The 72089-nt window shown below is 36.3% G+C and overlaps 1 protein-coding gene across 1 annotated transcript; it reads right to left on the bottom strand.

Moving 5' to 3' along the window:
• Window positions 1-42928: 42928 nt before the first annotated feature.
• Window positions 42929-47119, bottom strand: LOC149224506 (uncharacterized). The gene is made up of 2 exons (XM_089388198.1): window positions 46481-47119; window positions 42929-46099 (listed from the first exon to the last, which is right to left on the bottom strand). Exons 1-2 carry the CDS (start codon window positions 47117-47119, stop codon window positions 42929-42931), a joined length of 3810 nt encoding a protein of 1269 aa, XP_089244324.1.
• Window positions 47120-72089: the final 24970 nt, after the last annotated feature.

Genomic DNA, 72089 nt, shown 5'->3' with positions numbered 1-72089 from the left:
TTTTTCAATAAATTGAGAGCCTTGTCATGGGAGTTGCCATCAAGTACAAAATCTGTAACATATAGCCATACCAGAGAACATAATGCCAACACTTTGAAATGTGGTCGAAAAATGAAATGATCAAATGGAAAATATGAATGCACCATCAGATTTGTGGTATCGAATAGGGTAAAATTGAGTGTCAAATTTTTGAATTCTGAGAAAATGAAAATTTGTGGCTTAAGGAATCTTTTAGATTCCACTTAGATTCCTTAAAGATTTCCTCCTCCTGGTCATCTGAAGATACGCTGCTTAGATCAGGAAACTGACTGTGCCATCAGGTTTGTGTCGCTGAGAGGTGTAAGATCGACATAAAATTTGTCCAATTTGGACACTGCAAAAATTTCACCCTCCTAAGAATTTTGCCCAATAATGGTTCTTCTTGCCTCTTCTCTGGCCTCATTGTTCCACTTGCAAATAAATTAATTAAAATTTTATGTCTCAATTTTTGTGTGCACTCTTGGCTCCTCCATCCCTTGTTCTCCCCCGTGCAAATGCAATGAAGGGTTTATATATAAATCGACGGCCAATTTTTCCAAGAGAAAGGTTGTTGGGTGGTCGGTGTAAATCTCCACTTGGGCACATGAGACCCGGGATCGAATCCCACCCAATAATCTGGCGCACATGTATTTTTAACAACAATCATATATTGGAATGATGTTACACATGCGCGAAACCATATTATATTTATGGTGCATTTTGTTGGAGGTGGGGTCGTATTAATGGGCTGGTTGATTGTTTTAAATAACACAGAGTTTGGTGTACGCACCATATGGGGCCACCCAGTGGGGGCCTGCCCATGTGGGCTAGGCAGGTTTGATCCCCGCCGACCTCACATTAATGTTATATGCATTGGTGTGGTGGTTTTGGGGGTGTGGGACGGGTCCTCCGGAGGTGGCCGGCCCACCCCATAGTTAATGTTTTAATGTGTTACATGGTGCAGTTGGCTGAGGGAGGGTTCGGCGAGCTAATGGCCGTCGTCCCAAATTAACATTGATTTATGTGGTTGGATGGGGAGGACGGTGAGGGTCATGGCCCGTCGGCCATATTTAAATATAAATTTTGTTATATAGTTTGGGGGTGGTAGGGGTGGTGGCACACCACCTCATTTATATATCTATCTATCTATCTATATATATATATATATATATATATATATATATATATAGATATATATCTATATATATATATATATAGATATATATATATATATATATATATATATATATATATATATATATATATATATATAGATATATATATATATATATATACACACACACACACACACACATATATATATATATAAAACATATTTTTCAAAATTTTCTAATATAAGGAATATTAGACAAATTAACTATCCAACAAATTCGCCCGCTTTTGAGAGTTAGGTTTCATGCCCCGGGGTTGGTCAAATTTTAGGACACTTAAACCTGGCCCACAGTCTAACTTTGATCAAAACTTTGACTGGCTCGTTCTCCCCCATACAAGCTTGGATCTACAAACCATTCACACTGTTACGATCAGGACAACAAGTTCTATGCTCTGGCTCTAGTTCGAAAGAATTCTGATCACTTTTATTTTTGAGCTTCCATAAGCCCTCTTTGTCCTGTGTGTGTCCCTAGAGCCACCTGGATCAAACATGGTCTCTTTTTTCAAGTCTCACTCTTTCCATGTCTAGGGCCGGATCACTAGCCCATCTATTTGGAGATTGATTTGCAGATGGCCCCAAGAAATAGCCCCTTCTAGTTTGAGTCCTTCTAGATGGAAAGGCCATAATTCTTGGCAAAATGGAATCACGGTGGAAAGAAATCAGAGTCAGGGATAGGAAATTAACGGAAACATTCCATCTCAAATTAAAGGAACTAAAAAGGAAAATCAAGGAGTGGAATCACAAGGACTTTGGAAATATCCATCAGGAGAAAGCAAGGTTGGAAAATAACATGTGAGAAATACAAAAGCGGATGATTTAGGAAGGACACTTGGAGGACTTGGAAACCTAGGAGGGGGTGGTTCTAAAAGACCTTGAGAAACGAAGAAAATAGGAGGAAATACTTTAGATGGAAAAATCCAGGGTCCAATGGCTTAAAGAGGGGGAGTGCAACACAAAATTCTTCCATAGAACCATGATAAAATGCAGACAATTTAATCAAATATTTTCTCTCATTTTATCTGATGGAAGGCGACTTGTACACCACAAGTAGATAAGAAATTAGATGATTGGGTAGTTACAACAATTGTTCACAGAGCCCGATGTAGATAGAAGGGATGCCATTGATCGCATCAAGCAGTGTATCTTGAATCAAATCTCGGAGGATCAGAATGAGGTCCTCATGCCTCATGTGCAGAAGTGGAGGAAGTTGTTTTAGCTTTCCCATTGAACAAATCTCTGAGTCTAGATGGGTTCACCTCTGAGTTATTCAAAGTAGGATGACACTTTATCAGTTCAGAAATTCATGAGCTTCTAGAAGAGTCGTGCCACTCTCAGAAGCTCTGGTCAGGACTTAATGTAACATTTCTCATGATGATCCCAAAGAAATGTGCATCCTTTGACCTAAGAATATTCCATCCCATTTCCCTGTGTAACATATAAAATTATCTCACTATCCTGGTTCGATGATTGAATCCCCCCTTGAACGCTATCAGAGGGCCCGAGTAGTCAAGTTTTGTGGGAGGCCATCAGGTAATGGATGGTATCCTCATTGTGCACGAAGTAGTTCACTCGTTATCCACTTTAAAATACCTAGGTATGTTGATTAAATTAGATCTTTCAAAATCTTATGACCGTATGAAGTGGAACTATCTTTATGACCGTATGAAGTGGAACTATCTTTTAATAGTCCCAGAAGCATTCGAGTTTTGATCCTCGTGGATAAGATGGATTAAATCTATGATTGAAACCCCTTTCTACTCCATTCTTGTAAACGGGGTCCCCTTACACCTTCAGGCGATTTAGGGTTCCGAGGCATGAGGATCCTATATTCCCCTTCCTTTTCATCATTGTTGGAGAAGGATTGAGTAGGTTTAAAAAAGTGTTGGTGGAGAACATTTCCCTTCACGGGCTAAAACTAGTCTCGGAAGAACCTATCATCACTCAGCATCAATTCATAGATGACAACATGTTGATCAAAAATCCCACCCTTAGAGAATCAAGAGAATTCAGATCCATCATGGAGGACTTTCAACAAGCATCTAAAACATTCATTAATGGTGACAAATATGATATGTTCTTTTTCAATACTCACCGTCGAGTCCAGAGCCATTTGGATTGAACTCCTGGCTTCAAAATTATATCTCTTCCAAGAACATATCTTGGTGTCCCTTTTGTGTCTAATTCCTTAAAAGTATCGCACTAAAAGGATCTGCTAAGTCCTATCGACCAAAAACTCTCTAGCTGGACCATTCTAGTTTTAAACTCTCTAGGATGATTAATCAACCTGAAAGTTGTATTGTAGGCCATCCTAATTTACCGGCTCTTGGCCCTTTTGGCCCCCCATAACATATACAAAGATCTCATGGTGAAATGATGTAGCTTCGTATGGTCAAGTTCATAGATAGTTTGAAAATGGGCCTTGGTTGCATGGGACAAATTATGTAAACCAAAGGTCTACAATGGCCTTGGTTTGAAAGACCCAAAAATTTTGTCTCAAACCCTCAGTGCTAATGTCTGGTGGCGATGGTTGCAAGGTGGGTAGGATATTTGAAAGGAGGCACGGTCATATAAATATGGTTCGGATGTTTGGCAGGAGCCCCTAGAAGCCCATAATAACTTGCTGAGTGGATCCTCAATTTGGAATAGGGAAAAGACAATCGAATGCTAATTAAAGACCATGGCTTCTGGAAGATAAGAAATGGCACCAGAGCTAGATTTTGGGAGGATGCCTGGACGTAGGTCCCCAGAATCAGTTTAGAGGACAACCTATGAGAAATTCAAGCCTTCACCATCCATTTGGGTGCGGTAAAGGTTAGATATTTTTGGTACGACTCCACTAAATCGTCGAAGTGCAGAGTATGGAATCCTCCAGATCTTTGGCTAGTTCAGGACCTGTATCTGGATTGGGAAGTCCTCACCCTGATCCTATGGTAGGATCACATAATGAACAATGGTGAACTAGAAGAATGTCAATGGGGGTACCTCCAAAGAGGTATGTTCTCTCCTAAAGAAGCCTATTCAATTATTTCCTCTTCTTACAAGGCACTTGACTTATTATGGAAAAGAATATGGTGCTCAAAGTTGTTGCCCAAGATTTCTTTATCTCTTTGGCTTATCTAGCATGGTAAACTCCTCACATGGGATAAAATCAAGAAAAAATGCTTCTGTGGCCCCTCTTGTTGCCCCTTATTCACTAGGGAGGAGGAATCAACCGATCACTTATTGAACTTTTGTTCTAAATTGCGGGAAATTTGGGACTGACATGCTACATTATTCAGAGTAAGTGATCAATCAGATAATAATTTAAAGGAATATTTAGAGCAGTGGCGATGGACAATCTTCTGGAGCCCCATTTTCAATAGAGCATGGTGTATATCACAAGGATTTATTCTTTGGAACATTTGGAAAGAAAGGGATAGAGAAGTATTTCATTCAGAGAACATCCACACTAACAAGGTCTAAAAAACAATGATGAGTAATATTGAAGAAACTATTTTAATCTCTCGTTGGTCGGATGAAGATTGGAATGAATCATATAGGGAATGGGAAATATTAATCATGCTTGACCTTAATCCGACCCTCTGCACCCCTGGGCCCACAAGCCCAAGTGCTCTTAAATCTCTCTCCCCAAATGTTTTCAGTAGCCTGCCATGGGGATTCTTGAAACTGAACTTTGATGGACCCTCCAAGCGCAACCGAGACTAGCTCGCCTAGGGGGAATACTTAGGAATGAGAAAGGTAAAGCTGTGAAAATTTATCCAGTCTCATGCGACATCACCACCAATAACATGTCAGAGCTTTTGGCATTGGAAAAAGGACTACAAGTTGCAGTGGATCTGGGGGTGACTAAGCTGCATGTTACGAGGGAATCTCAAATAGTGATCGCCATGCTACATAAATTGATAAATGGGTTTCCGATAAAGAAATTGATTAAGAGTTAGAGGTTGGAACTCATCCATGAACATATTCTCTTGAGGATCGCTTCTTTTGAATATGTAATGACAGAGCACGTTGAATGAGAGGGAAATAATGTAGCACACAAGCTTGCTAATTAGGGTTGTGATCATTAGGACTAGGAACTCATCAGGGACTGGCTCCCGCCCATGTAGGATACATCCATGGAAGACATGTGTAGGATTGTGGCCTCAGAGGAGGCCTCCCTCATGGGTGTGAGGAACAGAGAGGAGGATGTTCCCGAGGGAATGTGTGGTTGCCTATGGTAAGCACATGGCTACATGATGGAGGGTTGGGCTCATGACCTTCCCATATTACCTTGAGTACGAGAGACAGTAAATACAAACATGGGAAACCTCAAGTCACAATGGGTCTTATGGAGGATGGGGATCACATTAACATTATATAGGGTGACATGTGTGTTCGATGGTCATTCTGCAATGGAGAGAGGTTTAAAGCCTATGTGTGGAATGTTGAGAGAAGAGGAGGGTGTTGCAGAGGTGTTCCAGACTCGCCAAAGGGTTAGCATTTGCCGTTGAGGGTTCCACCCCTACTCATGGGTGTGGGTAGCTATCAATTTTCAAATTGGGTTGGGCAAGATTAATTTTACAAGGAACATAGTGTATGTACATTTGATGGGGGTGGTTTTCTATGGCTTTTGGTTTGTTTGGTGCGGGTTCAATCCGAGATGGTTGCGAATTTGGCTTTGGTGGAGTAGGATTATTGAAATGTGTCTCCCAAGCTATTTCATAGGGTCCTGTGTTGCGGGGTGGTGCTATTGGCGATCCTGTCATGGGTTTTGGTTTGCTGGAACTATTAGGGGTTGCTTCAGGGGGGTGTATGTTTCTCGTTTGAGGTTGGAAATAGTTTTTTAAGCTATGGGTGCCTAACACCGGAGGCAGAGGAGATTCAGCTGGAGCTGATGGTCTTGACCCCGGTATGGATTTTCTGGGAGCTATTGGAAGGGTGGTATTCATCTCGTTTAGGTGGTGTTGGGGTTTCAAGCACGCAACTAGTTCCTTTCTTAGTGTGGTCCTTAGCCCAAGTATCTCATAATTTGGGCAGGAAAAGCATGGCTAAGTCTTAGCCTTAGCTCAAGGTAGTGTCTCACAGTGGTGGAGGGAGTCCAGAAGGTTTAAGTGCAGAGTGTTCGAGTTGCGCAACTTCAGGAGACAGAGGTGGTGATTGATCGGGGCATTCTAGACATGTGGGGTTAGCAGCTTGAGGTGGTAGATGTGGGGACGCATCTCGGAGTTGGGGCCGCCTTGCTGTGCCTGTTTTGCATTGGGGGAGTTCGTCTCATCATGGTGGTTCTGGGCATCCTGTGCCGGTGCGTCAGGGTGGTCGCGGGAAGTGACAAAGCTACTACATGGAGCGCTACCAAGATGTGGTTCAGTAAATTCTGGATCGTTTCGAGAATTTAGTGTGGCTTCGATAGGAGGAGGATGCCAAATTGATAAAAAAATATGAACAAAATGCATTATTTCTAATGTCATACAGGGGAGTGTGTTGTGGTGGTGTGGCACAACTAGAATTTGTTATTAGAGAAGGTTGAGAAACTGGAGGCTTGGATGGCCCATTTCGAGGAGCATGTCTAATGTTCCTTTCCTCCTCCACCACCTCCTGGTACAACTATGGACAACCCATCCTCCATCACCTCTAATGACTAGCATGGATACAAGTGTTTTATATTATCTGTCTCTTTACTCATGCCTATGGCCTTTGGAGTTGTGGACTGTGTCTCTCTTTGTTTTTTTGTTTCATTGTCATATGCTTTCGACGGTAGTCAACAAACCTCGTCGAGGTGAGACTACTTGCATTTTTCCTTTGATGTATTTCATTTCAAAACTATGAATAAAAATTTGGCTTACAAAAAATATAAAATATATAGATTATATTATAAATTGAAATTATCTATATATATATAAACTCAATTTTATTGTAATGAATCAAGCCAAGGGATTAATATCATGAAACTAAGGGATTAGTATTAGAAACCTAAATGATTATTAATATAAGAACCCCAAGTGATTAATAAAACCAATGGATTATTATAATCACAAACCCAAAGGGTCATTAATATTATAAACCCGATAGATTAATAAACCCAAGGGATTAATGTTAGAAACCCAATATATTAATAAACCCAAGGGATTATTAATATTATAAACCTAAGTGATCAACACACCCAAGAGATTAATATTATAAACCTAAGATATTAACCTAGGGGATTAATAAACCTAGGGGAGTGCAAACCCAATGGATTAATGTTAAACAATAGAATTAATATTATAAACCCTAGCATTAATATTAAAACCTAGGAATATAAACCCCAAGTTTAATATGATAAACCGAAGGGATTATAAAACTAAGGGATTAATATGAATCCCTCAGATTAATATTATAAACTCTAAAAATAATATATCAAATGAATGGTTAATTTTAGAAACCCCAAAGTATTACCATACATATTAGGAAATAATATCATAAACACAAGGGATCAATAAACCCAATGGATTAAAATTATAAACACAAGGGATTAGTATTATAAACCCAAGGATAAACCGAAGGGATTACCATTATAAACCTAAGAGATTATTGTAAACCCTTGGGATTACCATTATAAACCTAAGGGATTTATAAACGCGAGGGATTATAATTATTAAAAACCCAATAGATTAATAATATTATAAGCCAAAGGGATTAATATTTAAAACCCAAGGGATTAATCTAATAAACCCATGAGATTAATATTAAATAGAGATTAATAAACCCAAGGATTAATAACATTATAAACCTTAGGATTAATATTAAACATCCCTAAGTTAATGATATAAACCAAAGGAATATAAACCTAAGAGATTAATATCAAACCTTCGGAATAATGTTATAAACGTTAAGATTAATACATCAAATCTAAGATTAATATTAGAAAGAGTAAGATTATAAACCCGAATATATCATTATACATATTATGGATTAATATTATAAATCTAAAATATTAGTAAATGCAAGAGATTATTGATATTATAAACCCAAGGGATTAACAATCCCAAGGGATTAATATTATAAACCTCAGAGATAATAAACCCAAGTGAATTATATTAAACCCTATGATTTATATTATAAACACAAGGGATTATAAACTGAAGGATTAATATTTAAACCAAAGGGATTAAAAAACATAGGATTAATATTAGAAACCCTATGATTACAAAACTTCATATCATAAACCCTAAGCTCAATATTATAAACCATAATAAACCATAAACCCCAATCTCAGTGGATTATTAATATTATAAACCCAAGATATTAATCAATATAAGGGATTAATGTTACCCGGATGCGGGTGTTAATAAATGTTATTTATGAGGGGCCGCACAAAGCAGGCAGCTGGCCCTGCACTTGGCTGGCGGACGACCCCCATAGCATGCACCTCTGGCTGGTGGACAATTTCAAAGGCACGCGCATTTAATCATCTACAAAACGGTATGTTGGTCGCACAATTCGGCATTTATGAGCGCCTGGTTCAAGAGATCTTGCGTAAGGTTTTATGTATGGATCCATATCTGATTCACACCATTGTCACTGGTTTGTTCTACCTCCGCTCGGGGTTCTTCCCACACCCTTGCCTGGCTCAACTTGTTTGGAAGCTCACCTGGTTAACTGGTGTTGTTGGGCTCCTCTGCGCTCAGATTCTCTCCCGTCAGCTCCGCCTTCTTCCCTTTCTTAGTTGCTCTGTCATTCAGAGAATGCCTCACCGTCGAGGAGTCCCGTGTGGAGGAAGTAACACTGGGAACAGAGGAAGAACCTCTCGGCCTGCTCTGTAGAATGTCATACCCATTGCGTCGGCCTCCCATTCCTCACCACCCTTGGGTCAAGCTAGGCCTCTTCCGCACAATTCCTTTCAGACTACCAGGTTCACCTTCCACAGTATGCTCAACAGGCCCGTGTTGTCTGCCAGCATCATAGTCATTCTTACCGAGGAAGAGAGTAATCCTACCAGCTCGGCTCACACTACCTCCTCTCAATCTCAGGAAGATAGTGTCCTTCAGGGGGAAATGGCTAGGGTGCTGTCTAACGCTGACAATATGCAGGATGACACCCCTGTTTCTGAAGCGCCTCTACATCCGGCCGACTCAACACAGAACGAGATTCTTGCCTGTGGACCGACTCATCATGCAGACAACATTCTCAACCTGGTAACTACTCCTGAAGGTGGCATTGAAGGAATTGATGACAATGGCTTCGTCACCTGGGTCGCTTCGTCCAGCCAGGTGGATAAGGACATGCCCAACTCTCCGCAGCATGCACACTAAGGCTGGTTCTTCACCGACGGGTGGCACTCTTGCCTTTGCTCTGTGTAGTTTTTGCTATGTGTCTTCGTTTCTAGGTCTCTGGTCCTGTGTCTGGTTTATGTTCCTATTTAAGCTCGTGGCGCTAGCCAACCTGCTCTCTGTTTGCAGTTACAACTATGGGATTGATGGGTACTATTTGGTCATTTTTGTTCATGGCGGGCATGATAGCAAGCGTCTTAGTAAAACCTCTGAAGGTATTAGCTATGTCATGTTAGAATCAGAATAGAAATATTTCAGTGGGTCATGGTCTAACACAAAATCTTTTGAAGTCTGTAATCTGAAAACGGCAGAAAGCATGAAATGTATGTCTCTGAATCTCTGGCTGAGGGCTGGCATCTGCCCCCTCTAAGGTCTCGACCTCTATGTACATAATTTTCTCCTTTTAATAGAATTAGTATTTACACAGAAAAAAGAAAAAAAAAATATAAGGGATTAATGTTATAAACCCAATGTATTAATAAATGAAAGGGGTTATTAATATTATAAACACACGATATTAATATTATAAACTCATGGGATTAATATTAAAAGCCCAAGGGATTAATAAATCAAAGGGATTAATATTAGAACTTAGGAATATAAACCCTAAGATTAATATTATAAACCCAAAGTATTATAAACCAAAGGGATTAATATTAAACCTTAGGATTAATATTATAATCCCAAGGGATTATAAACACTAAGATTAATATTAGACATTAGGATTAATATTATAAACCCTGAGATTAATATATTCAACCGAAGATTAATATTATAAATCCAAGGATTAATAAATGCAACAACTTATTGATATTATGAATCCAAGAGATTAGTAAACCTAAGGGAATACTAATGTTATAAACTCAAGGGATTAATAAACCTAAGGTAATAATATTATAAACCCAAATGAATAATAGTAAAACCTAAGATTTATATTATAAACCCAAGGGATTATAAACCCTATGATTAATATTATAAACCCAAGGGATTATAAACCCTAAGATTAATATAGTAAACCTTAAACCCCAAACCCAATATTGTAAACCAAAATATTATACTCTAATTTATTCAATGTCACAATGTGACATTGAATAAATTGCAATGTAATATATCATTATGACAATGATTAGAATGATAATGCTTATCACACTATGACACTGGAAAGTTTAAAAAACTACCATTTCAAACCTTACACTAAACACAATATTATAAACCCAATATTTATCCCTAATATTATAAACCCTATATTAAACACAATAGTATAAATCATAATTATAAACTCAACATTATAAACCCTTATATTATAAAACCTAATGTTAAACCCCAATTTTGTATTGTCGCATTGTGACATTGAATAAATTGCAATGTAATGTAACATCATGATAAAGCCTTGATACTAAATGCGATATTCTAAACCCAATATTTATTACTAATATTATAAACCCTATATTAACCACAATAGTATAAACCCCAATTATAAACCCTTATATTATAAAACTTAATATTAAACCCCAATTTTGTATTATCACATTGCAACATTGAATATATTGCAAAGTAATGTAACATCATGACAATCATTATCAAATTGATTGCCGCATTGAGACAATGTTTTTCATAATGTGACATTTGATACATTTTTGTACCATTTCAACATTACAATATTAAACCCTAATAATAAATTCAATATTATAAACCCAATGGATTAATATTATAATCCAAAGGATTATAAATCATATGATTAATACTAGGCCTTAGGAATAATATTATAAACCATAAGATTAATATATTCAACCTAAGATTAATATTACAAATCCAAGGGATTATTAAATGCATCAACTTATTGATATTATGAATCTAACACATTAATAAACCTAAGACAATAACAATGTTTTTCCACTGGAGAAAATCGTAATTTTCATTAAAAGAAGAAAATTACATATTGTATATGCATGCCGCATATGCTTTACTGTTCATTGTGTGATCACCACGCAGAGTGATTGCTTGAAACATGTCAAAAAATACTAATTTATCATCATTTACAGTTCTGTGTTTATATCAGTGACTAGACCACGCAGGGTCTGTGAAAACATCCAGAGAAATGAAACTGCTGTATATACATATGACAAAAGATCAAAAATTGCCTCAATTAAGGATCCCCGGGACCTTGGTCCCGTTGGTCTCGATGGTCTATGTAAGGCCTGTGGTAGTATCTGTGCTCCTCCGAACCCTGTTGTTCCGTTATTATCCATTCACCTCTGGGTAGTAGCGCTGCCTCCTTGGATAGTTGGTCAGCGCTTTGATTGTGTTCCCTGTAAATGTGAATGCAAGAGACATGGTTAAATTCAGTCCATAAATTTTGTGCTTCATATAATATATTGCTGAGAGTGTGAATGTGGCAAATAGAATCATGATTGATCCAATTTACGATAGTCAAAGAATCCCCAAATATATTCAGGTGTGTGCACTGTTTTTGTAGGGTGAATTGCATTAAGTTTCTCAGAGCCATTAGTTCAGCAAGATTATTTGAGCCCACACCGAGCCCCATTTTGACCATGTATCTGTGGTGTTCGTTGATATGAAGCACAAAACCCCCCCCACATCCTGTTTGATTTGCTGCGCCATCAAAGAAGGCCCATGCTACTGTTTTATCTATAATGGGCGGGGGTAGTATGGATCTGATCTTGGGTGGAGGCGGCTCTGGGAGTTCTTGGTATGCAGATATAATAAGAGCTTCTGTGCGTGGCCAGATTATAGATTTCTCTTCAAATATATACTGGTTCCGAGCCAGCCAGATGTACCAAGCGACCACAAGGGGGAGGTTAAGGATCTTTGAGCCCGGGAATCTATTGCTCCAATCTTCCCATGCATTTGTCATATCATTCCCCCGCCATGCATCGACGATGCCCAGAGCTGTAGTGATGTTTTGCCATACAGCACGGGTGGTAGCGCAGTGTAAGAAGAGGTGCACCGTTGACTCAGAGTCTGCTTTACACAAGGAGCATCAGGAGGGTCCGAAGATTGCTCTGCACATGAGGTACTCGCCCGTGCGTACTATATCCTATAAAATGCACCAGAAGAATAGCCTGGAGCGGGGAGTAGCCTTCATCTTCCATAAACTACTCCACCATTTCTGAGTTATGTCTGGTTTATTGGGAGAGATGAGGGTGGTGTATCCATGTTTTGGAGCATGTATACCATTCTCAGCGCTACACCATATTAACTCGTCCGGCCCTTACTTAATACGAATGTGTGCTTCTTTTAAGGCCTGTGTATATTCTCCCCACTCCTGATGCCATTGAGGTGGAAGGTCTAATTGCTGCGCGGTCTTCCATTCCTGAGAGAATATATCAGTGCGCAGGTGATCTGCAATATGGGCGAAGTGCCGAATATTTTGATCATGAAGGTGACTGATAAGATCCCTGCTGAGAGTGTGCCTACCCCCACTACCTATCCACGCGTCAAGTCCAACCCTACCCAGCTCTCCATCATTTATACGCCAGACCAGGTTGTCCCGGATGAGGGGTAGAGAATGTGTGAGGGCCTTCCAGATCGATGAGCACCCCCGCGAATGCCATGATGGCAGTCTGATCCAGTCCAACAATTGCATGGGCCATATGTATTTGTGGTATGCAACTTGTGCCCATAGGTTTTGATTAGTCAATAGGGACCAGCCCATCTTTGCAGAGAGTGCTTGTGCGAAATTTGGTAGGTCCTTTAGTCCCCATCCTCCCCATTTTTTTGGAAGGGAGATCTTCTTCCAGCTAATCCATGCAAATAATCTTTTGTCCTGAATTCCATTCCATAGATAGCGATTGCAAAGTTGTTTTAATCTTCCCAGAATGTTCCTCGGGATCCATGCAAGCGCCATCCAGAATACCGGGGTAGCCTCTAATACAGATTTGATAAGAATCAGTCTGCCAGCCCTTGATAAGAATCTGTAGCTCCAAACCACGAGTCTCTTTTCCAATTTTGTAACCAACCAGACCCAATCAGCAATTCTTTGGCAGGTTGGATTTAATTTGAATCTCAGGTACTTTAGACCACTGTCCAAAGGGAGGAGACCGTAGGGGAATACCTGCCGAGCACATTGAGATTCCTGTACTGATGTGCGGGAGCAAGTGATAGTAGATTTGGCCTGGTTGGGGAGCATACCCATAGCAGATGAGAAGAGACAAAGTATTCTTGAAAATGATATTGAATCTCTGATGCTACCATTGAGCAGGATGAGGACATCATCCACAAATAGTAGATGGGTGAAATAGCAAATCTCTGATATGCGAAGACTAGTAATATCCCCAGACCTCTTTGCATCGTCTATAAGGCGACTCAGACCTTCCATTACCAATAAGAAGAGCAGAGGGGATAGAGGGCACCCCTGCCTCAGACCCCTTTCCGAGTAAAAAAATGGGGTGGCCGAGCCATTAATAAGAATACTAAAGGATGGGGTAGTAATACAGGCCATGATCCATGAGATGAAGGAATATGGAAAACCTAGATGAATAAGGATCATCTTGATATATAGCCAATTGACCCGGTCAAAAGCTTTGGAGAGGTCTATTTTAAGAAGAATTCTTTTGAGCTGTTTGGTCCAGATGGAATGGATGGCCTCTTAAGCCAATCCAATGGCTTCATGAATCTGCCTAGAATCAAGGAAAGCAAATTGTTGAGGAGCGATGTGTCTGGATAAAATAGGTCTGAGACGGTTGGCAATGGTTTTAGAGATGATCTTGTATAGACAATTGCATAAGGAGATAGGCCTATAGTCATCAAATGAGGCTTGGGTATCCGATTTTGGAATGAGAGCAAGAAAAGTGGCATTGATGGCCTGATAGATGGATCCAGTAGTCCTGCTTTCTTCCACCACCTTCAGAAGGTCCTGCCCCAAGATATCATAGAAAGCTAGATAGAATTCAACTGTCCAGCCATCAGGGCCAGGGCTTTTATCTTTCTTAAACCATTTCAGTATTCCTTCAAGCTCCCCGGGGGTGACAGGTGCAATTAGCAAATCCGAGTCGTCTTCCTCCACAAATCTCGGAAAGTGATTTGCTACATTAATAATGTCAGGGAGGTTCACTGCTTGAGGACTGCTGTAGAGTGCTCGGAAGTGTGAGATTCCAAGGTGAGAGAGCTTGTTAAAGGTGTCTGCCACATCTCCATCTGGTGTAGGGAGCTTCCAGATGGTGTTAGATACTTTTCTTCCATTAGCATAGTTGTGGAAAAACTTTGTATTGTCATCCCCCGCTTGTATCCAAATGGCCCGACTCCTTAGTCTTATGGATTCCTCCCGCTCCTTGAGAATCCTAGCCTTCTGTTGCTCTAGATCAATCAGGTGACCTTTGTCTTCAGCAGAATTAAAGCCACGCCCCCAGTCATCAATAAGCATATTCAGTTCTGACTCAATGTGGACTAGTTGTGCATTTTCACGGTCCCTCTTTTCCTTTGCCGAGGTAATCGAGAGATGCTTGATCTCAGAAAGATTTCTGCAGAATCCGCGAGCATAGGAGCCTCCATCATTAACGGGGTGGGAGGTCCAGTAGTCCGATATCAGCTTAATATAGGAAGGATCCTTAAGCCATGTGAGATTGAATTTGAAGGGGGCCTTGGGTTTCTTGAAAGAACCCTGAATCTCAAGGTATATGGAGGAGTGGTCCGATATACCTTCTGTTCCAACCCATTGCTTATAGTGGTGCAGCTGCTGAAGAAGATTCTCCTTTAATATGAATCTGTCCAGGCGGCGTGCCAGTGCAGCTTCTCCCACCCTTCGATTCCTCCAAGTGGGAACAAGTTTATGCATGGGGACATCCACAAAACCCTTTTGTTCAAGAAGGCTGCTCATATAGTCCGAGATAGAATCACATTGGGCTGCCGATCCCCATGATTCCCTAAAGCCCATAGAAAAGTTAAAGTCGCCACCAATTATAACCCGATCCGTTGTCAAAGGAGTGAGATGAAGGAGTTTATGCTAGAAGCTTCCCTTTGATTACAGGGGGCATATACATTTACAATTCTCAAATTCATACCTAGCTCAGCAGCAAAGATGTCCAACCCCAAGAATCCAGCACCCCCCCAGGATGACTCCAGCTGAATATGACGCGAGTTGACCCCGATGGCCAGGCCTCCGGATCGACCTGCAGCGTCGAGGGCTATAAAGGTCCAGCCAGGAGTCAAATTATGCATATAGAGGGTGATCTGATCGGCCGAGCATAGGGTTTCTTGAAGCATGATTATATCGACCGGTTCAGTCTCAAGTAATCTCTTCAAGGCTAGTTTTTTCGAGGAACTAGCCAGTCCTCTGCAATTGAAGGAGAGGCACTTCATGGCAGAACACCTCTCGGGGTGAGTCCTGCTCTAAGGACCCCGTTAATGGTGGACTGGCGGCCGGAGACAACCTCCGCCCCCGCTATTTTGATGGCTTTTGAGAGGTGAGACTTCCTACCCCTGGATGAAATGGTGCCAGAGGGGGGTTCCACAATGCCCAAACCTGAATGTGTAGGAGGTTCCTTCTGATGAGTTCTGGAACGAAGAAAATAGGGGTGGGGAGGGGAATCACCCGAGAGAGATGTAGACGGATCAGAGGAGGCGATAGTCGAAGGGCCAGTGGAGCTCAGTAGGGGGGGGGTTGTAATAGTGCAATGTTCCATGGGGGCATGTGCAGAAGGGCAAGAATCATGCATATTCAATTTTGAAACAGAAGTAGAGGGATATAGGTGGGGAACCGAGACCATATCCGCTTCAGCTGCAGTGCGAGCCCTGGTCCTTGGTGGGGAAGGCTGCCGATGTCCGGGATCAACCGCTGGAGGGGATACCGCAGGTGACAGCCCTGATGGAACCTGCCAGGCGGTGGATGGAGAAGCCGTTCTAGAGGGCGCCGGAGTGGCTTTCGTAGAGTCTTCAGGCTTCTTGATGATGGGGCATTCACGGATGAGATGACCGACCTTATGGCACCACCTACATCGAAATGGAACCCCTTCATAATCTAGAATCTGCACTCTGATATATCGTCCCCAATGCAGAGTAATTTGTTCCTCCAGACCATCGCGAGTGTCAAGATGAACCAGTATGCGCGCTAGGGTTCGACTTCTTGATTCAACGAAGGTGCGATCATGGTCCAGATATGTGCCCAAAGCGTTCCCAATCCTGATAAATACCTCTTCTCCCCAGAATTGCAGAGGGAGCCCAGGTAATCGCACCCAGATCGGGCCTGCACCAATCTGTTCATGTTCGGGGTCGAAAAGGGGGCTCCATCGTTTGAGCAGGACCGGGGTCATTTCAATATGCCAGTATCTTCCCAGAACCAGATTTGTATGACTTTCATTAGAGAAATGTAAGGAGAACCACCCTCTGGGGAATACATGGACCTCCGGGAGGTCGAATAGGACTCCTCCCCAAATCTCCTTCACCCATTGTGTTAACCGCTTTACCGAGTAAACCCTACCCCGAACATGCCCTACCAGCACGGTATTCGCCATAGCCGCGAGGTCGGATATTTTCGATGATTCGTCGAACCTGATCGTGATGTCCTTGGAGGTGGCTTTAATGCATCTCGAGCGCTTCTTGCTGGTACGGGGGGCCGAAGGGTGATCTACCAAGGGATTAGGAATCCCATCAAGAGGGTTGGGCTTCGATGGCTTTACCCTGACTGCTGGGGTTTCAAAACACCCCGATGGATGAGCACCAGCCGGAGTAAATTGGGCCGCAGCTTGATCCGGCGGATTTGTTGAAGGGGCCGCGAAGAAAGCCGAAGTTAGTGGATCAAAGGAGGGATCGAAAGATGGCGAGGGGGGAGTGTGAGATGCAGGAATGTGGAGGGTGCCCGGGGAGAGGGGGGGGACCTCAAAATTTGGGGAATCAACAGTGCCCGAGCCTGGCGGAGCAGCGCTAAGTCTGGGAAGAGACACAATCGGAGGGCCAGTGGGCAGATCTAGTGCGGGTGCGGCAGGGGAATGAACAGTTAGCGGATTCGATGCGAAGGATGGAACATCAAAGATAATGCGGTCAGGGAACGGATCTGTAGTATAGTCCACCGCCTCAACCTCCATGCTGTCGGCCATTTTGTCTCCCAGCTGAAGAGCGAAAGTGACGGGTGGAGGAGGCAAACGGTGCGAGCGATGCGGAGGGACCGAGAAACCCCAGGGCTGTAACCGTAACAGACTGCAAGAGAATAACAATGTTATAAAATCAAGCGATTAATAAACCCAAGGGAATAATATTATAAACCGAAGGGATAATAAACCCAAGTGAATAATATTAAGCCCTAGGATCTTTATTATAAACTCAAGGGATTATAAACCCTATTATTAATATTATAAACCCAAGTATTTATAAACCCTAAGATTAATATTATAAACCCATTGATTTCAAACATTTATATTATAAACCCTAAGCCGAATATCATAAACCATAATAAACCTTACACCCCAAACCCAATATTATAAACCAAAATCTTAAACTCTAATTTATTCAATGTCACAATCTGACATTAAATAAATTGTAATGTAATGTGTCATTGTGACAAGAATTATCACGATAATTCTTATCACACTATGACATTGGATAGATTAAAAATCTAGCATTTCAATCGTTGATACTAAATGCACTATTATAAACCCATTTTTTTATCCCTAATATTATAAACCCTATATGAAACACAATACTATAACTCCCCATTATAATCCCAATATTATAAACCCTTATATTATAAAACTTAATATTAAACCCCAATTTTGTATTGTCACATTGTGACATTGAATAAAATGCAAAGCAATGTAACATCACAACAATCATTATCAGATTGATTGTCACATTCAGAAAATGTTTGTCACAATGGGATGCTCGATACATTTTTGTACCATTCTTACATTTCAATATTAAAACCAAATCATAAATTCAATATTATAAATCTTAATATCATAAAACACAATATTATATACCTAAAAATTAATATTGTAAACCCTAAGATTAATATATTAAACCCTAAGTTTGGAATGTTAAGCCCTAGGATTATAAACTCTAAGTTTAATATTATAAACCCTAAGTTTAATATTATAAACCCTCGGGATTATTATAAACTCGATGTTATAAAGAAAATGTTATAGATATAATCTTTTAAACCAATTGTTACTAACAAATATTATAAACAAAATGTTACAAATCGAATATTTTAAACCGAATGTTATAAATCAAATTTTATAATGCTTACTGATCATTATTCCTTAATTTGATTATTAAACTTAAAATTATGGATCTTAAACTCAATGATGATGATGATGGTTAACGTCCACTAAGACCAAACTTTGGTCTATCAGACCTAAAGAAATGAATTATTTAGTTTGATTTAAGATTTTATTCCTATGCTCAAAAAGCTTGGAGAGAAGCCTCCCGAGCTCACTGTAATTTTGACATCTAAAAGACTAGGAAGGTCAATATAGCAACAAAGATTTTGAAATTGAGACCTAATGTGGTTATACGTGAGGCACTCTAAGAGGAAGTGATTTTCATCCTCAATGTTCGTATTCTCACAGAGATCTTAAACTCTAATTTATTCAATGTCACATTGCAACATCGAATAAATTGCGATGGAGCGTATGAAGGGATTAATATTATAAACCCACCAGAGTAATAAATCCAAGGGATCAATAATATAAACCCTTGCAATTAATAAACCCAAAGCATTAATATTATAAATCCAATTAATTGATATTAATATTAAAAATCCTTGGGTTTATTATATGATAGACCATTGGGCTTATTATATTATAGTCCATTAGGTTTATAACATAAATCATAGATTTATAATCACATGGTTTATAATATTAATCTTAGTGTTTATAGTGCTTTGGGTTTATAATATTAAACCATTGGATTTATTAATCTCTTAAATTTATAATATTATTAGTCCTTTGAGTTTAGTAATTGCTTAGATTTATAATATCAATAATCTCTTTAGTTTATAATATTAATTTCATATATATAATAATATATTAATATTTATAATATTAATATTATTGAAACAAATTTATCATAATATCGTGCTAGACACATTATTTAAATTAATAATATTTATTATATTTTTTTATAATAATATTTTTTAACACAAAATTAAAAAACCAAAATAAAATTATAAAAATTTAATATTATAAAAATTTAAAACTTAAAATTATAAAAATTTAGCGATGAGACTTAGAAGCCTAATATTTAATATTTAAATTATTATTATTATTATAATTAATAATTTAAAAATATAAAATTCATATATATATATATTTTAATTTTATAACAGAGCAATATGTTAACATATGAAATATTGCTAGCAATATAATATGATATTTAATATTTAAATTATTATTATTATTATTATTATTATTATTATTATTAATTAATAACTTAAAAATATAAACTATTTATACTCTATATATATATATAATTGTTATTTTTTTTTTAATTTTAAAGGGGACAATAATATATATGAGATATTTTAGTTCAATTTATTCAAAGGGCATAAATATGACTAGTGTATTCAACTTTCCAAATTAAAAGCATCAATTGAAGGCGGCTTGTATTGTACATTCAATGGACTAAATAAATTCGACTAATCATGCATCCTTTTGATAATAATGATGGTGATGATGGTTAATGAGACCAAACATTGGTCTATGGGACATAAAAAAACAAATTATTTATTTTGATTTAATATTTTATTGCTATGCTCAAAAAGCTTAGAGAGAAGCATGTTGAGCTCACTATAATTTTGGCATTGTAAAAGGCTAGGAAGGTGAGTGTTGTAACAAAGATTGTGAAACTCAGATCTAATGTGGTTGTACGCGGGGCACTCTATGAGGAAGTGGTTTTCATCCTCGATGTTCCTATTCTCACATATATGGCAGATCCTTTGCATCCATGGCGTTTTAGGAACTGCCCAACGAGGTGTTTCACTATGGAGCTCATGAGAATTCATTCTAATCTTCGCTATATTAATTTTCTTCTTTGAGCTAGTTAAAATAGAGAGATACTTTTGATTTTCTATAGTGGGGTTGATGACATTCTTATAATAACTTAATTTTCTTTTAGGTGTTAAATCTTTCTCACACCACATTTTTTATTTGAACTTAGAAGTAACAATATATTTAATTTTATTTATGTTTTGCAATGCATCATTCTTGTTGATCTCCCAATAGTTTAAAGAGGCCCTTGTTTCTTTATGCCACACGCAATTGACCCTTGGCCCTTGTTTCTTTATGCCACACGCGATTGACCCTTGGGTGGTTTTGGATGGAATTTAAAGCTAGCTTAGTAAGTCTATGATCGTCTATGTTATTGAGTTTGTGCATGTATAGCAGAAACCTAATGATAGCTAGGCTCTCAATAGGGGAAAGACCTGCTTCTATAAAGAGAATAGGATAGGGTGTATTACTTTTAATTTTCAGGTTATAAGTTATAAAGCTCTTAGTGACTAAAGTTTCAAAAAAGAACTTCTTTTTATCTCAGATTACGAGGTTTGATATTTTACAATTATTTTCAAGACCAAAATACCCTTTCCACCCCATTAATCTTTTTCTCAATACTATTGTTCTCAATGCTATTAGTCTTTCATTTCAACATGCCTTTATGATTATATTCATGCTAAAAAAATATCTATTTACCGATTATATCATGTTTTTTTTAAGTGTATTTATAATCTTCATTAATTCAAATTACCTTTCCCGATGTGTCCATCTTTGCTGCCCATCAAAACTATTCGTTATTTTACTTTTATTTGCGCATTTGTATTTTTCATTCATTGAAATAAACATTTTCAACCTACATGATAATGTGTGCGTCGTTTCTGCCAATAAAAACTATTCGTTATTTTACTTTTATTTGCCCATTTGCATTTTTCTTTCATTGAAATCAACCTTTTCAACATCCATGATAAAAATTAAAGATATTTATCATAAGTTGGTGACGTTTTAATTCAATATTTCATATAATCTTCGTTTACTTTTATCATTGCCTTCATTGAAATGAACATTTTCAACATCCATGATAGATGTGTGCCCCTTTGCTGCCAATAAAAACTATTGGTTATTTTATTTTTATTTGGCATTTGTATTTTTCCTTCATCGAAATCAACTTATTCAATTTCACGATAAACATTAAAGGTATTTATCATAAGTAGGTGAGGTTTTAATTCAATATTTTATATAATCTTTGTTTACTTTTATTATACATGTATAAGAATATATCTTGATGTTCACTAACAAATAGATTTTGGACTTTGATTAATGAGAAGTTTTAGTTATATAATAAATAGAATTTGGGCTTAGAAGTTTTAGTTATATAATGAATTTTTTACAATTTAGCCATTGCATTTAATGATTGGATTTTATTTTAGTATTCGGAAATTTTGGATTATTGAATTTTTTTCACTTTGTTATAGAGTTGATTTTTATAGAACAATGAGACATTGGAAGCATGACTTGTTAGTTTTAATAGGAAAATTGATTGTATAATATAAATTTATTTGTTTTACATTTTAACTTTTGCTTTTGTAGTTGAAATTGTAAAATATTTTACATTATTATAATTTTTAATTTTTTATATTGTAATTTTGAATATAAAAACAAATTTAATTTAAAAAAAAATTAATTTCATATTTAATATAATTATATAAATACATTACTAAAGACCTAGAATTTTAACAAATTCATATCTAATTTATCAAAAAAATAATCCAAAAATATACCCAAAACAAAACTTAAGAACTATTAAACAAATTGAATATTAATCTTTTTATTAACCTTTGTATCTTCCACTTTCATAACAACAACACCATGCCTATACTTAGCCACCCTAAAAACAACATTACGAGAGTTATAATAGCTTTAAGGCAAGTTTTGTAAATAAGTATTTCATGTACACATTTATTGAATATTATCTTGATTTTGAAGGAAAGGTAGAATTTAGCTTCTACATATCATAAGATTTATAAAGATTGCAAATTTTAAAATATTTTAAAACAATAAAATATATGAGAGGTTATTTGTTTGCCTTCTTAGATATCTATTATTATATTATGTGAATATTTTCAAATCTGCCATATAATCTAAATATATTTGAGTGGGTTAATCAAAATTTAATCTCCTTAAGGAAATTCAATAATAGGCTCTCTCAAACATTAAAAATATTAAAAAATAAAAATGGCTAGTAAATTCATATAATATTTCATTTGCAAATTTCACTCTTAATAAAAAAAAATAACATTTTAATTACTTCTTACAAATTGTGTCATTAAAATTGTGGACATTTCATGTAACAATAACTACTAAATTTGAAATTTATAAAAATAATATATATATATATATATATATATATATATATATATATAACCTGATGTGTGCATGGTGCTTAATTTAATTGGATTGATACTGCATAGGATACTTTAATGTAAATAAATAAATTAATATTATTAAATTTGTGAATCCTTTATTATTTTTATGTTATCCATTCTAATAAAACCATTAGATAGTCTTCCATTTGTAAACGACATCTTATCCGTCTCATCATATTAGTTTTTGAAGGTTTGTTGATGTATTTGTAAGCTTTCTGACTGGCGAAAATTTAACTAGTGTGTCTTTCAAACAAATACATAAAAACATCAATTAAAATTTTCATTCATCAAGTCAAAGCTATTTATTAAAAAGCTAAGCAATTATTTCGTAACTCTTTAGATTCATTTAATGAAATAATTTCATTCCTTAAATGCTGGGAACAAAAATGACTTTAAAATAATATATTGCCCGAAAACCAATTGTGTTTAAAGTTAGCTCGTATGTCTTTCAACCAAATATATGCTAATAGAAGCAATGACATGGTGTTGTGTGCTTATCTATTCATAAAATTGCATTTTTATTTGGAATTTAATTTAAGAGTATGAAAGTGGAGTAGTGAGTTTTGTAAACAAAAGAATTAAAATATAAATTATAGTCTCATAGAATGGAATTAGTTTTTTAGATTTATTGTGAGACTTTATAATTAGTCATATGGATGGAGAAACAACCACAAATAGTGTATAGGTTTTAATTAAGAAAATTTAGTTATTATGTTGGGTCAATGTATTTTATTGGAAAAGTAATTATATAGATTTTAATTAAATCTTTTTGGTTATTATGTTAAATGAATGTATTTTACTGAAGAAGCAATGGCTATTGTTGTTTTTATAGTAGATCTGGTTAACCATGGTACTATAACAAATTCTCTCAATGTAGTTATAAAATTATAAAGAAAATGTGATAAAATTATAAAATAAAAATAAATTAAAGAAAATTAGAATGATTCTTATACCAAAAAGCAAGTTACTCACTTAAATTAGAACAAAAATAAAATAAAAATTATAGAACAAGACTAAATAAAATAACTGTAAAATTATGAAAACCCTAAAATACAGTGAGAGTGTGATACTTTCAGTAGTTAGACAGATCTAGTGATCCTATTTTCCTGTATCCGAGCCTGCCTTATCGGGCTCTAGAGTTCCATTAATAGTCTGAAAGACACCAAACACAAACACAAATTAAAAGAAAAAATAATCATTATAATTACACACCATCTTTCATGTACAGGCTAACTACACCATCTTTAAAACATATTGATATATAGTAGAATATTTAGAAGCAAGCATAAAATCAATCCATTAAATAATATGACTCCAAAGAATATCATAGAGTTTAATGCGAAATGATGTAAAAAAAAAACATGAATATAATGAAAGTGTTTTTTTTCCTTGAAAAACTACACGATCGTTGATGTTCAACCTAACTAAAGCTAATATCAAAACACGAAAGTAAGGTGAATCATCAGCTGAGTGTGTAGTATATAGAACCCGGCTCACTCGTCCTTGGCCAAAGGCGCTCAATGCTGGCTGGAAACATCCGAGCAAAGAAGAGAGGCAAAAATGGCAAGTTTGAACTTGTCATGCCATATGAGGGCTGACTCTTAAATCCAATCTACTTTGTTTTCACCTGTTAGAGTAGTTAGAATTGACATTACTTGTCCCTAAATAATTTATTCAGGATTTATTCAAAAAAGATGAAGAGGATAGGGGTATCTTAGATCAATAGAGAGAGTGAGAAAAAATAAAAGGTAAAAAGAAATAAAATTTGTGTTGACATGTCAAGCAGTCTTCTGTAGCTACTTCTGGTTTGGACTAGGTAGGTGTGAGATAATAGGTTCTCAAAATAAAAGAAGATTGTTCTTGTATCCAAGAACATCAAGGGGGAGACTAGTTGGAATAGTAGTCTCAAGGTTGGGAGGCAAAGTAGCCCAAATATGGAAGACAAAGTGTTCTAGATAAGTGAAAATTTCATATTAGATAATTGGAGATCTGATATATATATATATATATATATATATATATATATATATATATATATATATATGGCTGATATTTGCCGACACGTATTAGAGATAGAATGTTTAACTCTCGGTATCTTTTATAGAATAGTCTATAAGTAATTTTTATGTATCTAGATGAGAGATAGAATTATTTTTCTAATACCTAGTGCAATCAAATGTGGTGGAAAATGACAAAAGAAGCTTACAAAGTCTATATATGTAAGAACTAGTAGGCCCATAATTAGGTAAAGAAAAAACCCTGATCACCAAGGAACATAAATATATATATGATCAAATAATGTCATAAACATTCTTATTGTGTAAAAAGAAAGCATTTAGGAACACTCGCCTTCCTAGGTTAGGAGAGAAAACTTAAGGTAGTAGAATGAAATTAAAGTGAATTTATAAACCCATAGATAAATTACATGTATACATCCTTTATTTCATGCATAACCAAAATTCCTACCCTCACTTGCCACATTAGATAATTGTAACCTCTATTTCATAAACCACAGTCGATCAAATTTTTATAGTTTTAAGTTGAAAAATAGATAAGCATTTCGACTTCTATTTCTCACCGAAATAATGAAGCCACTACCAAAACATTACATTAGAATAGCTTTATAGATAAATAAGTAAATGGCAAACTGAGAATAAGGTGGGCAATAAATCCCTCATAACAACAATACAAGAATTTCCAAATCTATTATCAAAGAGAGGAAGAACATATAGTTGGGCATGGGTTTTGGTCCCCCGTTAACCTTTTACAAAATATACAAATACATTTCGCCCTTTAAAGTCGAAAATGTTTCTAACAGTAAAGATATTATAGATATGAAACAAAATTTTAACTGTTCATATAATGAAGTCTTCCTTGTGTAGTCCAAAACCCTCAAACTAAGAAACCCTTAATAGAACATAATAGGAAAAGCTCAAGTACTTGGTAGGTGGTCTTGAACTGCCATCACCGAGCTCAGTGGGCCAAGCAAAGGCTTTCTCGCTCATTTCACCCAAAACACCATCACCTACAAGATCCTCCATCCCAACTTGGAGGAGTATCAAAGATTAAAATCTTGGAAAACAATGACTCGGTAAAAGGCTTGAGACTAGAAATCGTAAACAAAACCATTCAAAAGTTACCGGATTTAAAGTTGCATGTAGAAACCCTCCTCACAACACGAACCTATTGTGCCTATCAAAGGAAGCGATAAAACAATAGGAAGCATATTATGACAACGGTGAACCAATTTGGAGCACAAATAGAATCCATCAACAAAGGATAGACCGACCTGTGAATACCAGAGCATAGGAAAACCCCTCTACATAGCACGTTGTATCCATTACTCAGAGAAGGAAAATGAAAAGACAACTACACTACACCACATGCATAGAACCCTGAGGTGCTCGACCACCGTCTCGAAAAAGTTGTACAACAATGAAGACTCGAGAGGGGAAATACCTCCACCTAGGCATATACAACAGCCATAGAATTAATGCAATGCAAATGAGGCTGAGTGGCAAATTAATGTTTAGCTCAGAGACATGACAACATTAAAGTCCTTAGTTTAATTATAGTTGAAATTATAGTATATCTAATCCTGATTCGAAGGTGTTAAACACACACATGGCAACAAAAGAATATTAAAGATAAGCACAAGAGTTCATCTATTATTTGACAATGATATACATTTATAGTACATTCATGTGACCATTGGGTTCCACATCCCAAGGACTCTTGGACTCTCATGGTTGTTCATATTCTACACCAACCCATAGAGGATTATGTGTCCAACATTACCCCCTTTAATCCGAAGGGTTATGTATGAGTCCAAGAAGAGACGTGTAATACAAAATGTGCTAAAATGCATGGCAGCACTAGGCTGAATGTGCTCCCTAAAATGTTGGTATAAAGGGCGGTGGTTTAAGGATGACCACCAACACTGGAATTCCTAGTGCAGTTCCCAGAACTCTTCTAGGTATGGCGTGGAGCTTAGGTATTCTGCTAGAGGAAGTACTCCTCATGTTTTGAAGAGGGCAACATTCAACCAATAAAGCGAGATCTCACCCCACATAAAAGGGATAACCTCAACCTAAAAAGGGCGGTCTCAACCTGTGATGGTTTAAGGATGACCAACAACTCTGGAATGCTCAATGCCATTACTAGAACTCTTCTGAAACTGGCAAGAAGCTAAAGTCTTCTGCTAGAGGAAATGTCCCCAATTCTTTGAAGAGGTATCACCGACTGAAGGCATGCTCAGGGGCATCTTTGTCCTTGGATACAACTCTAAATATGGTATCGTAGGTTGTGTCTCAGGCTCACTTCATGTGGCTTTGAAGCTTGTAGATGACCATTGATGAGCCCCAAAAATGGACAAATATTTGGGCTCATTCAACCTCCTAATTTGGCTTAGTCCACCATTCTCATTTGTTTATTGCATGTTTTTGATTATTTTTATGTTAATAGAGTGAATTTGGTTAGTCATTATGCCAACAAGTCTAATGGGTGCTTTGTGTAGCCTTTTTGGTCAACTTGGAGACAAAATTGAAGGTCTTAATGAGCACTTGGCAGCCAAATTCGTGGGAGAACAAGCTAGACGATTTGTAGGAAGGTGTCCCCTTCATTTATGGGCCCTTACCTCGAATTCTCCACCATCAGCTCGGAGTTCAAGGGCTACCGAATCAATCAGCACAAGGGCAGCCAAGCAAGTCAAGTAGGACTGCTGTTAACTCCAAGTCTTGGGCAGCCAAGTCCCTAAATTTTAGGAGGACTGTTGGGTCCTCAAATTGTATAAATAAGAGGGCTTAAGACCTCATTTCAGTTAGTCATTTTGGAGTTAGCTAGTTAGTCAATTTGGTTAGCCAGTTAGTCTTTTTGTAAGCCAGTTTTGGCATGATGTTAGACTCATGATTATTCAATAAAGGCAGGCAGCTTTGGATTCAATTCGGAGTTTTTAAGGGAGCTATAGCTCTCAGGTTAGGGCCCAACCTGAGAGCAATAGACCTCCCCTTCCTTGTATTGTTACTTGTGTCCTTTCAGCACTTTATTTCCTTGTTTTGATATGCATTTAGAATTTACAGTCTGCTGATTTAGAGTCAAAAAAGGGTTGATAGTGCACTCGCTGCCATCTCTGTTTAGAGATTGGGGTGCAGTCTGTACCAACCACCAAAAAAAAAAACGCAGTCTTATGCTTTCATGCAAGCTGCCACATGGTTATTTTAATTATAGATCCATGCATGCACTCTTTCTCCACTTTAGTTCTTTGTTCTTGAGCCATCACAAGCCTCATTTCCATCCTACCTATTCACCCATACACTTCCTCCACTCCTCCATCACCCAAAACTCCAACCACAGACCTTCCTGTAGAAATCCCGAGACTTCCTGTAGGATCCCCTGCAGACATCCTGTAGAAGCCTGCAAACTCAGTTGCTGAGCATCTGAACGTTGTAGACTTCTGTGGGAAGATGTTAGAGGTCCCCTGGAACCTCTCCTAGCCTCCCTGACCTTTCCCAAGCTTTCTTCCCTTCACACTACCCCTGCACAGTCAAACCCTAATAAGAAACACTGTCATAATCACTTCCACCACTTAAGCAAAAATATAAAAACAATGTTCTCTTCAATGAAAGTAGTTTAATTTCATGCATTTCATATCACTAGAAGTAATGGCATCATTCTTAGACATTTGCACTCCCACCATCGCATCATAGAGATTAAGCTAGTCAGATTAGGGTTTACTAGGGTTTCCATGTTTTGGTTGGCTTTCAGTTCATTTTTGCAAAGTAGATTAATTTCCTTTGAGATAGCCTTCGTCCATCATTTAGAAAGCTTCTTCTGAGAGCATATAGAAGTTGGCTTGAGCCCTAGCGGACTTGTGCCAGCTGCCCAAGTGACAGCTGCGACAAGAGCTAGTACTTGTGCATACAACACCGTCGCTTCCAAGTTTGTACGAACTACCGGGTTGATAAAATTAGAGATAGGAAGCCCCAGGAGTTGTAGCATTATTGCTACAATACTGGAGCCCACCAACCATCATTTCCCCCCTTGTCAGATACAAGGTGAGATGATGGAGAAAAATCAACTGCAAGATTGTTCAATCCTCTAGAAAAAGTTTGGACATATGACTCAAATATTTTCTTGGTTGTTGATGCCCGTTGCCAAGAAGCAATCATCCAAGATGAATCTTTGTTCTTGCAGGAGGTTTTTTTCTGAAGCATCTATTTGAAAAATGACTAGTTTTATGATAAGTCTTACATGGATGAAGATCAAAATAGTGATCTCTCAGATGGCCAACTCGGTCACAGTGTTGGCATTTCATAATCTGTTATTGTGGAAGAGGGACACAATCTGGAATAGCTGGAGGTGAACTATCATGAAGGAATCCAACACTCTAAAACTGGATGGGCTTTTAGTAGTATGCAATATGAAAGGACATCTCCTTATCATATCCAAGACCTGTTCTATGATTGTTGCAGACAAGCTCTTCCCAAGGTCTGATGATGGGCTTGGAAAGTGCAAACTGCACTTCTGCATCTTCATGTACAACTGCTACTTCATTGGGTACTAAATCTAAATGAACTTCAACAATATTGACTTGCTCTTAATGGGTGGCTGTCTCAATGTTCAGAACAAAGACACATTCAAAATGATGTCTATTTTGATGTTGCTCTTCTTGTTGGAATTGAGATTCAGCTGCAAAAAGTCAATTTTCTCATGTGCATTTTGCAGACAAATTTTAATATCACAAAGTGTATCAGACCTAATTTTTATCATTCCATCAAGAGTGGAATGAATTAATATATTTAACAACTCTAATATATCATCAATTCTAGCCATTGTCTCACAAAGAAATGAAGGCTCAACAATATTAGTGGACACTATAGCAAGGCTAGACAAACCCCAGCTATTGGAGATTTCAAAAACGAATACCAGTTGTTTGATAGGACTGAAAGTCAATTGTGGCTACCCAAACCACTCTACTAAACAGTACATGAATGATTCACGCGCATATTAATTTTCCTTCTTAAAAGGACCCCAAATTCATCCATACATTCAATGCTAATTGTAGTGTAGATCCTCGCCCCACAAATTCCTCCCAGACTTTGAATGCCAATGGAAATGCAAAGAAATGCATCAACAGGCTTCGAAAGGTAGCCGATAGTACCATGATTTCAGGAATTGACACCTGAGAAGCTAGCGAAGGCTAGACTTGTGAGGGACAAAGCATTTGGCACAACTAAGGATCGGATGTTATACATACAATATTGTGCAAATTCAAGGGTAGTGGCATTTTTTAATCGTGGTGGAAACAAGATGATGATATAAGAGACAAAGCAAAGCCTTCATGATGCACTTTGTGTTGCTTGGAACTTGATTTGTGATAGTTCAATCGTATATGGTGGTGGATCTGCAGAAATTTCATGTTCACATGATATACAAGCTACCACTGACAAGATTTCTGGAGTGGAGCAGTATGTAGTTCGGGCATTTGCAGATGCTCTAGATGTGATGGTAGGAGTCAAGCTATGGTGGCATAAATCGATGCCCTCAATCGAATTTTAATTTAGTTTGACCAGCTACCACAACATGGATGAGCTCTGCCAATGTGAATTTGAAATGAGAAACAACAAGGGCTTTGATATCAATCTTTTGTCCTCTTCATCTTGTGCGAGTCTCTCTGCTCTCCACGCTTCTGTGAAGCTGTTCTACAGTGCTTCTGATTCTCCAGACTCAGGCAACCATTTTTGTAAGAGAATTTAGTTCATCATGGGAAAGGAGAAAACCCATATCAAATTGACAAGCGTGTGATTGAACGCTTTGAGAAAGAAGCTGCTGAGATGAACAAGAGGTCATTCAAGTATGCTTGGGTTCTTGACAAGCTCAAGGCTGAACGTGAACATGGTATCACAATTGATATTGCACTATGGAATTTTGAGACAACTAAATACTACTGCACTGTGATTGATGCCCCTGGCCATCGTGATTTTATCAAGAACATGATTACTGGAACATCTCAGGCTCACTATGCAGTTTTGATCAAGCTATGCTGGCACTTGCAAACCAAGTTCAAATCTCGCCTCTCTCCGACAGCTTAACACGGAGCCCTTTGAGTTGATGTTGAAGAAATCTCATGATTATAACACAAATGGTGCAAATGGTATGCCCTATACCTCATCCTCATTCGCTAGAAACATGAATATGAATCTTGGCATGAATCTCAATTCTGGCATTAAATATCACTTGAGACCAGAATTGAAAAGTAACGCACTATTATAGTTCTGACAAGGAGAATTTATGTGCACAATAGAGACAACAAATGTTAAAGAGACAAGAGCACTGAGGTCTTCTAAAACAACAACATGGAGCTATGTAAAATACAACTAATGAAAAAAATGAGACGTATGCACAAAATGACTATGGTGCAGGCAACAACCAAAAGTGCTGACAAACTTGTTGACTGGTGCTTGAATGTAGGCGAAAGGTTTGCTAGAATTTAAATGACCCCTAAAAACACAATCAAGCACCCAACATGCGAATATGATGGACAGAGGGGCGTTTTTGCTAGAAGAATAGTGCAAAATGGCAGAGACATAATTAGATGAAATAGCTTGGTGCATGTAAGTAGCAGACCTGATAGACAAAGGGACAGGCTTTAAACCTGGTGTGGATGGACAACATGGAGGGAAGAGGCATTAATATGTTAGCCTGACATTATTTATGACAAAATTCACATGGGGAGTTAACCAGAAACAGGTATGCATGGCTTTCATAACACTTAACACAATGCGTAGATATGAATACAACACTGCATATACATTTAGCATATGAACTAGCACATATAACAGAAGGAGCTTCAACGCAATTGTAAAGTACATAACAGAAGGAGAGACTCACTGCTTCATTCACCGTTGTGGAATTCAATATAGCACCAAATTGTTTTTTATTCCCTTTGACCTTCAAATCCAGGATGCTAGTAGGAACATAGACGTTATGGAAAGGATTGTAGAAATGCAAATCATAAGAAACTCAGACATGTAGAGAAACTCAGATATGCAGACCTGGGGCTCTGATACCATGTTAAACACACACATGGCAGCAACATAATACTAAATATAAGTAGGAGAGTTCATCTATTATTTGACAATGATATACATTTATAGTACATTCGCGTGATCGTTGGGTTCCACATCCTAAGGTCTCTTGGACTCTCATGGCTGTTCACATTCTACACCAACCCATAGAGGATTAGGTGTCCAACAGAAGGTGACAAGTGGGCTTGTTGACTTGGTTAGAAACCCAACCATTGTATGATCCCATTAAACATTAGTCATGGCAAGTATGCAAAGGCAATGTTGTTTCATGATTGTAAAAGGACCATATTATAATAGTGAGATGTAATGCAAAAATAACATTGGTAAATATTCTACATTCCTGGAGCAAATATAGATTATTAATAGTAAAATATCTCTATTTAATATATAGTTTATTTAAAAATTTTCTTTATGCATATCTTGACATGTGGGCGTGTGACATATGTTATCAGAGTGCTGAGGTTGTAAAACTGAGACCTCAGGGATATAAGAAGAAGGGAAGTAGTGAGCATGAGGAGGATTGGAAATCCACCATAGAGGACCATGACAGGAAAAGGGCTAGCATCGTTTCAAGAAGGAAATCCTGAGGTATGGGTATAGTTATGGGAAGAGTCGCGCAATACCAATACTACTATCATGGAAAATGTACAAGAATTTAAGGATGAGATGGAATGACTATGGGAAGATAATGAAAGGCTGATGTAGGATCATGAAAAGATTATGAAGAGTCTATGTGACAGACAGAATCATCGGCCACTAGTCCCTAGACCTTATCATGGAAATATGAAAGGGTAACAAGAATTTCAAATTAAGAATATGGAAATAGAAGGTGGCGAAGAGAATCATGAAGAAGAATCAGATAATGTGTCGGGACACAAGACATAGAAAAGACAAAAAATGGAGCTTCAAGGTGAATTTTAGAAAATAAAGCCTCCCCTCCTTGATGGTGGAGACGAAGAGGTAGTGGAACCCTCATTCATTAATATGAAAAAGTATTTTCAGATGTAGGAGTATGACCATAATTTAAAGGCTTATTTGGTCATCTTCCAACTACTAGGGAAAGCCACCTTGTGGTGGGAAGAAGTAAAAACAATTCATGGAGTAAATGGAAAAAACATAACGTGAGAAAAGTTTCAAAGGCATTTTAAAGAAAAATATCTAAGTGAAAGATTTTATGACGAAAAGGAAGAGGAGTTTCATGATCTCCGACTAGGGCAATTTTCTATGGATGAGTTCATAGCAAAATTAAGATCCTTACTTTGGTATGTCCCTTACATATGTGAAGAAACCAAAAAAGTGCAACAGTTTATTAGCAGCCTTTCACTGTTCATGAAAGAACTAATTGAGTTTTATAACCCAAAAACCATGGACGAAGTTATATGGAAAATGCAGATATGCTACTAGAAAAACAAACAAAACGGAGATGTGGGAAAGAGATGGGTCAGCAAAAAGGGAATTAAATTTGCTTCCAATCACAAGGGAAATAATGACACAGTCAACAAAGGACTGTATAAAGGTAAAACTAGCCGGAATATGAATAGAAATCAACCTAGATTTAAATTACCAGGTGAAATGAAAATGAATGAGTGGTTAGGGAGAACTGAAGTAGAATTAACCACCAGACCACCTGTACAATGTTGGGGATGCATAGGCCTGCATTATATCAAAAATCGTCCACAATGCAAGGGAACTGATCAGATTTCATAGATTCAAGAAGCGTCTACTGTCAGAGAAGTGGCAAGAATAATTCTGAAAATTAACGTTGCCCTTGAAGACCATCAGACAGAATATCGACCAACCATGGATGAATTTGAAGGCAAAGTTTTTGACTGAACCATATCCATTTTAATTGATCCAGGAGCAGAAAGAAGGGTGTTGGCCAAAGTCAACAACTATCCCCTAATACTAGCTGGTGAGTCTATTATGGAAGATCTGAATGTGTTTCCCCTAGGATCATATGGAATCCTTATAGGTATGGACTGGTTGGAAAAGCATTGGTCCCTCATTAACTGTAAAACCAAAACCATTAATTACGTGAATGAGAAAGGAGAAATAAAGGAAATTCAAGGTATTCAAAAACCTCTAAAATTAAGGCCTGTGCAGCCTCCCAATTGGTAAAATACATTAGAAAATGTTTCAAGGTTTATGCAATACAAGTAGGGTATGCTGATTCTAAGGAGAAAACTATTTCTTTAGATAATATACTAGTGGTGCACAATTTTCTGGATGTGTTTTCTGAAGAAATTCTGGGACTACCCTCGAAAAGGGACATAGATTTAACCGCTGAGTTGATTCAGAGAGCTACCCCAGTCTCCCGAGCCCCTTACTGTATGAGTATGCTAGAGTTAATAGAATTAAAAATGTAGCTACAAGAGACGTTTGATAAAAAGTATATTCGTTTGAGTGTGTCACCTTGGGGAGCTCTGCTACTCGTTATTTAGAAGAAAGACGAAACCTTGCAAATGTGCATACATTACCATCAGCTAAATAAGCTTACTATTAAGAATAAATACCCCCTCCCCTATATAGATGAGTTATTTGATCAGGTGAAGGGTGCAACCGTATTCCCAAAGATTTACCTTCACTCGTGTTACCATCAGATTAGGATAAAATAAGAAATATAGCAAAAACTATGTTTAGGACACATTATGAGTTCGTAGTGCTACCTTTTGGACTGACTAATTCCCCAATAACCTTCATGTGCCTCATGAACAATATATTTCATCAGTGTTTGGATAAGTTTGTGTTAATATTTTTTCATGATATACTGATCTACTCTCTGAAAATAGAAGAACATAAGGAGAATCTTTGTATTGTTCCGCAAGTTCTAAGAGAACACAAGTTATACGCTAAGTACAGTAAATGTGATTTCTTTAAAGAACAAATTCAGTATTTGGGACATGTCATCACCAAGAATGGAATCCCAACGGACCTAGAGAAAAAAAGGATTATCCTATAGTGGCCAGTAGCAAAGGATGTAGCTAATATAAGATTTTTCATGGGTCTAGACAGATATTATAGATGATTTGTGGAAGGTTTTTCTAAGGTGGCATATCCCATTACCTCTCTGAAAAAGAAAGGGATAACCTTTAGGTGGATCTCTGATTGTTAAAACATTTTTGATAAGCTCAAACATCTACTTACCACCACACCCATTTTGAGTATTGTTGATCCCAATAAAGAGTATGCGGTTTGTACAAATGCTAGCAAATAAGGTGTAGGTGGTGTATTAATGCAATAAGGAAAAGTTGTTTCCTATGAATCGAGGAAGCTTAAAGAGTATGAGAAAAATTATTTGACTTATGACTTAGAGCCTTCAGTAGTCATTCATGCCTTGAAGATGTGGCGACATTACTTGATGGGTAATAAATTTCTATTAATGACTGATCATCATAGTCTAACAAACTATTTCAAAAAACCCACCTTGAATTCTAAGCAAACTCATTGGGTTGACTTCCTAGGAAAATTTGATTTTGAAATCAAGCACTTGAAGGGAAAAGAGAATTGAGTTGTTGATGCCTTAAGTCGAAAAGTAAATTGTTTGTATGAGGTCTATTTTAGTGAATCACAAAGTACTTTTTATGAGAATATTCGAGAAACAACCATGCAAGATTCAAAATATAAACATTTATGGATGCAAGCTAAAATTTTGAACAACCATGAAAAACAACTCGGATATGAGGTAAGTTCAAAAGATTTGTTGATTTATAGGAAAAGGATATATGTGCCTAGTAATTAAAATCTAAAATTTTTAATTTTAGATGAATATCATAAGATTCCTTATGCAAGCCACCCCAGGTACAAGAAACTAATTACTGCTCTTAGAAAGGAATTTTTATGGCCTGGTATGAAGAGGCAGGTAGTAGAATATTTAACCCACTATCTGGAATGCCAACAAGTTAAAGCAAAGCACCACCACCCAACAGGACTACGCCACCCATTACCTATTCCTAAATGGAAATGGGAGACCATATCCATCGATTTTATTACATGACTGCCCAAGTCTAAAAGGAAAAACCACTCAATAATGGTGGTAGTGGACATCTTGAGCAAATATGCTCATTTCATACCAGTACAATCAACTTATAGAGTGGTACAAATTGCTAACATTTTTATGCAAAACATTTTTAAATTATATGGAGTCCCCAAGATCATTTCTGACCGTGATGTGAAATTTAAATCACCTTTCTCGAAATCTCTATATGAATGTTTGGGCACACAACTACACTTCAACACTGCTTATCACCCTCAAATGGATGGGCAAGTGAAATGAGTATATCAAGTAGTAGAAAACATGTTGCAGACTTATGTAATGCAATAACCACCTAAATGGGAGGACTACCTACACATGGTAGAGTTTACTTATAACAAAGGATACCATACATCCTTACATATGAGTCCCTTTGAAGTGTTATACGGGTGTAAGTGCAGGACACCCTTGAGTTGGGGTGGTCCAGAGGAAAAATTGATGCTAGGACCAGATATGTTAGAGGAAATGGAGGAGATGGTTAAAAAGGTACGAGCCAATTTAAAAGCCACTCAGGACCAGAAAAAGAACTTTGCTGATCAAAAGAGAAGTTTCCAGGAATTCCAAGTGGGGGATCATGTTTACGTTCAGGTACGAGCCAAGAAAAGCACATTGCAATGGACCGGATGTGCTAAATTAGCACCCCAATTTTTCAATCCTTTCCAAATTTTGGCTCTAATAGGACTAGTGTCTTACTAGCTTACCTTACCCATCCATATTCGTGTGAATAATGTCTTTAACATTTATGTACTTAAAAAATACATATATGATTCTAACCATATAATCAATTGGAAGGAGATTTAGGTAAACTATATAATAAATACTTTTTAAAAAAATTAGTACTTATTAAACAAGCTAGTTGATGATTTAATTGTGTTTTACTACTTTGTATAGGTCGAACCGGAAGGTGAGTTCTTGGTAAAACCCCTGGTTGTACTCGATTGGAGGAAAGTAACACTGTGTAAATGAGTTCACCCAGGTTAAAGTGTAGTGGCAGCACTATGTGTTAGAGGAGGCTACATGGGAAAATGAGCAGGTTATGAAGGAGACCTTTCTGGACTTATTTTAAGAAGGAAAACATCGGGATGATGTCACATCTTGGGGGGAAGAAGTGATATCCCCAGATAATGTAAATATTTAATTTACTACAAACTAAACAAACTCATTATTATTTTAAGTTATAAAAACTATTTCTTGAATTAAATTATGCAGAAATGAAATAACAGTTACATGTAAATATTTTTTTCACCTGTTAGAGTAGTTAGGATTGATAGTTACCTGTCCCTAACTAATTTCTTAAGGATTTATTCAAGAAATATGAAGAGGATAGGGGTATCTGAGATCAAGAGAGAAAGTGAGAAAAACGCAAAGGTAAAAAAAGAAAATTTGTGCTAAGATGTTAGGAAATTTTCTGTAGCTACGTGTGTTTTGGACGAGATAGATGTGAGACACTCGGTTCTCAGAATAAAAGAAGACAGTTCCTATATCTAGTAACAACATGGGGGAAGACTAGCTGGAATAGTAGTCTCAAGGTTGGGAGACAAAGTAAAGAGCAACTCAAGGTCTAGTTGCAACGTTGTCTTCCAGATAAGTGAAATTTTCATATTAAATAACTGTAGATTTGAGATATATACACATCTATTTATGTGTGATATTTGCTAATAGATATTAGAGATAGAATGGTTAACTCAGGGTATCTTGTATAGAATAGTCCATAACTAATTTTTATGTATCTAGATGAGAGGTAGAATTACTTTTCTAATACCCAGAGAAATGCACAGTCAAATGTGGTGGAAAATGACAAAAGAAGCTGACAGAGTCTAGATATGTAAACATTATAGCAATAGAACAAAAAAAACAAGAAGACGAGAAATGCCAATACTTCTACATAGAATATATATTCATACAAAGATCTAGTATGCCCATGATCTTTTTATTAGGTAAAGGAAAAACCCTGATCACCAGGGACAGAAGGAACATAAATATATATATATATATATATATATATATATATATATATATATATATATATATATATGATCAAATAACCTTATAAACATTCGTATTGTGTAAAAATTAAGAATTTAGGAACACAGACCTTCCAATGTTAACAAAGAAAACTTAAGGTAGTAGAATGAAATTAAACTGAATTTATAGATTGCGACAGATAAATTACAGGTATACATCCTTTATTTCATGCATAACCAAAATTCCTACCCTCGCGGGCCAGGTCAGATAATTGTAAACTCTACTTGATAAACCACAGTCGATCAAAATTTTATAGTTTCAACTTGAAAAATAGATGAGCATTTCGACTTCTATTTCTGACGGAAATGATGAAGCGACTACTAAAACATTACATTACCCAGAAGAGGTTTATAGATAATTAAGTAAATGGAAAAACAAGAACTGTAAGCTGGCCAATAAAACCCTCTTAACAACAATACGAGACTGTCCAAATCTATTATCAAAGAGAGGAAGAAAATAGAGCTGGGCCGAGGTTTTGGTCCATCATTAACCCTTTACAAAATATACAAATACATTTCTCCCTTTAAAGATGGAAATGCTTCTAACAGTAAATATATTACAAATATAAAACATAATGTTAATTGTTCACATAATGAAGTCTTCCTTCTGGAGTCCAAAACCCTCAAACTAAGAAACCCTTAACAGAACATAATAGGCAAGGCTCAAGTACCCAGTAGATGGGTTGGAACTACCATCACCATGTTTAGTGGGCCGAGCGAAGGCTTTCTCCGGCATTTTGCCCAAAACACCATCACCTGTGAAACCGTCCATCCCAACTGGGAGGAGTATCAAAGATTAAAATCTTGCGTATGAAAAAATGAGACGGTAAAAGGCTTGAGAATAGAAATAGTAAACAAAACCATTTACAAATTACCTGTTTTAAAGTTGCATGTAGAAACCCTCCTTATAGCAAAATGCTGAGCCATGAACCTATTGCGCTTGTCAAAGGAAGGCATAAATGAATATGAAGCATATTATGACAATGTTGAAACAATTTGGAGCACAAATAGACTCCAACAACAAATTATAGACCTATGAATACTAGAGCATGGGAAAATCCCTCTCGAGAGCACGTTGTGTCCATTCCTGCGAGAAGTAAAATGAAAATGCGACGGTAGTACACCAGAGACATAGATATCTAAGATTCTCCACCACTGACTGATCTAATCTACAACTGGATACCATTGATGAGGAGCCCCTCCCGAGGTCAACAACGAAGCTGTACAACAATGACGACTCCACGAGGGCAATACCTCCACTTAGGCCGATACAAGAACCATAGAATTAATGCAGTGTAAATGAGGTTGAGTGGAAAATTAATGTTTAGCTCTATGACATGGAATCATTAAAGTATTGGGCTTAATTACAGTTGAAATTACAATATATCTAATCGTGGTTTGAAGGTGACAAGCGAGTTTGTTGACTTGGTTAGAAACCCAACCATTGTATGATCCCATTAAACATTAGTCATGACAAGTATGCAAAAGCTATGTTTTGATTTTATTGTAAAAGGACCATATTATAATAGTCAGATGTAATTCAGAAATAACATTGGTAAATATTTTACAGTCTTGGCGCAAATGTAGATTATTAATAGTAAAAAATCTCTGTTTAGTATATAGGAATTTATTTAAAAAATTTCTTTATGCATATATTGACATGTGGGTGTGTGAAAACTAGTGCAGGAGAATTCCAACCATCATTTCATGATTAAATGAGGCTATAACTGAATGTGCCAAGTTTCACAAGTTGGAGTTATTATTTCGTCCATTTTTTGTTTTTTTGTAATTTCAAGTAAATAAGATGCATAGTAAATATTTAATTATCATTTGGTAAAAAAATAATTTATCTAGGGTTTAAACATTTAATTTAGATATGCAAACAAGTTGTCCATTTTAATTTCATTCAAATATTTGATTTAGATACGCAAGGAAGTTGTCATATTCTAGTTTAAACTATCTCATCAAAAAAATTAATTAGCAAAAATATTAAAGTGGCCAATTCCAATAGGGGATACCTATACTCCTAATTAAATGTGGACATGCTAAAAAGTAAGTAAGTAGTTGATTTTTCTAGTAGTTTTTGTGGTTAATTTTAGTCATGCACAAATTAAAAAAAATGAGTTTAATTTGGTTAATATGTACAATTCTAGTGCCACAAGTTTTTCAGTTAAATCTATTTATGCATTCAAAAATGTATTTCAAACAATTACAAATCATTGTCTTGTTTGAAACTGGATTAGGGAATATGGTGTAAAAAACTATTTCCTTTATAAATCATGCAACCTCTTTACCATGTGGTTTTTGCATGTCCTTTCAACAAGTGGTAGCTATTCTTTAAAAGTGGACATTTGACAAAAACCAATCAAATAACCCTCACTTAATAATTCCTTGGGAGTAATTAACTTCAACAATAATATTATTTCTATTACAGTATAATACAACAATGTAATCATTTTTGTTTCATTTAGTTAATTACTTTTATTTCTCTTTAGAAATGTAGATAATTTCATTGATAAAAATTAAAAAACTTACATTTTGTATATACACTATACACTGTAGGGAGACCATTGAGATAGAAAGGAAGCCTAGTAATCTAAACAAGGACGATGTCTAGTCAATTAATAATTATTGGGTCTTTCCTTTCCTTTATAAATGTTTTAAAAATTTATTTGATTTATTAATATTTTTAATATTATTTATTTATTTGATTTATTAATGTATAAAATGTTTTTTCGGAAGAAATCACATTGAATATTTTGGTCGACGCATTTCAAACCAACAAGTGTGGTTCATCTTCAGGACACGATGAAGAAGCAGATCTAGGAAGAGGGTTAAATAGGGAGACAGGTCAACCTAACAACTAGAAAAACAACTATATTTGACCAGGGGAGGCAAAGGGAAAAATTTAATATTATTTAAATAGATTTAATTATTTTATTAATTGTTTATTTAATCAATATATATTAAAGTCAACTTATTAACCCAACTGTTATATTTGACTAGGGTTTTGATAATATTAATAAATTTATAAAAGGGTTTTATTTATCTTATTAATATATTGTCTTATTATCTCAACGTTTATATTAATAATATTTAATTAATTAATAAAATGACCATTATTATTATTTTGTTACTGTTTCTCATATATATATATATATATTTAATAGATATTAAATTTTAATGTTACTAAATATTAATACTAATATTACTAATAAATATCAACTTTCATATTAATAAATATTAATGATATTAATATTCATAATATGATACTAAGTATTATTATTAGTAATATGCAAATTAGTATTATTAGTATTATTAATATTAATATTAGTATTTAGTATTAATATTAATATTAATATTAATAGAATTATCAAATCTCCAACTTATTATTTTCTTTTGTAAGCTGCGGTGTTGCTCTACTTTTCTATTACTTCAAATCAAAAATACACAGTATGAGTAAGGTTGCCTTCAACTCGCCCTCTTGGGGAAACCGAGTATTTCAGCCACCTAAAGTTTTTAATAGCCGACCAAAAATAGAAAATCCATAGTCTGATTATCCAAGCTAAATACACTAAACAGTCTTGCAGATTTCTAATTCTACTTGCATGCATATATCTATTTTCCTCTTCTAATACTTTAAACAAACTGAAATTATCTATACTATGCAGCTTCATCAAAATTAATACATATCTATCTTTAATCAGCTTCTACCTCTGGACGCTGGCTTGACTCCTTGTTTGCATTCTGCTGTCCTTCCCTTATCATTTGCTGAATCTCCTCAAGCTTCTTCTCTTGCATCTCCAATGTAATCTGAATGATCCTCAGCTCCCTCCTTAGGTTGGGGACTCCTTGCGCCAGTTCTGCCATCTCTGTTGCAGCTTGTTCCAAAGCTTTAGCCAACAATCTCTTCATCACCCAGTAGATATGCAAAGACTGTTTAAATAGGGACATTCTTCCCCTAGTGTTGCCAGGGTCGTGGAGTAGAAACTCCCAATCTTCCATCTCTGAGTCAGACTGAGCTTGCAGCGCATCTTCCTCCATATTCTGGATAATTCTCCTGATTCTTGGATTCGTGTTCTGATTATACGCCTTTTCTGCTTGTTGAATTTTCTTGTCCAACGACCGGCTTGTCTTTTTTCCCGGTCTCCCTCTCTGCCCCTGTCGTCCTCCCCTTACTCCTCCGTATCTGCTCGTTCCTCTGCCTCTCCTGCTGCTCGGCTCCAGCCCGCTACCCGCGCCTCTTCTTCCTCTCTGTCTGCCGCGCTGCCTTGCCTTTCCCTCCCGCTGTCCTAGCTGCTCGTCACTGGTTTGCTGGGTATCCCAGCCTCCTACATTTCCGCCTCGTTCCTTACCTTGCCTGCCTTGATCTTGCTGGTCCTCCTCTTCCTCAGAGTCATCATATATTTCATATATCTCCTCTACAGTCTCTTCCTTCGCTACCGCCTTGCCCTTCCTATCCCTGTCTCTGCGCTCCGCGGCTTCCAGTTCCTCTACTGCCCTTGCTCTCTTCCTGGTTTCCATAGCGTCCTCAGTAAGTTTTCGACGCAACCTCGCTCTGTGCCAGCTCTCCACCACCTTTTCTCTCCTCGCTCTCTGAGTTCCTAAACAGTTTCCTCGTTGTCGATTCTTTCGCTGCCTCCCGTTTATAGTCTTCCTTGCTCTAATCCGCCTACCTGTCAACTTGGCCTTCCGCTGCCACCTGTTACTTTGTCCTCTGCCTTTCCTATCACTTATCCTTCTTCCCTCATTTCCATTTATGGATTCTGACATACCGTTTTTTCCTCCTCTCCGATCACTTGCGTTTATTATCTTGCTGTGTGGTGGTTGATTCTTACCTGTCGTCGCACACTTCTGCTGTACTGTAGCTTGCCTGCCCATTATATCATTCCCCCGCCTTGACTGACACTCATTAAATTTCTGGGATTGCCGATCCATCTCACCTGTCCGCCGCACGAATGCTATGATTCTCGTTTGCTGCTTGCCCTTTATTTTCATTCGTTGCTTGTTCATGGTCATAATTAATAATACCGGCCAATTCCTCCCATTCTCTATTGGGCCGCAACGTTCTCCACTGATTGTCTATTTTGCTGTTTCGACCCTTGCAACCCCAATTCGCAAGGAAATCTGCCGCTCGGTTTCCATTCCTTTTCACATGATTAAAGATTTTATAGTCGATTCTTTTTAGTAGGTCCGCCATTTCTTGAACAATCCCTGCCGTTCGCCAGCTATTGGTGATCTGCTCCCAGTTCTTCCCGTTGTTAAGTTTCTTTAGTATTTCAATTGCTATCTGAGAGTCTCCTTCTATCTCCAGGTTTCTATAGCCATTTCTAATCGCGATTCTCAGGCCTTGGTGAATCGCCCATAACTCGGCCTCATTATTTGTCATCTCCCCGCCCCACTCTGCATAGATCCATCTGGTGTTTCTCTGGCTGTCTCGGAAGATACCTCCGAATCCGGCATTACCTGGGTTCCCCTTCGATGCCCCGTCAAAGTTTAACTTCATAAAATTACCTTTGGGATATGCGAACTTGTCATAGCTTTGAGATCTCGTACTATTTCTGCCAATTTTTTTGGTATGCACCATTTCAAATTTCAAATTTAATTTCTTTAAAATTTGCTCCTCTCCCTGATCTACTTTCCAATCATCTGCATCCCATTTTTCCACCAGAATTGATTCTCTGGTTAAGTTCACTACTCTGTTCCATATTGTTTCCGCGTTTTTAGCTTTGTCTTGGAATACTCTGTGGTTCCTTTCTTTCCATAACATCCAAATCACAAAACCCGCAATGAGATCCCAGGCCTTTCGGACTACTTTACATTGGAATTTTTCCTTCTGCCAATGAAAAATTACTTCATTTATTTCTCTCGGGGACCCCTCAAGTTTCTGGAATAGTTTTCCGGTTTCAATCCATAGCTTCCTGGCATAAACACACTTGATTAATAGATGATCTTGAGTTTCAGCTTCCTTATTGCATAGGTAACATTTTGAAGGTCCACTGAAACCTTTCTTTTGGAGTTTATCCCACGTCAGGATCTTGCCCTTAGCTACTAGCCATGCAAATAAGATAATTTTCGGCCACCAATTGTTACCCCAGATGACCTTCCAGTCTTGGTTTTCTTCATTGGTCCCCTGTTGGTCTGCCAGATAATATGCCTCCTTGACTGTGAAGGATCCTTTCATTGAATTCCCCCATCTGAGGATATCCCTACCCGTTCGAGCTTTTATTTTCCTGGACTCTACCTCTTCCATAAACGCTTCCTGTTGCTCTTGATCTATCTCGAAACCCCATTCCTCTGGTGTTATCCATTTCCGCCAGATTCCATCCAATTCGTCCTCTTTCCAATAATCTTTGACATATATACGGTTATCCCCTATTTTTTCCTGTATGTTTTGGATTTTTTGTATTCTGCTCATTTTCTCTCTTTGCTGCCATTTCTCATCCCAGAATTTGGCTTCCCCTCCTCCTCGAATTTCCCAGAAAGCATTCTTTTCTACTATATCACGATTTTGTCGAGCTAGATCCCAGATTGCCGAGCCTTTCGGGGTTTCCTGCATCCGGTAGATATCCTCCGTAGTGTTTGGCATATTGTACTTGTGCCTCCATAGTGTCTTCCATAGGTCATTGCCCCCTCTTAGCCATCGCCACCAAAGTTTTGCACCAAGCACTTTGTTGAGTCTATCCGGATCGCGCAGACCCAAGCCTCCTTCCTCCTTTCGTTTCGTTAGGTGTTTCCATGATACTAGGGCCCACTTCTTCTGTTGGGTCGATCCTCCCCAAATGAACTTCCTCATAATTTCTCTGATCTTGGTGCAGACTCCTTGTGGTACCGCCATAATCGATAGCGGATATATGGGGATTGCCTGCAATACTGATTTTACTAAAACAATCCTTCCAGCAATATTTAAAGTTCTGAAGGCCCAGTTAGCCACTCTGTTTTTTAATTTCTCTAAGACTCCTTGCCAATTTTTCTGTCTTTTAGAGTTGAAATCCAGTAAGTTTCCCAAGTATTTAGTTGGGAGATCCCCTTGCTTAAAACCTAGCATCCTGGTCAAGTGGATTTTGACTGCCTCCATGGTATTGAATATAAAGGTGCATGACTTTTCCTTGTTGATCTCCAACCCAGATGCTTCCGCAAATAAGTCCAAAACCTTCTTCAGATTTCTCACTTCTTTTACGGTTGGCTCCCCAAATAACATGATATCATCAACGAATTGCTGATGGGTTATAGGCAATTCATTACCCCATAGTCTTAGCCCTTTGATTTTATTTGCTGCTCTTTCTTTTTTAAGATACCTGCCCAGACCCTCTGCAGCTAGTATAAACAGGAAAGGTGATAAGGGATCACCTTGTCTTATTCCTCTAGATGCCTTAAAGGTTTTCGAGGGAGTTCCATTAACTAATATTGAAAAGTTTGGAGTTGATATGAGACTATGAACCCACTTTATCCACCTAGTACCAAAACCGAAACTTCCCAAGATTTCTTCCAAGTATTGCCAGTTGATTCTATCATAAGCTTTCGACAAGTCCAGTTTAATCATCATTCCTTTTTTCTTCTTTGCCTTCAGTGAATGAATTACTTCTTGAGTAACCACTAAACCATCTAGAATTTGTCTACCTTCAACGAAACCAGTTTGTTCAGGGGATATTAATCTATCTAACAGGGGTTTCAGTCTTTTGGCCATCAGCGATGCAATTATTTTGTAGATAACATTACATAGGGAAATGGGTCTAAATCCCTTAGCATCCTCTGAATTGTCATTTTTTGGAATCAAAGTGAAAAAAGTAGAGTTAATGGCTGGCCATACCTTTTGATTTATACGGGATTCTTCTATCAGGTCCAGAATCTCCCATCCCATAAAGTGCCAACACGCTTGATAGAAATCAACCGTAAAACTGTCTGGTCCTGGCGCTGTACCCTTCTTCATGCTCATCACCACATCCTCCACCTCTTCCAAACTAGCTGCTCTCATTAGGGCTCTATTCTGGTCTTCAGTTACTATCCTGGGAATGGCCTTGCAAACTTCTTTTATAGCTTCAGACCTGTCTATGTGGGGTTCAGTCAATATTCCTTTGTGGTATTCCATCAGCACTTTTTCAATTCCTTCCTGTTCAACAATCCTCTCTCCACTCTCGTTCTTGATAGATAGTATCCTATTCCTTTGCCTGTGTTGTATCATTGCTTGATGAAAAAATCTAGTGTTCCTTTCCCCCTCCCTAAGCCACTTTATTCTAGACTTCTGTCTCCATAAAACTTCTTCCTGCTTTCTCCTCTCCTCCAGTTTTCCTAGAATTATCCCTTCTTCTCTGCAAGTTTCCTCTGTCCTACCTTCATTTATTATCCTTTGTTGCAGAGCTTCCATTTCTTCTTCCAACTTCTGTTTTTCCTCCATGATGTTTCTGAATTCTTCCTTGTTCCATTTCTTTATCCTTCCTTTTAACTCTTTAAGTTTAAGTTGGAAGGTATGCATTTTTCCCTTTCCCTGTACTGTGCTTTGCTTCCACCATTCTTCCATTTTTTTGATAAATTCCGGGTCTCTAAGCCAAAAAGCTTCAAATCTGAAGGGCTTCTTGCCAAGGTTATTCTTAATATCCACTTCCAGTCTAATTGGCCAGTGATCTGAGCCAAGGGATGGCATGATCTTTGCTTCTATGAATACATCTCTGTTCATAATTGTTTCTGATACTAAGAACCGATCTAATCTGGATGCTATTTGATTCCTTCCCCCTCTCCTGTTATTCCATGTATAGACTCCGTTGATAGTTTGTAAATCTACCAGCCTCAGACCATCTATCATGTCATTGAACATTTCCATATATTGATCTGTTTTCCTTATACCTCCCTTTTTCTCTTCTAGAGACCGGATTAAATTGAAATCTCCTCCTACAATCCATGCTGTCTCCGGATGTAATCTTCGAGTTGCTTGCATATTTTTAATGAAGTTTTCTCTGTCTCCCGGAGTATGAGGACCATAAACCCCTGAAATAATAACCCTTTCCTTCGTCCCCGCTATTCTTCCTGTGCCTGTAAGGATTCTGGTCATGCTGGTCCAGCTCTCAAAAATTATCTCGTTTGGGTTCCACAATATTGCAATGCCGCCCGCTGATCCGATTGCATCTTGTCCCATGACTTCGTATTGGAGTTTGTTGTTTTTTATTATTCCTTCCATCTGCTGCATGGTGATCTTTGTCTCTTGTAGGATCATAATACTTGGTCTGTCTTTTCTAAGTTTCTCTTTCATATATCTCTGCTTACCCTTACTATTCAGACCCCTAATATTCCAACTGATAATAATCATTTTAAACTTTTGGAGGAGTGGAAAAATACCTCTGACAAAGGTATCACTTTACCTGAGTTTATCAATACTTCGCCAACTATTTGGATCGTTTCATTCATCATTTTCCTCCCTCTTTTCCTGCTGCTTTTGCCAACACCGCCAATTCCCATCTGACCTCTTTCCTGTTCTCCTCATGTGATATCCTGTTTATCCATATTCTCCCCTTTTTTATCTTTGTATTTTTGAAATTCCTCCTTATATAATTTTTTTTGACTATCTGGTATGAATCTTTCGTCCAAGTTTTTCCATTCCTGAATTAGTTGTCTCATAATCCTTTCTCCCTCTGCCTCGTTTTCCTTCTGGCTTTCCCTCTCCATTTGGGTTTGTGTTAGTTAGTATTTCTATCTTTTTAGCAGCTTCCTCTTCATTCATTACTCTTGCTCCTGTGTCTTTCTCTCTGGTTTCCTTGACTATTTCCATGGGTTCATTCTCTGGATCTTCTTCCTCTTCCACTTTGTCCTCACCCTCTTCACTATTTTCCTGGAGGATTTTGAACTTGTTCTGACTTTCGATGCTCAGTGATTTCGCTTGTGTCTGTGTTTTTAGACCTTCTTTACCAGCTTTCTTCTTTCTGGTAACCTGTTGGAAACCCTTGTCTGTCTCCTCAGTTCTCTCTGCTTCCCTTTGCTGTTCTTCTTTTTTCCTTATGTATTCTTCCTCCTTGTTTAATGGGCATTGTCTGTATAGGTGTCCATACTCATGGCATCTTCTGCATCTGAAGGGGATATGCTCATAATCTAATGGCTGTTGCCATACTTCATCATGATATTCTAGTTCTATGTATTCCGGCAGAGGTTCGGCTATATTCATGTATACACATAATCTTGCATATGATGTATACTTGCCTTTTTTCGTTGCTTCCGCTACCTTGACAAAGGCACCAATCGTGTTGCATATCCCTTCCATAATCTCAGGACCCCAAAATTCCACTGGTAATCCAAACAGTCTAACCCAGATCGGGGCTTCCAGCATCTTTTCGTTATCAGGGTTATATCTTTCTTCCCAGTACTTCATGAACAGTCCTGCATTGTTCATGAAATATGGCCCTTCCTCAAAAACCCTTTCTTTATCCCCCAGATTCGCAAATATGGCTGTAAAAAACCCTTTTGCTCCTAGTTTCAGCTCAATGTGCCCTTTTGGCCTCCATCTCTGGTAAATCCACCTATGTAGTTCTTTTTCAGTAGGCCAATACCCTACGAACTTGCAGATCAGTGCATGATCTTTCATGTAGCTGTTGTATTCCTCCAGCTTGTTGTTGGGTATTACGTATCTAGGTTTTTTCTGAGCCCTTGGTAAGCACTTTCCTCCGGTCTTCATTTGCCACAAATTTCCCATCACTGGTGCTTCTTTATTATTCTCCCTGGCATCGTTCTGGTTGCCGCTGCCGCTTGCCTCTCCTGCAACGATATTCTTATAGGAGGGGATCTCTCCCCTCCCTTGCCGATTTTCCATTTTTTCCCTCAGCACAAACTGACTTATGAGCTTCCGCTCCTGTGCTAGGGTTTCTTACTATCCCTTTCGCTCCAACCCCGGCTTCTCCTGCTCGTTTCCCCTGCGCGCGTTTCTTCCAGCCCTCCCTGCTCTTTCGCCTGCAAACCCTAGCCCGCCGATTGCAGCCGACTCTCCTCATCACTCATCTCCGTCATCCTCTACTCTATTCGATCTACTCATTCCTATCAATGATCAGATAGAGTGCAGACCTTGATATCTAAGATATATATCAAATCTCCAACTTATTATTATTAAACTAGTATTTACTATTAATATTAATGATACTAATAGTATTAATTATTTATATTAATAATAATAATACTAATAATATTAATATTAATAATAGTAATATTCATATTAAAATAAAAGGACAAAGGACAAAGGCTTTAGACAAAGACATAGCGCAACTAAGAAGAGAGGGTGGGAATCGAGCACCTACTAATTTTCGAGCCATCATCCCTATTAATATTACTGGAAGACCTCTCAATTTGAATGGCTTCCCTAATTTTACGATGATGAAAGTGAGGAATCTTAGTGATAACCTTAGCTTTCTCAATGCATATATGATGCTTGGTCTTATTAGCATGTTCGACCAAAGCTAAACATTTAGTCCTCCTGTGTTTGATATCAGTTGTGTGTTCCTTAATCCTTTGGTTAACAGAATGACCAATTTCACTAAAGAATGAGGTTTCGTATAAATACGAGATGATATAAGCACCTTTCATATCCATAGGGTGCACCTTGTCTTTGACAAACATTAGGGAACTTCTAATGGTGCTGAGGGGTCTAAAGGTTAAGGGAATATTATGTTTTTTCAGGATTCTTGCAATCTTGTTTGTTGTCCCATGGATGAAGGGGATGTGTGTTGGAAATAATACTGAGAGGGGGGGGGGGGGGGGGGTGAATCAGTATTATCATATTAATAAACTTTTTCATTTCCATAATCAGATTCATATATGCTACTTCCACAACTTCTTATGATTAAGTTAATCGATCTTCAATGAGTGCATTAGAACATTATCAACCATATTATCAGTTAACAGATGCAGTAACATAAAGTAGATCATCACACATAAGGCACACACATGAACACAATGATGTAAGGTGGAAACCCAATGCGGGAGAAAAACCACCTGCTGCAAGTCATCTCAATCTTCTTCTTAATAAGAAAATTCTTTTACAATATTTGTACTGGTGCAGCCTTATACTAGTACGGGAGCTACAACCCCCTTTGCTCTTGTACTAGCCGATCCATTTACTAGTACGCAGGCTACTACCTGTTACAATGCTCCAAATATTTCCTTTAGCTCTTGTACTAGCTTAGATACTAGTACGTAGGCGCCGGCCTACAATCTTCTTTCCTTCAAGTACCACGTTTCATCAATTTTCATACTGGATACACTAAAGCACAACCCATAAACTGAAAGGCCACATTTCATCCAATTTTCATACTGGACCCAACAACAACATTGAAGCTCAAACAACCTTCTGAAACACCCAATCAACTGAAATAACCAGATCAACAATAATAGGACCAAACTCGGAATACAACAATGATAAACAAAGATTTTAAGAGAAGGAAGCACCCTGCTCAACTGCTAGCCTGAGTCCGGACTCACCCTGCTCAACTGCTAGCCTGAGTCCCGGACTCACCCTGCTCAACTGCTGGCCTGAGTCCCTGGACGCACCCTGCTAAACTGCTAGCCTGCGTCCCTCGCACTGAGTCTACTGAACTGCCTGCGTCCCGGCGCACCTGAACCCTTCTGCGCCTGCGTCCGGCGCACCTGAAACTCTTCGCTCCTGCGTCCCGGACGCACCTGAACCTTACTGCACCTGCGTCCCTCCGGGCATAGATGATTTCAAGACTTTAGAAGTAACCCAGACAATCAGATCCACAGATCTGAACATGCGCCAAGAGATCTCGGTCCATTAGTAGATTCGCCTTCATTAGATCTAGACCAGATCTCACCTCATAAGATATTGAACAAAAGACATACTCAAACCAAATGATCTCCTTTTCTTTATATAGGCAATCTCCTCCTCAAATCAAGGAACAATACCATGAGCCGACACCATAGAAACACAAAACCGTCGGCTAGATACCACACAAGAAACCCCCACGTGCTTTTCTCTGCCTTGAAATGTGTGCACTGGGTGGACGCACCCCCTGAACGGCTGGCCTGCATCCCTGGACGCAGTTTCTGCATGGTGTACCTGCGGGTACGCACCTTCTGAACTGGCTTCCTGCGTCCTTCATAATTTTTCAATAAAATGAGAGCTGATCATCAACTTCTGCTGCTGACTTGAAGAATAGTGAACTACCACCTGAATGGGTTGCCATCAAGGACAACACTTTAGCCATAATGCCAACAATGTGGACTCCTGAACTATGATCGATGGGTTCTTTCTTGACCTTGGGACCCTTACTCACTTTGAGGGAAGCTTTGATATCCTCCTGCCTACTATAACCATTGTGGACAAAAACATTAAGGAGATGGGACTTTTCTTTAGAAAAGTGGTCCTCATCAGAAATTCTAAGAGCACGAGTGGCTAACGTGCTGAGAAAACCTATCTTCTGAGTAGAGAAATGGTGGGAATTGGCACGAAGATACTACTCAATATGAGTCTTTTTTTGATACACTTCATGGGACAAAGATCCATCATATTTTCTATAAATGAGGACATCAAGAAAAGGAAGGAAACCATCGACTTCACGGTCCATCGCAAACTTAATGGAATTAAATTGATTTATTAATATTATTTATTTATTTATTTTTAATTACCTAATTAATTTATTTCGTTGGGGTTGTTTTTAGTCATTTTATTTTAATGAAAAATGTTTATATATAATGAAAAAAATTCCTTAATTTATTTTCTTTTGTATTTAAATATATAAATTAATTTATTAATGTATTAATTAAATTAAATTAAATTATACTAAATTATTTCAAATTATAAAGATTATATATTTTGGGTCATTAGCTTTTTCCTTTGATATAGTCTCATTATTATATGACCTTCCTTTGACTCTTTTTAATTTTGACCAGTAGTTGTTTGACCCTTACATGTTAGATTCTAACTATTAGTAGTAATTTTCTCTACATCACCCTACTTATTTAATTTGATGCTAGATATTATTCTCCATATTGTCATGACGATGAACCAAATTGGATGGTTCGAAAAGCGTCAACAAACCATTCTCGAATGTGATTATGTACGAAAGATTTATGAACAACTAAAATAATTTATTGATAATTTTCTTTCATATGATAGTGTATAAATAAGAGCATGCCACAAGGAGAAAAAACTAATTAGTATTGAGTAATGTAACATACAATCACTAAAAAGAAAACATAAAAAGTATTTTATTAAGACTGAAACACGATTTGAAATGGCCGATGGCATGTACATGTGAAAATTGACAAAAATCAAGAAAACCCTTGTACATAGAAAACTACCTTACATGAACAAAACTTGCATTCATACAACAAGAAATTCATAAAACCAAAACTCAAAATTTCAGTGGAAAGCAAGCCCATAGGCCTTCGAGCAACGAAAAAGAGCTTAGGGCAACATAAAAAGTTGAAATTGTAACAACCTTGGTGAAATGTTCATGTGATAAAAGTTAATAAAGGCAAAATAAGACCACGGTTAAGGGACACTTTTTCCAAGATGAATTTTATTTAAGACATTGTAGGGGGTGTTCATTTGGTTGTTTATGGATAAGGAGATTGACAAAGGCAATGACTAAGGCTTTGGAAATGCAAAATGGCATTTTTGGCATATTTATTTATGAAAATAAATAAATTAGGAGAAAAGGAAGCTGAAAGGTCACATGTTGCATGTGAGGAGGAAATTGAAGGAAAATAATTGAAAATGAACAAAATAGAAGCCTCATTGATAGAAATGATTATGAGGATCACTCGGAAAGCTCTTAGTTAGTGTAAGCTCTTGGCTCAAGCTTAATAAGTGTTAAGCTCTTAATCAGCTCCATTTCGGAGCTCTCTCATCATTCTCTCTCTCTCCCTCACAGTCTTCGTCATTTAGAGTTTTCTTGGAGCACTCTAGCTTTGGATCAAGGAAGTAAAAACAAGAAAAGGGACATGAAGGAAATCAAGGATCAAGGAAGGAAAAATAGGATCAAGCAGCTTCAGCATGAATACTTGCATGTAACCTTTTTTATGTGTTATTTCCTAGCTGGTTTGGACATGAATGGCTTTGCATGTTGGTGTATGGCTCTCTTGCTGTCAGTGGCATGGTCTTTCTGGGTTATCACAGCGGTTTCTAGCCTAGCATTTCCTTTCTAAAGATTCCATGGTATGTTGGGATGTTTATCTCAGTTTTGAGCTTTGGTTTTCCGGATGGATTTTAGAATTCAAGGCGGGGGTGGTCTCAAGGTTCATTCCAGAAGGCCTAGGAATATCTTGACCCATTTTGGCGAGATATATGGTAAAACTTGAGGGAGAAGTCTCATTTTAGGGCCTAGTGATCCGGTTTTGGATTTCGGTAAAGCCTGAGATAATAGTCTCAGTTTAGGGGCTGTTGATTTGGGATTGGATTGCGGTAAATCCTGAGAGATAGGGAGATGGAAAATTCCTTAAGGATAGTGATGGATTTGAGATGGCATACCAAGTTCTGTTCGGTTGTGATCGAGGAAAGGGTTTTGGTGTCATCACAGTTTGATGAGGGTGGAGGTGGTTTAACCTATGGATTCCCTTGGTTGTTCTTGGATTGATTATTTTATGAGATACCACAATCATGCTTGGAATATGGCACTCGGGTGACTCGATGAAAAAAGATTTGGTTCAGCCATGTCTACGGTCGGGTGGTACATGGAAGTCATGAACCTAGTCATATTTTCCTATTATTGATGAAAGCTAAGTTCTCTTACTTTTTCACTTTTTTATATATGGATTTAATGGTTTTCATATCTATGATATTTATATGGTTTTAGGCTGGTTATAGGCATGGTTATATGACCGATTCATGTAATGGTTATTTCATATTTTTACTTGTAATTGTTAAATGGATGGATGGAAGATCTAATTGATGTTATAGCAGTTTAATAGAGAAGGTGGTGATCCTTCTGGTTATGTTTCATATGTTCTTTTAGTCATTCATTCTCTGTCCTGTATCCTAGACATGTAGATTGCATTGATGCCAAGTGTTTGACAAAATGTCAATCCTGGTTGGGGATGCTCAGGCCTAATCCTGAGGTTAATTTTGATTTATTAGCATTTCCATCATGTATTTGATTCATTATGTAGGTTGTAACAAGCTCTAGGTAGAGGTCCATATTCTGGGCTAGAAAAGTGGCTCAAATCTCGAGGACGATGGCACAAGTCTGCTGAAAAGAGTCTAGGGACACTGAAACATAGGCCTGTGAGAATGGATTTGGTTTTTGGATGCTATCATTCCTATATAATGAGAGAAACCAGGGGTTAAAATGCTTAAATTATTAGTGGGAGTCAAGGAGAGGGTGTCTGAGTGGCTGACATGTCTCCTAAGGCTGTCATTGCTTATGTAGATGGGTTTGTTTGATATGTTCCGTCGATTCCATTTCCTTAATGCCACCAAGGAAGTTGAATCCGTTATCTCTCTCTCTCTCTCTCTCTCTCTCTCTCTACATATATATATATATATATATATATATATATATATATATATATATATATATATATAGATATAGATATATATATCTATATATATCTATATATATATATATATATATATATATATATATAGAGAGAGAGAGAGAGAGAGAGAGAGAGAGAGAGAGAGAGAGAGAGAGACACACACACACACACACAAACCGATTGTAATTTTTTGTTGTTTAAATTATATTTTTGAATGTAAAAAATGAGTTCAGTGTCTTCAAAAATTACTTAAGAACTTGGATTGTGTAAATTACATAGCTTAAGCTTGCAATTCTAACACATATTTTCTTGATTTCAAACAAAATTGACCAAAAAATATTCTTAAAAAAGGGCCACAATGAGACTACTTAAAATGTTTTAGCCATATTTTTTTTTTCAATTGCTTTATATAATGAATATATAGTTTTTTTTAATCATATATAATATATACACATTTAAATATTTTTCTTGAAATATTTTATCTATGGAATATATTTTCCACATTAAAATTAGTTTACTGTTATCAATATATTTTTGAATACATTTCAATATTAATTAACCCTCCATATTAAAATATTTTATTTATTAGTCACATTGAATATTTTATTATTAATTATATATTTTTAGATGTTTCATTTTAATTTTATATTAATAACTAAATAAAATACATATCTTGCAACATTTTTACTTCTAATTACTCCTCTTACACTATTGAAATATTTTATTATGATAAACATTAAAATAATTAGTCATTTATGCTCTCTCCATATACATATGCATGAAGTTGAAATTCAAATAAAGTATTGGACATTATTATTATTATTATTATTAGCTACTTTATTTCTCTATAAAATTTATATAAGATTATGATAGTTCATATTAGAGTTATGGAGATGATTATAACCTTCAGGGTTATACCCTTTGATCACAATAATAGGGAATTATATTAAATTATTGATATATTATCCAAAATGGGAGTGGGCTTATAGCCATGTCAAATACATTATGAAGAATACCTACAAGGAGAATTGTCAAGTAATTAGTAGAGGACACATTTCATTTAGTTGAAGACTTAACTTTTCATACATATCTACCGTTTTTTATTATCAGGGTCATATCCACTGAAATTCTGATACTAGTTTATAGCTTAGATACCATGTTATTTATCTAGTCTAATCATACATTACGAATATAATAGTATTAGACTCTTATGAAATTATTTTGAATCCTATGGTGATTTTGATATTGCCCAAACATTAGATGTTGAACATATTACAATATCATGTCATTTAGGTAAAGACAATTTTAATATATGTTAGATGATGTAAATTACATCTTTTCATTAATATTAATACAAAAATGATGTCTTTTTCTTATTGGAAAAAAAAATTATGGCATTTCCCACCACCTAACTTATTAGAGATAATTTACATAGGAATACATGCAACTACAAGAATCTTTTCTTACTTGCTAAATATGGTTTGATTTCATAACAATGATGATCATTATTTGTCTTCTTGGTACCATATGTCAATGTTGAGCTTTAATGATGGCCTTGTGATGATTGGGATTCCTCATAATAGGCATGTGAACCCCTAGGTGTGCACGCAACTTGTTGAATGTGAATATGGGGTTCGAAACTTGGTAGGCACAATGTTGTCTGTGTTGTATGAAAGGTTGTTGAGGTTTCAAGACATTACCTTGAATCCTCCAAGAACATTGTGCCACCCCTTAGACCCTATGTTAAACACTCCATTCTTTGGTATTGATGTGAAAAAATACATTTCAAGAAAAATATATATTTATAATTTATACAAAACCATACATCAAATACATGTAATTATGATAAAATTATACAAAATATCCAAGTGTAATTTTACTCATAAAAACTTCAAATACATATAACTAGCATAGATCCATCTTAACCCCGGATCTATCAAGCATCGAGAGGGATACAATCTCTTAAGGTGAAAACCGCTTTTTTTAGTGCAAAACTTGAGGAAAGTTGTGCACCTTGAGACATTTGATACCTATTAACACTTTATATATCTGGGGTTAATATGGTTCTAGGATGATTATATAATACTATATAATACTATATAATATATATATTTTTGTATTTATTTATCTCTTTCTTATTCTCCCTCTCTATTTCAACCCCAACATGCACAAACTCTCTCCATATCTATCTCCCTCTCTCCCCCACCCCCCCCCCCTCTCTCTCTCTCTCTCTCTCTCTCTCTCTCTCTCTCTCTCTCTCTCTCTCTCTCAAACTCTATCACTATATCCATTTCTCTTCCTTTCTCTCCCCCCTTCATCTATGTGTCTCCCTCCTTCTCTCTTCCCTCCATATTTGTCACTATCTCCCTATCTCTTCCCCCCCTCTCCCCTTCACTTTTATTTTTGTCATCCCTTGGATGCTTAGTTAAGATGTATCTATGTTGGTCCTTACTAACAATATTTATATTATATAAATTTCACATCTTTAAATATAAAACTATTCTCATTTTTAATTTTATTAAAACTTTAATTTAATTTCTATGGGAATAGTTTTAGTAGTGTCGAGGATAAAGAGTTTAGATATATCTCTAAAGAAATTATAATGTTTTCCTTTTAGCTTCAATTTAAAAAATGTCATAAAACTGAATTAGAATAAATAATTTTTATTGTGAAATATGTTATGGTTTTTGGGCGTGTGGTATTGATAAGCAATGGTATTGGCCCATAGCATTGTAACAAAGCCTATTTCCAAGTTAATAATATCCATGGTAAACTTGGGGTGAACATCCATGGTTAAGAATCTTGTCATATTATTAAAATATATTTTAATTGTGAAATAAGTTATGATTTTTTGGCATGTGGTATTGATAAGACTTGATATTAGCCCCATGTTATTATAATGAATCCTATTGTAATGAAAAGCAAAAGAGCTACAAATGATTTAGTGGAATTTCCAAACAAATGAGCCATCATTGTTTCTACCTGCTTTTGTTTCACCCAGTGATGGCACTCACATTGTCGCAACACAAATATAACTAGCGTCTTCAGTACAAAACCTTATCCATTTGCAGATCCTCACCACACACACATCAAGTATAAAATATAAAGTACCTTGCTATCCAAAATTGTGTAATTGCATATTTGATTTTTCTTCTTGCTTTGTCTTCATGATTAAGTAATTTTCAATATTTGTCATTCATGTTGATTTGCTATAACATAGGGTTGAAATTTCTAACTTATTCAATATATAACTTGAAGATAAAAAAAAATATTTCTATTACATGAATTATTGAAATAAAGTGATTTTAAGATTTGGTATGAGTTTGGAGAAATGTGACCTAAGGGATAAAATTGTAGCAATTTTTTTGTGATCATCAACCACTCTATCACTAGGAATATGCCTAACTGGCATTCCTTTAAAAGCCCAATCCAAACACCTTCAACAAAAGAAAATGCTAGAGTGATCACTTCACAATAGATGATATTCCATCATCATGAGATAGATGTAAATTCAACCTAACAATATAACACTTCAACGACAAGGAGAAACAAAGTCAATTCATACATACATACATACATACATAAATATACATATACATATATGTACACACACACATACAAAAAATTGTCTAAAATGTACATATTTAATAAAATGACAAAATATGTTAAATATAGAAAATGACACCTCATGCCTAAATATGGGCGTATGTCATGTGATGACTTACATAAAAAAATTATTCTACTCATGGCCAAACATCATTTGGCATATGATGTTGTATATAAAAAATAAGTCTCTTGTACATTTCCACCTTCACCACCATCATTTATATTGTAGAAGTTGACCTTTCTCCTTTTAGTAGAAGTTAGGTGTGCTTCTTCTCTCTTGGGACTACACAAGCAACAAGATTATCATTAGATTTTTCGCACAATAAATTAGACACTTATAAAATAATACTTTATGATTCAAGCCCATAAAACTCATCAAAGATGATCTAATAAATCAAAAGTGTGTTTTCCTCCTCCATGCGCCTAACCTTTCTGATATGCCACCCTTTGATAGTTACAAGAGTTAGAGAACAAAATTTAAACAAAAAATTCCTAGAATAACTTCAATTCATCATAAAGAGAAGAAATCATCAACGAATGACCTCATTATGAATTTCTTTCCCAATTGTGGAGATCCACTAGCAAGTGGAGGGACCTACTATACAACCTACTTAGATGAAACATTTATTGTTGCATCCATTGAACTACCATTGTGGGTTGATGGTCGAGGGATTACATGGGGGCTATGTGGAGAAACCACTTGAGATAGAACAATGGTAGTCAAAGTGGCTATGGGGGGTAGGAGGGGAGGTGTAGAAGGGGGATACATAATAGTCTATGTATGCAACCTTTGTTGGTGGATGGGATGCAAAGATAGTGGAGGTAGGTGATGAGCAACACCCATGGGTTATACTGATGATGGAAGTTACCAAATCAAGGTAAGTTAGATACAAAACATCAAGGAAATGTGATGATAATGATGGAAAAATTATGGGAGAACAATGAATGGTGGTGAATGATATGTAGGAGTAAGAGTGGAAAATTGAGAAAATGAAGGAACTTGCATACACGATTATAATATTTTAGCTAGTTAAGGGGAACATAATAATAAAATACTAGGAGAGATAAAACCTTTTAAGGAGGATAACCAAAGAGAAATTGGTTGAAAAAAGCCTCCATGTTAAGCCAAACAATAGGTGAGTGAAATAATAACTAAGAAACCACACTAAATATACCATGGGAGAAAATACCTACTCATAGTTGTTTCCAGAGAACTCTTACACCATAAAGAATGATAATGTAGTCAACCAAGTGGTGTTGATTTCCAAGAGATCACCTCTTTCATGTAATTTTGGACCATGCAACCAATTTTCTCTTATTCATAGTGAGGTGATATTTGTTATTCCCTATGTAATAAGAATAGGGTCATTCAACAACCATGGATCCTCAATATTATAGGCCATGGATGAGCCTGACCTCCACCTAAAACAAGCATTTAACCCAGTACCTTGAAATGAAATTGTTGTGTGTGATCTCCAACACCTACTCATAGTAAGGGTGAGTGATGAAAAATAATATTGGTGGAGCTTAATGTGGTGTCTAATCCATTATTGCATGTTAGGGTGGTTGCACTGTGCCCCTCCTCACTCATCTTCCAACAAACACCCCATCTGGGGAACTTCAATGTCAACCTTAATTTTATATCATATTTATATATAGAGATAAAGTAATTTATAGTGAAATGCTTCTAATTCCTCTATAATTGCCTCCTTTATTTTGGTATAAGGGAGACATGTATTTCCTCCATGACTCAATATGGATTTGATGTTTAATATTTAAAAAAGAAAGATTAATAATAAAAAGGTGCTAGTCATAAATAAAATATTGAGAGTTAAAGTAACTGATTTTTTTTTCTCATATTTTCAACTTTAATTATGATAAAAATTTATAATTTCTTTATTGTTTAAAATTATTTCAATATTTGCTATAATAAAATATTTAAATACCTATGTTATTTAATATATTTCAATATCAACTACACAGAAAATAAAAATAGAATATTTGAATATTGTAAACAAATAAATTATTTCAATATCTATTTTAAATGAAATAGTTTTATATGAATTATATATTTATAGAGAGAGAAAACAAGATATTACACTCTAATTTTTAATATGTTGTTGATTTATAAATTATTTAGTTCATAAGTTGATATATGACATTTAAAGAATATTGAGTAAAGTGTTTCAATATCTAACATATAAGGAATATATATGTTTAATGTATAACACATCTCAAATAATGTAACAAATATAACAATATCAAACATATAGCAAATATTTCAATATCAAAAAATTGCAAATGAAAAATAAGATTTTTAAAATTATAAGTTATATATATCTTTTCTTTATCATGAGAATTTATACTATTTTTTAATCCAATTTGACATTCTTCACACTAGATCCCTTTAAATATAAATAAGAAAACATAATAAGAACGAAACTTTTAGACTCATTTTGAGAACATATAAATAAATATTCAAACATTTAATAAACCACTGATCAAAGTGGCAATGTACTATAAAAACTCACAAATAAACATCAAAATCTATAATAAACCAATCATTGAAAGAAAAAAATAAAGTAAATGAAATATTCAGAATTATTTTGAAAACACATAACTAAATATTGAAACATTTAATAAATCACTTATAAAATTGGCAGTGTACTCTAAAAGCACATTAAAAAAACATTGAAATATTTAATAAACCAATCATCAAAACGGCTAAGATTACCTATGAAAACACAAAAATAAACATGGAAAGATCTAACAAATCAGTCATCAATATGGCATGTCATGAGATTACCTGTGAAAACACAATAATAAACATTGAAACATTTAACAAATGAGTCATCAAAGTTTCAACTTAACAAATGAGTCATCAAAGTGGCATGTCATAATTAAAGCCCTGCATAAACAGTAATGGTGTGGCCAAGGCTTGTTATAATCACAAAAAATAAATATTAAAACATTTAATGAATCAATTATCAAAGTGGCATGTCATAATTAAATCCCTGCACCTTTATTGAAAGTCTTTTTAGATCTCTAGCAAACATAAACATAGTAATGGAGTCTAGCTTTATCGAAATCAATGGGGGCTACGGTGTAACATCCGATGCACCAACATTCAGCTTTGGTGCAACACCATCTACAATATCAACATAATAAGGATAATCAGGTTCGTTCATTCAGCACAATCCACACCGAAGATCCTTGAACTTTAGTGGAGCATCATCTGATGCACCATCATAACTAGGCTCATTTGTTCAACGCCATCTGGACCGACAATCCTTCTGCGGATCCCTCACTACACACATCAAACCATTTTAAAATTATTAATTTTTTTTTATTAACTTTTATAGTGTATCTCAGACATTCTTGTTTCAGATTAATCGATTTGTTAGAACAGAAAAAGAGTTGTAAGTGATTCAGCGGTATTGCCAAAAAAAAAAAAAGCCACTAGCGATTCAGTGTTGTTTTACCTGATGACGCCTACGGGTTTTCTACCTTAATCTTTATATAGGCGTGATCATTCTCTATGGATGCTACATGAGATACCAGGAAGAGAGCCAAGATGCAAATGGCCGGCATTAATACCAGCTTGGAAGCCATTAACATGGAACATAAAAGAAATTGCAGAAAAAAATGAAGCACGAAGCATGAGATGACATGGTGAAGAGAATGAGTGAAGCTGAAAGTATAAATAGAAATGGGCATGGAGTTGCAGTAAATAAATGCACGATTCAACAGCGCGTAACTAGCAATTGTCTCAAAAGGTACAAAGAGAGGCCGATAGGATTATTAAATTGGAATTGTTGAATTTTTATAGAAGAGTTAATTGGTTTGTGAAAAACTTTGTTTTCTTGGACTGAATCATTGTGCAATTATATACGAAGAATACATGTCATTCATATGCAATACCAAATCCATCTTTGAGGTCTGAGGGATAGTAGATGACTGACTCAATGGGATTCAAGTCATGATATATTTTGCGAAAATGAAATTAAACTACACTATTCTGCAACAGATAAGAAAATGGATGAATGAGCCTTGATTAATTCTTTTACGAGTATGGAATTATAAAAAATTGATATCTATCTATTACGAGTACCTGGATGTTGTGCCCTTACATCAGAGTAGAGTATGTCAGCAATACCAATTCTTTTACGAGTACCTGGATGTTGTGCCCTTACAAATTGGGAAAGGCAACTAGTTCACCATTGCAAAAGTAAATGCTGAACAAATATATCAAAGGCTTGTATCTGAAATAGATTTGTCCTGCAATGGGTATTCCATGATTAGTGAGATGAAGCAACAAAGTCTGTAGCACTTGTAGAGAGCTTCACTTCCAACATACCCACAAAGTGCAACGACAAACACAAAACTCTGCCAAAAGATGGTACAAGCGGCTCGTTCACTTCTGCAAGACATTAAAATTTAATATGAATTATATTTGCTGGAATTCAAATCTGTAATTCAAGCCTTTCATATATATTGGACTCTTACAGACCAATAATTAAAAAAGAAAGTAAAGGCATGGAAACCTGTCGGGAATTTCTGGTTATTCCAAACAAAATACAGTGGAAAAATCCTCTGTTTCCACTGTTGAGAATTTTCTGATAAATTCTGAAACAACAAAAATATGAACAGAGAGTAATACTCTGTTTTCTGATAATTCAAAAACACAAGAACAGAGCATAAAATAATACTCTACTTTGCGTCAGGATGAAAAACTAATCAAAATAATACTCTGTTTTTTGACACAGAAAAATACTCTGTTTTTAACTCAGAAAAACAGAAAAATTCGTTCTCTAGAAACGGTGTTGCAGCAACACAGTTTTTTTTCAGTTGCTGTAACTTGTGTTGCAACAACGCTATTTGTGGTGTTGCAGCAACGTAAATTTTTGACGTCAAGTATTTTTTGAGTTACGGTGTAACAGCAACGGGGATTTTTGACGTCAAGTATTTTTCGACTTACGGTGTAACAGCAACAGGCAAAAAGAAACTTCTATTTATAAACAGTAAATCAACTGATACAAATTTGTCTTCCTCTCACACAGAGAGATTTCTCAACTGTTGTTACAAAACATCTTCCTCTTAACAGAGGGATTCACCAATCTATGCTAAAGAGCATCTTCCTCTCAACAGAGGGATTCACCGATCTATGCTGAAGAGCATCTTCCTCTTGACAGAGGGATTCACCAAACTATGCTGAAAAGCATCTTCCTCTTGACAGAGGGATTACATCAGGAATGCTTCAGTTCCACACAAATAGCATCCTCCTTCTAACAGAGGGATTCACCAACATGCCTTCTTCAGAGGCACTTCAATCTGTGTCTGCATTCATTTAGCACATACGCGCTGCAGCGTATTGCCCTGCAAAACTTCACGCTGCTGCGTGCTCCCCTTTGCTCTCTATCTCTCTGTTGTCTACACTGCTGTGTCTACACATATATAGTGCAGGAAGCGGTCATAACTTATCCATCAACCGCCTCAACTCTCTGACAGAGTCTCTGCTGCACATAATGAACAAATCTGATCTTTTGCTGTATTTCTTGAGTCGGTTGTGCTGAAACCCAAGACTGATAAATGCTGCGGCTGGCTCGAGGCTGGTACTTTCCTTCTCGGCCATGCTTCTTCTTTAATGCTGTAGGTGAGCAGTTATTGCGCAGAGCCCAGATCTGATCTTCCTCCTCCTTTGGGAATACAAACAGGTAAAGGGCGAAAAGACACTTATGGCGGTGGCGTGAATAAGCCGAAACAAATAATACCCGTTGGAATAAAGACAGATGGACTGCTGGGATTGTTTGCAGGTGAAAGTGCGATTTCTTTTCAACTGTTGCTGCAGTTGAAATTACATTCCAACACTCCCCTTTAATTTCAACTGCTGGGTTATCAGTCATACCCAAACACTTCATCAAAAATTCGAAATTTTTCTGATCCAATGGTTTGGTCAGAATATCACTGACCTGCTCCTTCTCTGCTCTTATGACAGATTTAATTCCATATATCTCCCCTATAAGAAGATTCATATAATAGAGTTCTTCCAGGGTCATCATCAAATCTTCAATCTCTTCCTCTGTCATATTGACAAGGGTTTTGGCAGTGAAGCCCATCTCAGCCATCTTGGCAAGAGTTACATATCGAACTCCATATTCTTTAAATAGATCTTCAAGGAACTTCAATTCCTTTCTCCCATTCATGGATTTTGTCCATTTCCTATCTTGAAATCCATCTTCTAAGTAAACAGGGTCATCAACATGACTAGATAAAGCAAACAAAGAATTTGTACCTTCATTTGTTGCTTCTTGTGGTGTGCTTGGAGAAGCACATTCATTTCTCCTCAAGGGTGCGACTTGCTGCCCTTGTGTTGGCACCGCTACTTGGGGATGTACTTCAACCATCTCCTCATCACCTTCACCACGAGACAAACAGTTTTTAACATTAACTATTTTCTCTAAGCTTTCATCACAAGATTTCTCCTCAATGAATTGAGGTTTTGCTGTCTTCACATTCTCCATGCCTTGATATGCTATCTTGAGAGTTTCCCATGCTTCTCTGGATGTCTTGGCTGCTGCTATCCATGGAAAAACACTTTCATTCACTGCTCGATACAAGAAGTAGAGGGCCAAAGAATCTTTCTTCTTATAGTTCTTCAACAACTTTTTCTCTGCCTGAGTTAAGCTATTAAACTCATCTTCATTTGCTGGTTCTTCAAAACCATCTTCAACAAATTCCCATAAATCTTCTGAGAAAAGAAAAGCTCTCATAACTATTGCCCAATAGTCATAATTTTTCTCATTTAATAGTGGGAGCTGAGTATTAAACATACCCACGCTAGTGCTGACGCTGGCCATTCCTTACACTTTAAATTATGCTTCAAATACTTGACTGTATTTAAAAATCATTGTCTGTCTTCAACAATAACATAGAAAAATTCTTGAGAAATACCTTAGATTCTTTCTTGACTGAGTCTTCACGCTGCTGGAGAAGTTGCTACAGCAATAAACCCTTCCTTCAGCTTCTTTGACACTTCAAAGAGCCTGGACTAGCTCTGATACCATGTCGGGAATTTCTGGTTATTCCAAACAAAATACAGTGGAAAAATCCTTTGTTTCCACTGTTGAGAATTTTCTGATAAATTCTGAAACAACAAAAATATGAACAGAGAGTAATACTCTGTTTTCTGATAATTCAAAAACACAAGAACAGAGCATAAAATAATACTCTACTTTGCCTCAGGATGAAAAACTGATCAAAATAATACTCTGTTTTTTGACACAGAAAAATACTCTGTTTTTAACTCAGAAAAATAGAAAAATTTGTTCTCTAGAAACGGTGTTGCAGCAACACAGTTTTTTTTCAGTTGCTGTAACTTGTGTTGCAGCAACGCTGTTCGTGGTGTTGCAGCAACGTAAATTTTTGACGTCAAGTATTTTTTGAGTTACGGTGTAACAACAACGGGGATTTTTGACGTCAAGTATTTTTCGACTTACGGTGTAACAGCAACAGGCAAAAAGAAACTTCTATTTATAAACAGTAAATCAACTGATACAAATTTGTCTTCCTCTCACACAGAGATATTTCTCAACTGCTGTTACAAAACATCTTCCTCTTAACAGAGGGATTCACCAATCTATGCTAAAGAGCATCTTCCTCTCAACAGAGGGATTCACCGATCTATGCTGAAGAGCATCTTCCTCTTGACAGAGGGATTCACCAAACTATGCTGAAAAGCATCTTCCTCTTGACAGAGGGATTACATCAGGAATGTTTCAGTTCCTCACAAATAGCATCCTCCTTCTAACAGAGGGATTCACCAACATGCCTTCTTCAGAGGCACTTCAATCTGTGTCTGCATTCATTTAGCACATACGCGCTGCAGCGTATTGCCCTGCAAAACTTCACGCTGTTGCATGCTCCCCTTTGCTCTCTATCTCTCTGTTTTCTACACTGCTGTGTCTACACATATATAGTGCAGGAAGCGGTCATAACTTATCCATCAACCACCTCAACTCTCTGACAGAATCTCTGCTGCACATAATGAACAAATCTGATCTTTTGCTGTATTTCTTGAGTCGGTTGCGCTGAAACCCAAGACTGATAAATGCTGCGGCTGGCTCGAGGCTGGTACTTTCCTTCTCGGCCATGCTTCTTCTTTAATGCTGTAGGTGAGTAGTTATTGTGCAGAGCCCAAATCTGATCTTCCTCCTCTTTTGGGAATACAAACAGGTAAAGGGCGAAAAGACACTTATGGCGGTGGCGTGAATAAGCCGAAACAAATAATACCCGTTGGAATAAAGACAGATGTACTGCTGGGATTGTTTGCAGGTGAAAGTGCGATTTCTTTTCAACTGTTGCTGCAGTTGAAATTACATTCCAACAAAACCAAGCCCGTCAATGTAATTTAAATAAAGCGCTAGGAATTCATTGATAAAGAAATTTCTGGAATAATAATGATATTGGGTCGAGTTTATTTTACTTCTAAATACAGAGCAGCAATCGGCTCATGCAGAGCCTTTGATAACTTTCGTGTATTCCCGTTCGTTTGAGTGCTATGACCGTCAGGGATTTGGATTTAAAGCAGAATTATATTTGCACGAATTCAAATTCAATTCTCCAGCCTTCTCTGTTGCTCCCAAATCCAATTCTATACAAAACCAAATTTAAAAACCACAGAAACAAAAACCAAAAACCACAGAGAGACAAATAGGAAGTCGGACCTAAACGCCCAAAGCAGAGAGACACACAAATAGGAAGCGCGTCCAACAAAACACAACATGAAGAAGGTAAGAAGAAGCAGGGCAATGCTTGATGTTTGATGTTTCATTTTGTGGAAATCCTATAGCAGGCTGGACATCCTTGAGTTCTCCGAACCAATGAGTGTTCGCATCCAAACCATCTCATTAACCAGAACGTGCGCTGAAAAGAGAAGTGATCATTAACCAGCTCGGTGACCCTTCTATTAAATTTGTTTTCTCTATGCAGTCGAGCGTTCTCCTCTATCACACATAGAAGTTAAACTATCCTCTATTATATATTCTCAACGCTTCATTCTGTATATGCTTTTAAGTCACCATCTCTCGTTTTCAAAATCACTGCAAGAACCGTCCATCAATGCTTCAATTAATGGGTTGCTTATCAACTGTTAAGATAGAATCATTAAACGCTTTTGTCGATCAATGCTTGAGTGAGTGGATGTTCTTGACTCACCATCACGAGATGATCTCGTTTTTTTTCTGAACGGTCAAGTTTATAATGCTTTTCGTATCCGTCTTACAGTATTATTGTCCTGCGTGTTGTTTCACCTGTGCAGATTCACGGCAGTCCATTCAAACACTGTGTTACAAAGATTTGAGAGACAAAATCCACATCTGCGGCAGATTTTGACGGATAAAGAAATAAGAAATAAGTGAGAGAAAAGAAAACAGATTCAGAAATTGAAGCTTCTCGTCTTATTTATCTGTCTTATATCTCTGCCTGGCGAACTCAGAAGCACATGGAAAACCAACCTGGCCTCTTTAGCAGCGTCGCCCTACCCTTCCTTCTGACACCGCCATTATTTCTTCAGCTCGTGCCTCATTTAATGCCTGCGCCTCGCTCATATGGAAATTTTATCATGCACAGCTGGAGTGATATAAAAAATGGGGAAAAAACAGTAAAAATATCTTAAAGAGTGACAGAAAAGAATGGGAAAAAACAGTAAAAATATCTTCCCAAGTCATAAAGTTAACTCAACTGATATTTGGAAATATATATATATCTATATATATATATATATATATATATATATATATATATATGTATATATATATATATATATATATATATATATGTATATATATATATATATATGTATATATATATATATATATATATATAGATATATATAATTATATATAATTATATATAATATGTAACTTCAACACGTGGCCATTGTGTATTCATGATCAAGGGGCCCAAAGTTCGTTTCAATGGCGTCTTAATTTTTTTTAAGTGAGAGGTGTGTTTGTTTTTCTGTTTTTTTCGTGTATGTATATGTATATATATATATATATCTATATATATAATTCAATATGTGACCGATGTGTGTATTCATGATTGTTGAGGTCTCCAATCCAAGGTCGACTACCAATAGTGACTCCATAATCAAGGAAGTCTTTTTTTGTTCTTAGAGCTGTTTTCTAGGGAGATGTTGTCATTTAGCATTATATTTAAAAATAATACTTAAAATAAGAAACTAAAAAAATAGTAATAATAAAAAATTAGTGTCAATTATAAATAAAACACTTTGATTTCTATTTTGATTTTACCATCTATTTTATATGGAGATAAAATAATTAAAAATAAAGAAAAAGATGTACTTTTTAATATGAAAAAATATGTAATTTGTTTACTACTTAATATGAAGTTAAAAAATATTATGTAAAATAAATATAATTCATATTGATATTACATGATATGTAATTTATTTTATGTTTAGTTTTCATGTCATGGAAACAAAAATATATTTTATTATTAACCATAAATAAAATATTTAAATATCTACATTAAATAATATAGGTTTATATGAAGTTTATATTAAGAAAAATAAAGTAGTTTAAATTTAAAAAAATATTATTATTTTATTTTTCATTGTAAGTAATATGTATAATTTATTATTTTTAAGATGAAGTTTATATATAACATTTAAAATATATTAATAATAAAAAAGAAAATTTTAATATGAAATATCTATAGAGAGAATTCTTATTTCGTTAATAGGTTTTTTTAGATCTGTAATTTATTCATTTTTTAATATGAAGTCGAGATGTAATATTCTAAATATTAATAAACATAATTATATTGTAACATCACCTAGTAACCTCACACGTAAATGCATGGAGTTAGAATTTTCTTACACAAATTACCCACAAGTAATTATCTAGATCGCTATTCCACATCCTCATTAACCATTATATAAAATAGTTATCAATATATAAAGTAACTTTTAGTAGAGGAATAGTAAGCTTCATAACTATTACCAACCAATGTTGTAGTATATTAACATAAATTGTATGATGTAACCTTGCATCTATTTCATTATTCTCTTAACTAGATTAATTAATCACATACGAGAAATTATGAACATCACATCATGCAAGGAATCAACATCATCAAATTGATAGAATAATCAATCACAACATGGAACACTGATATACCCTAAAAAACCTGTAGGGTGAAAACCAACAAACATTTAATTTTATTATTAAATTCTCATGAGGGTGTTCAACTCTCACCCAATATGTAATAAGGGAGTCCATCCCTTAATCATTGCCATAAAATATTACAATGAAATATCATTAAAATGCAACATACATAGATAAAATCTATTAAAATCATCATGAAACCATTTACCCACAAATGACCACTCTTTATATCCCTGTGGCATGATTGTTCCATCAGTAGATCATCATACACCTCATACTCATCTGCATGGACAATTAGTTCCTTATCTTCTATAATGTTAAACATAATTTGTCTATTGCACAAATCACCATCCTTTCCTATCATTTTTGTCATCAACAAGCTTTGGTAACATGATTAGATAAAACATTAATCAATCAATAATAAATCTTAAATAATGATACTTAAACATCTATTCATGTGCATACATGAAATGTAAATAAAATATCGCGACAATATTTCTCTAACAGCACTTCTCATACATTAATTCTAAGAATATAATTATCAAAGCATGCCAAAATAAATACAAAACTATTATTATCCTTCTCACACCATCACATGTTCATTTCGAAACGAATCCATTGTAACCATCCATTTTCATTTAAAGTGTACTAGCATCAAGTGAAAATTTTAAGAAACCCACCAAATTTATATGTATAATAAATGGGCGAATCCCCATGGCATATAGAAAAATGTATAGGCTATTTTTTCATTGATATAATATACATATAATTTTTTTTGGAGAATCTTTCACTGAATTATAAAAAAAATTTAAATCTTGAAAATAACACAAACTCATTAAAATACTACAATTGGTAAATTAAAACTATATAACACAAATATAAACAATAGTCTCTACATGTTCATTACTTCGAAAATATGTCATAAAACAATCATCATCAAGGGATTTTTCACTTCAAGAATGTTAGTGCACACAGTGAAAGGAAAAAAAAACTTCCCTTAAATAATCAAATATATAAAGTAAATAATTTATCTTTTATGACTCAAATTTCTCATAATGTCTACATTATTCTTTATATGATTTAAACATCTTTTCCATTCCTTGGAACCCATTTTATTCTTTCATGGCTAACTCCTCTCCATTACCTTTATATTCTATTTTCATTACTAAACTCACTTCATTTTTATTTCTTTCTTCTTCCTTGATGATGGGTGGAGTGTCCACTCGAATATTAGGCATTTAAAATATTGACACACAATTTATTCCAAAAAAATAGCAACAATGGTTGAAAATGTTGATGATGAAGTGGCCGATGGCAGAAAACATTGTGAAAGAATAAAAATGATAGGATTATTTTCAATAGGTTGATTAAGGGATAATGTGAGTTTCCACAAGACATGAACTAATCAAGAATGCGAGGGCATTTTAAATATTGACACACAATTTATTGCAGAACAAATTGTTGAGCTCCAGTATTGCAGCAATGATGCTGCAACTCCTGGGACTCCCTACTTTACTTTTATCAATCCGGTAGTTCGTAACAATCTTGGAAGCGACGATGCTATATGCACAAGTACGAGCTCTTACTGGAGGCTGTCACTTGATCAGCTCGCACAAGTTCGCTAGGAGCTTAAGCCAACTTCTATGAGTTCTCAGAAGAAGCTTTTAACTATGATGGAAGGAAGCTAACTCAAAAGAGGTTAGTCTACTTGCAGAATGAAGATGAAAGCTGAAAGGAAATGCAAACCCTACAAACCCTAGTTTTACCGACTAACCCTACTTGTGCAAGAAAAGAGATGTGAGCTACTGAAATGGATGCCATTGACTATTGAAAAGGTAAAATGCATGTGTTTAAGCTACTTCTAAAGGAAAATATGGAAAAGTCATCTTTTTGTATTTTTGAGTAATTTTACGCAGAATTATTATGCATGTGTTTTAACTATTTTTGACTGTGCAGAGGTTTATTGGCGAAAGGAAATGGAGTGGGAGTTTGCAGGAGGTTGGAAAGGTGTGGAGAGGACCTAAGGGGTCCCTAGCACCCTTCTAGAGATTTCGACGATGCTCAGATCTCGAAAAATCGCTCGCGTGAACTTCTATAGGAGGCTGCAGGGGATCTATAGGAAATTATACAGGAACAGGCCGAAAGTGGGTTTTAGAGGGTTGATGGTGGAAAAAAGGTGGGAAAGTGGAAATGAATGATGGATAGGGATATTAAGAGGTCTAGGACCTAGTAAATGAATCTCAGGAGTGATGAAGATGGTTGGATTTGTTCAGAGATGAAGGAAGCAATGTTGCACAAAAATGTAGAAATTAGGGCAAGTTGGGAAAGTATGATGAATGAGTGAAGGAGACCTTGAGCGAGGGAATACAGCAGGTTGTATTATGGAGGAAAGATAGGCTGGAGTGTCTTACATGTGTTCTACACATTACTTTCCAAAATTGATCCAAGAAAAGACTAAAAAAATAGAGATTTATCGATTTTGACCTAATTCTGACCTAGAAACCAGAAACATGATGAACAACAGTTTATAGATAGGAAATCATCCAAGAAAGCTATGGAAACTATGTAAGAACAGATTTAAGTATGAAAACACAACTGATATCAACTTTTCCAATTCAAAATCTAACACTAGCAATTGCATTGGAAGGCAAAAACAATGTTTTTGTGGCAACAAGTGTGCCTTGGTCTCAATTCATGGTCCAAGCAGGAAGAAAGGAGATCAAGGATTGCTTGGTAGCCTTTTTGTGCATCTTTTCTATTATCAAAGTATTAAATCAACCTGAAGCATGAAAAACTATCTTAATCATCAAAAATAACCTAAATAGCAAAGAAAGATAT

This window comes from Pinus tabuliformis, chromosome Q (genome assembly GCF_031772625.1).
Source record: "Pinus tabuliformis cultivar Carrire ecotype Pingquan chromosome Q, CPIR1, whole genome shotgun sequence".
Classification (NCBI taxonomy): domain Eukaryota; kingdom Viridiplantae; phylum Streptophyta; class Pinopsida; order Pinales; family Pinaceae; genus Pinus; species Pinus tabuliformis.
The sequence above is the reverse complement of the archived record's forward strand: the minus strand, read 5'-3'. Positions and strand labels throughout refer to the sequence as shown.

Coding starts and splice junctions, on each gene's coding strand:
- LOC149224506 (XM_089388198.1), bottom strand. CDS start 47,119: ATGGGACAAGATGCAATCGGATCAGCGGGCGGCATTGCAATATTGTGG. Junction 46,100..46,480: donor AATGGTGGAAGCAAAGCACA/GTACAGGGAAAG, acceptor ATTGTTGAACAG/GAAGGAATTGAAAAAGTGCT.